The sequence below is a fragment of the Rhododendron vialii genome, chromosome 5a (genome assembly GCF_030253575.1).
Source record: "Rhododendron vialii isolate Sample 1 chromosome 5a, ASM3025357v1".
NCBI lineage: Eukaryota > Viridiplantae > Streptophyta > Magnoliopsida > Ericales > Ericaceae > Rhododendron > Rhododendron vialii.
This window is the reverse complement of record NC_080561.1, coordinates 41,949,253-42,018,075: the sequence shown is the minus strand read 5'-3', so window position 1 is coordinate 42,018,075 and position 68,823 is coordinate 41,949,253. Positions and strand designations below refer to the sequence as shown.

Genomic DNA, 68,823 nt, shown 5'->3' with positions numbered 1-68,823 from the left:
AAACCAAAACCTTTTCTTTTCTTTTCTCTTGAAATCACTCCATCCAAAGTGCCTGTAAATGGTTGAATCTTAATTCTTAACCAGGGTAGAACCTATCCAAAAAAAAAAAAAATCTTAACCAAGGTAGAATTCCTGTTTTGCAGATACCTCAGTTTGCTCTGGACGTTGCTGATTTAGATGGACCAGATAAGCGCGGGAAATACATGAAAGGTTGCACCTAACCTCAGAGGGTGGCTGCAATGTCTGTTTCTCTTCGAGTTGCTGAAGAGATGGATGTAACTATTGGAGAAGAAGTTGGCTATAGCATTCGTTTTGAAGACCAGAGTAGTGCAAGGACAGTTTTGAAGTAAGCTAGCTAATACCTCTGCGGTCTAGTTATTTATTTTTCCTTTTGAATGTTCTCTATGTTTAACAAACTTCTATGCTCCTGTAATTGAAGAAAGTAATACAAGCTCTAACATCAATCACCTATTGCTATTAGACCAACCTCCAAGAAACCAACACCAAATGGGATCTGATGGAGTACTTGAGACCGGTGAAATTAAAAGAGGGGAGATAGGCTCAATTATCATTTTGACCGCATGTGCTAGATGGAAACCACGTGTATAAAGGCAACAAGATGCTCCTAGTTTGAAGTATTCAGACAACTGAAGGAACTTGTTTAAAGCAGCTCCAACGGTAATTACCTTAGAAAACAAACTGGATCAGAGAGTGTCCAAATGGGATCCAGTCAAGCAGAGCTACATATTCCTGGAGGGTTTGGCCAAAAAACTGAGAGATCTTTTCGTTGAGATATTCGAATGGCTTGACTGTGTCGGATAGTGGGAGACATGTTGCACTAAAACACATGTACAGTTGACTCATTAAACAATTTCAGCATCTGTGATTTTCATTTCCAGTTTGTTGGTATTAACAAGGATCAGATACCTACCATATGCATGTGTGCTTCTTGCACCTTTAGGCAGTCAAATAGTGCCATACAACGCAATGTTTCCAAAGCCTGTAAGTGGACAACCATTGAATCATCACTGAGCACGTCGACCAATAAATTTAAGGCTTCACCGGAGAAATCAGCCGAAAGTATGCTGAGGGTATGCAAGGAATGACAGGCTGACCTTCGTACCTACATGTTAATAGATAAAGCCTCAATCTAAACGTTCAGAAAAACCTACACCACACTCTCTGAAAGGCTAAAAGAAACAGGCAACTAATCAAATAAGAACACTATGCATAGGTTCACTTAGAATGCCCATTGGAATATATTTGCTATCCTTCGACAAATCAATGGATGAAGCTCAGAGACCAGAACCACCCTCTCAAAGGGATGTTATATCCAATTCTCCAACCGAGGACAAACATTATGAAACTCACCACACTGAATTCATCCTCAGCCTATGCACAAAAACTTCAGCAGACTTCAATGCTGGTATTTCAAATGGTTTTGTAGAGCACACCCCAGAATAGGTCTTTTCCTAAACACCATGCCGCTGCAATGTAAGTTTGCCAATGACAGAAAGGAGCTTCGTTGATAAGTTTTGTAACAGAATCTCCTCAGACACCATACTTATCTCCCCAAGGGCATCAGAAGCTTCTACTCTGACCTTCAAACTCATATCTCTTACCATAGAACAAAGCTGCAAATACATGCAAGAGATAAGATGGTAACACTATGCCATAATGTACAGAAATTGATTAATGATGCTACATAGAACAAGAACGACAACGGGGACATCCTACGATATGCTCGATGTAGGAATAAAATTTGCAATCCCCTTGCTAATTTCATATACAGGACATGGATAACCAGATTTGCAAACCCGTTCATCATGGAAAAAAATTCAAACAGCATATTAAAAAAATGGGAAAGGGAGGGGAGGGGAGGGGAGCGGGAATTGAAGTTAGACAAACATCACGTCTGGCCCAGATGCTAGAGTGGTTTTCCCGTACGGGAGATACTACATCAAAATCATGAACAGTCACTTCCTGTCACACTGGCATGGAACAAAATATGAACCTTGTTTCAGCACAAGAAAATTATGTAATGGCCATACTATATCACAATATCTACCACTGTCCTATATCAGAAAATACATACATCTTTAAACACATAAACCTCAAACAATACCTAGAGAAACAAAAGCATCTGACAAATTTTTCCTGTTACTGTCATGTTCAATGCCACGAGCAATTGCCTCCACTGAGCCACCTGTTTCACAAATGCGATTGAAGCCCATCAATGATCCTTTTGCTCATATGTCCCGCATATAACAAAACTGATAAAATGCTGACTAATTCACCATAATGAATGTCGCGGTGAACTGAATGCCACTCAGAGAGCACTGTATTTTAGTTGGAAATCATTGCACTTGCATATCATTTAACATATGTACATGTGCTTCTTGCCACATAAGGTGCAAGCATCCACATGTGACAACCCAGGATTATCAATATTTTACAACTTGAGCCCAAAAACACGACTTGGATTAACTATTAGTTCTTGGACTTATAGCAGACATGCATCACACGAGTTAGGAAATTTCTTTAATATCAAATTAAGACGAGCAAGCCTTGGGCAAAAGGTCTGAGCATAGTAATGATGTAATAAAAATAATATTGCAAACTGAGCTCAGTGAAGAGGGAACCAAAAATGTTAGATTACTTTCAAAACTCTGGGGATCAACTTGTCGGTCTAAAACATACACAAGGAAGACACGTGAGCATTTTAATCCAGAAGCCTCCAAGCCTACCAAGAGCTGTACATGGCTCTCAACTTCTAGTTGAAGGCTAGCTCTTGAGAGAAACCATTCCTTAAGAAAGGACCAGGGCATGGTTCATCTTTTGAATTTCAAACTGAAAGATTAGCACTCTCCGTTGTACATGAGGAAAACAACAGTACTTTTCGTCCATGCATGTGGTGAACAGCTTCCACAATCCCCTTTGCTAAAGCGTAATTTCCGTCGAATGTCCACAGCCCTCTCATATGTGTTTTCAGAAATATTACGTAAACAGTCAGCAATCAATAGTTGCTTTGTCCCACGATTGTTCTTTCATCAGGCATCATAAGATCGACTATAATGCAAACTCGACTAGATTGAACCACCAAAGAAGAGGAACATCTGCACTGCAGTGATGGTGCTGAGAGTAGAGAACCAGAAAAGATGGATAACCTTGTAGGAAAGGTAACGAAATGGACTCTCTCCTTCATAATTGCCTCTTTAGAGAAGAGAAATGGGAAAAAACCATATTCCTTTCCCTAATAAGCACAAAATAAAACTATTTTCCCGTCTGTCATTTATCGTTTATCTTTCCCAAGCAAGGGAGAGAATAACACACATTTTGCTCTTCTTTTCCTCATGAATTATCCAAACAAGATGGAAAGATGCCATTATCAATTTTGTTTTGTTTCTCTTTTCTTTTATCCCAAACTTAACCCTTTGGTTTGTTTTCGTTTCCCTCCTAGTCTCTTTCCTTGTCCCACGAATTTTTCCAATTTGACCGTAATTGTGCTAGTTCGCCATGAAGCATATCAAAACAGAAAAATGAAACAAGTAGCTTGAGTCAAAAGCAACCAGCTACTGATGCACAAAAAATGTAGTGGTGCAAAACTACTAGACCACAATACATATAAATTTGGGAAAAGTCCATTTTACTGGCGCTTTACCCTTGAGGTTTAAACTTGACTACATAACCCCCACTTGGTTTATAGATCTCTATCCATTTTAACAGTTCATGTGCCATACACGCGTAGTTTGCAAACTTATGTCAATGAGCATTTTCCCTCCCAAATGAAGACCAAAAGATGCCCTTAGGCTATAATTAATGAAGGAAAGCCCCAATGTTCTCCTTTTCTCCACACCAGCAGCAAGATTCGGTCCCACCCACACATATTACCATGTATACTACTATGTACTCCATCATCGCAGTCCTCGTATTTCTGGCCCTTCACCTTTAAAATCCCCATTCATCTTCTTCCTCTCTATCGTGAAATGTCTTTCTCAAGCATTGCAATATGTGAAACCATTATAAGCAACCAAAAAATGATCTGAAGCTATAAAGTCTACAATGAGTCTGGTAGATTTATACGACATAAAGATTGGTCTAACCTCACATTTCGAATACGAGGTTCTAGTAGAAGCCTTACCATGCACAACCAACCGCGAAAGCTATGAATTCAGAAATGGAGTTCAAGTTTACAAAAACCATAGGCCGAAAAAAGACAACCTTTAGAATTCAAATGTCAAACACGTGGGAGGCATATACCTTGCATCGATTTCTAATGCCATAAGCCATATAAAATTAAAACCTGGAAAGCTATTACAATGTGCGCCAATAGAAATTGAATTAGATGCAACAAACCACCCAACTCATTGTACCTTTGATTGTTCCTCACATTCTTGGCTGCAAAAGTGGTTTTGTTTCTGAGACTTTCGAGGCACAAATAGCAAACACCCGTTGTTGTAGAGAGAGAAAGAGACGATGGGTGTGGCCCGCGTGGATGAATTCACCAACTCCGATCACCCGAGTCGCCAACAATCCTCTGCCGGTTGACTCAGTGGTCGGAACGGCGACGGTGAAGGTAGACTTGGAATGGACGGGCGACGATGTTATGAACGGACTACGACCAGAAGGCGGGAGGAAAAAAGTCTTTTCAAGTTCTAATCAAGTGTTTCCGGCTCATTTTTTCTCAATTTTTTTCGACATATATCTTCTCCGATTAGATACCAAGAATTATTAGATTTCCTTGAAATCTAACAATGTCATTTTAATTGACAAGTTCTATAACGTGGATAAATCGGATCATAAAAATAATTCCAAAATAAGGTCGAAAATTTCAAAAAACTGGAGACAAGCCTTCTTCCTTCAAAAGGGTTGTAATCAAGTGTAACTAACTTTTTTTTTTTTTTTCATTTTTTTGGAATTTTTCTTCTCCGATTAATAACCATGTGGTACTCAATTGAATTCATACTTTATATTAACATTGTAACCAACAATTCATACAATAAGGACGAATCGGATCATCAAATTAATTCCAAAATAAGGTTGAAAATTGCCAAAAAAAGGGAGTTTCCTTCGTCTTGGTACTTCTCAAATTGAAGATGCGAAATCCGTTCTAAATTCCGACGGCGCCGTTTCAATAAGTCGATTCATCATGTTAAGAACTCGCGTCTTGTACATGCGATATTTGAAGAATAAAACACCTAAAGCGGGCTTAGCAAGAACGAGTTTGGCAGCGAACAAACTTCGCATCTTCAACATGCGAAGTACCAAGCTGAAGGCTTCTCCCCCTTTTTTGGCAATTTTCAATCTTAATTTTGAATTATTTTGATGATCCTATTTGTCCACGTTGTGTAAAGTTTCTATCAAAATATTTCTGTAAAGTATGAATTCAATCGAGTACCGCGTGGTGATTAATCGGAGAAGAAAGATTCCCAAAAAAATGAAAAAAAAGTTAGCTGTGTACAGCTGATTGCAACCCTTATGGAACTGGAAAAGGAGGCTTCTCCTTCTCCACCGTTTTTTGGAAATTTCGACCTTAATTTAGAATCATTTCTATGATCGGATTTGTCCACATTGTAGAACTTCAAAATCAAAATGATTTTATAAGATATCAAGCCGATCGGATACTTCTTGGTATTTAATCGGAGAAGATATATGTCCAAAACAATTGAAAAAAAATGAGCCGGGAACACTTGATTGCAACTTGAAAAGACTTTTTTTTCTCCTTCAGTCCGTTGTAACAATTATTCAAGAGGAAGAAACAGTGTTTGCAAGGGCATTTCCTAAGGTTTTGAGGTACTTGCAAAGAGACAAGGCTGAAGATGCTAGGCCTTACGCACTCAGTCTGCAGTTTGGCCGGGTGGATCACCTGACAATTTGGTGAATTTCTTGAAAATGGCTTCTACGAACGCCAGGTGTTTGTTAGTAGAACTGAATGAACGATCGCATCTTGGATCACATATTTCAAGTGATATCTACAAGTGGGTTTTTTTATGGTTCTTTACCAATTTGATGAAAAAGAAGAGTTTTTCATATTTTCCTATAACTGTAAAGACAGTGAGCTTGTGTGTGTGCGTAGTAACAACTTTAATGGCGTAAAGAGGTATGGGAGAATCATATACAAATGAAAGAGGAAAAGAAAGAGACCAAAGAAATGAGGAAACAACGGAATAAAGACACCGGGCATAAGAAAGAGAAAACAAACGATGATAAAAACACCATTTCTACGACCATGAGCACGATGGAAGGTATGCAGCTTGCTAAGGTTGTTTTGTTGAATTTTTCATCTTCTTTTCTTTTAGATGCCTTTTGCACTTCTAATCCAGAGGTTACTTTTTTATGAGTTTGTTACGACTCGGTTAGTCAGTACTATTATTCAATTCATGCATCTAAATTTTTTGTTGCATTTCTTTGTGTGAAGATTGAAGGACATATTTTAGGAGGTACATGAAGCTAAGCGAAAATCGAAGTACGAGTCTGCTGAGATATGGTGAGTGGCTGACTATTCAAACCAATTTTACTTTTCTATTTGCCAATTCTGTTGAATGCCATAAGCCATGGACTTGAATTGATTTAATTTGGCAGGCACCTCATTGATGGCATGGTGGTTTATGCTCTTAGTTTCTTACAACGGGGAAGTCCTTCTTTTATAGGCATAAGGAGGGAGTACAGACACTGGAGCTTACATAATTAAATACATGCAACAGTATCACATATAATTGGTTCACCCATAAAGGACACTTGAATAGTACAAACCAATTATACATATTAAATACATGCAACAGTATCACATATAATTGGTTCACCCATAAAGGACACTTGAATAGTACAAACCAATTATACATCTCTCCTGCCAAAACTATTATTACGTAGACTTTCCTACTCCAACTTTACACATCACAGAACACACCAGTATTTTACATCCTTTAACAGTACAAATAGTACACACCAATTATCATAAACAGTACACACCAATTATTTCACCACCTCCCGGAAATGAAAAGAGAAAGAGAGAAGGATGTTGTGCATGGGCATGCAAAAACTATGACGGGATGTACAGAGTGATATCTTGCCACAAGGTTTGTGTGTAAGACTTTAGAGGACCTCGGCGTCAACAATTGTGCAGATTATTATAATCTATGTTGCTTAGTTTGACGACCAGGATTGGATGTGCTACTAATTGAAGTGTTACTGTTTTTAGCTTTAGTGCTATATTTGATCTAAAAAATTTCTACCTGCACTCTTGCAGGGTTTGGATCTCTTGATCTGTCGATATTTGTCCTGGTATGTTTCTTTTTCAACCGACACCTATATCCAGTTCTCTTTTATTATGCAACCTGAAATTTGGTCCATATTCATTTTGATTTCTTACTAATATTGTTGTATTCAGCAGATCGCTTAATTTATTTCTCTCTCAATTGGCATAATAAATGAGCCTTTAACTGGTAGAGAAGAGGAGAACATTGGAGCTTTCCTTCTTATTTATAGCCTAAGGGCATCTTTTGGTCTAAATTTGGGAGGGAAAATGCTCATTGACAAAAGTTTTTGCAAACAACGCGGGTATGGCACATGAACGGCTAAATGCATGGAGATCTATAAACCAAGTGGGGGTTATGTGGTCAAGTTTAAACCTCAGGGGTACAGCTCCTGTAAAATGGATTTTTTCCCAAATTTACACATATGCCACGCACTCATGTGTTCTCATTGCTTCTTCCTGCTTGTTTAGGCCCATCGAAGTGAAGAGTATGCACAGTGTCTATATGCTTTACACCAGTCCTAGATCATGTAATAAGCCCTTATTGTTCAGAACTATGGATGATGCTTTTGTTTGTATCTCTACTTAAGATTTCAGCATCTACGCTTTTTCTTTACCCTTAGAAATCCCATTTTTTATGCCCTCTATGTCAAACAATGTCCGGAGTTTTTTCTTGCAATCTCCTCCAATGTTTTATGTTGATTCCTTCTTCTCCTTCTTTTCCCCCTTTCACAGGGCTCTAACTTTGGATGGAATGGGTCCACCTTCTACCTTATTACCTCTGATGTGTTTCCTTGAATCCTTCTTGAACTGGATGCTATGCATGGAATCAAGATGATATTTATGTTGTAACTTGGAATAAGGATCGATATGGTAGTATTAGGAGGGACGGTATGCCTTTTATGTTGTCATGTTCAAGATTTTATCAAACTACTTGCCTTCTTTATGTGCATCTTTTTCATGGATTTTATTGCAGGAAAATGTTGGGGAAATCTTTTTTTTTTTTTCCTTTTTTCCACTTTGAATAAGGCGCTTTGGGGCCAAGGCTAAGCTATGTAGTGATGGCCAGTATACTTGTGAAACAAAATGGTCGTGATGTTCTATACTCTGGGTTCATGCTTCATGTTTGGGAATTGCCTTCCCTTGCCAACTTATAACCCACTGATTGGTTTGAAGAGATATTGTTGCTTTTCACTTACTACACTACGTGGAAAGTTGCACGGGGTCAGCTAGTCCTTCGTATCTTCAGTAAAAAATTACAATGCACCAGGTAAGAAGTTTATCGGACATATTAGTTACAATGCACCAGGTAAGAAGTTTGGTATTCAATATGTGTACGTACAAGTTTCAGAGGAGTTTGAGTCCATAATAAATAGCTCAAAGCTCAGCTGAGAGACCCGAGACAGAGCCCAGTTTGCACAAAACCCAGTGATCCAATTTCCTATCCAATCCCTAACTAAGCCACCAGTGCTTGCCTCTGAATCTGGAGTGCTACCACTCCCATCAACATTGAGTTTAAAGAGGCCAATCGGAGGTAGCGTCCATCCGAGAAGAAGGGCATGCCTGGGCTGGGTAGATTGTAATAGGGTCTGGCTGCAAAATGAATTCCCACTCAAAGGCATGGCCTAGGATAGTGGTGACAGTTGTTTCGGGTGGCGGACGCTGGTTGCTGTTGTGGGGCTTTCGTCCATCTTGACACTGTGTACCCAAGCAACAGAGTTGCCACTCGCTCTTTCACAACAGTAGAAACTTCAGTTTGCAGAGAAAAACTAACTACTGTTTTGGAACCCCCACAACTTTTGCAGAAATGAACATTCTCAGACAAGCACTCCAATCTGAGGCAAACCTTCACTGTGAAAAAAATTGCTTTCGGGGTTTTGTAAAAAGGTGCAGCAAATCTGAATTTCCTGATTTGATTGTTGCCTCCAAATCGGTCAAAATCCAGGTAAACAAACTCAGATAAAGCCTCATCCACAGCAAGTCGCAACCGCAACCTATTCTCCCTTGAGATGTTGAACAAAGTGATCCCTAGTCGTATACCAACAGGAAGCCCCGGAATAAAGGGAAAAGGGTTGTCATGGTCATTACCAGAAACATCCAACTCTGCTTTTATGTGCTTGAGTTTTATACTGAAGACAAATTGCTTCAAGGAGAAAAATTCAACTGACTACCGAAACAGAAGTGGACCGTAGAAAGGCCCATCCATCAGCTGAGAAACCAATTTCATGCAATGATTTCTTGAGTTCGCTCACGAATTTGGAAGGCTCAATGGATAGCTCAGAATAGAGAGATTCTATTTGTGACAATGTAGAATGGAGCTTCTTCAAAGTAGAACCATCACTAAAGGCTTCGACACTGGACAACCTCAGTATACAGTTTAGAAGTTTCAGCTCCTAGACATGCAACTCGTCTTCTTCACACAGCCCCATGAATTTATACTTCATTTCTTTAAGGGTTCTGTCTAGTTTCCCCAATAAAAGACCCAACTCTCCCATTCCACAAGAGAGCATTGAATAGTACACTCATAACATTTAGTATCTTATTGACCATTTAGCAACTAAAAACGATAACCACTGACCAATTTCACTTCTTGATAGCAAGCAAACCAAACTAGTTCACTTCAAAAACAGCTCTCCATTTCTTATTGACGAGCTTGGCCTTCCTCTCGTCCCACCCCTCGTCTCACTCCACCATATTAATCACAAGTGCCTTCATTTTCCGTGGCTTCTTTGCCTGTATTTTCCCCCACTTTCCCATAGCAATCTCTTCCGAAAAACTAGCAGCATCCTTACTCCATAGAGCTTTGCCTCAGCAATCTCACCTATCTTTCCTCCTTTGGCTCGAAAATAGGAAGCGGATCAAGTTCAGATCCCTGCTTTGCTGCTTTGCAGCCAAGTAGGACTTCTTTCGCCACTGTTCACTCACCCTAATTATCTCATCTCGAATACATCTCCCAGTCTTATCTGTTGGATCTCCTCTCGTCAAGTCTATCCGCGCTGCCACTGTAGAATTTCTGGCCACATGGCCCACCTATTGGAAGGCAAGGGGGCATTTCAGCAAAAAACCGTTGCAAATCCATAATTTTCTTGGCACCCACGAGGCTAAAATCATCAGCTGGGATATTAGCTACTGCTGAGAGACCACCAGCAGTCCCCACAATTAGCTTAGAAGCAACTTCACTTCCAAAAATAGCACAAAGATTAGGCTCAAAATACTCCATTATACAGCCCACAAAAGCATGAACTTTTTCATAGTCCGAATGTAAAGCAAGAAGTGGGTCACACGCGTCAAATGTCTTTTGCAGAATTTCTTCCGGAAGTGGCTTGCCTATCCCTTTCCATGAGACACGACCAATATCAGCCAGAGATAACACCTCCTTCAGGTCAACAAGGGCAAGATCCATTTCGTTCCCAATCTTTTTAACTGCTCGAGCATAAGGAGTTGGACCAAGAACTTCCATGTGGACGTTTGGATACTTGCCAATGATAAACTTACGGAGTCTATAAGTGTCTATCCCTATTGCCTCACGTAATGTAAAACAATCTGCTTGATACTCCTTGACTTGATAACATCTTAGACATCTTCTCAACTTCCTGCAGTACACTGATATAACAATGCGTCTTATGCAGTTTGGAAACAGTATCCTAGGACATCTTCCTCCAGGTTATCATCGTCTTATTCCATACTGTCCACTGGATGGATAGCACAAGTCAAATTGAATAAAATCCACTTCAATTTGTCAATTATTAATATAGAATAGCTCAACAAAATACAATAATTGAGGCCCAATAAAATCAAACCCGAAAAGCTATTAGAATTTGCACTAATAGAAATTGAATTAGATGAAACAACCGTCCAACCCATTGTACCTTAGATTGTTTCTCACATTCTTGGCTGTGCAGATGTGGTTCTGTTTCTGAGACTTCTGAGGCACAAATAGCAAACACCAGTTGTTGTAGAGAGATAAAGAGACGATGGGTGTGGCCGCGTGGATGAGTTCACCAACTCCGATCGCCCGAATCGCGCACACACCTCTGCCGGCTGACTCAGTGGTCGAAACGGCGAAGGTGAAGATAGACTTCGACGGGCGACGATGTTATAAGAGACTACGACGATGTTATTTTGAAGTTGTAATCAAGTGTTCCCTGCTCACTTTTTTCCAATTTTTTTCTACATATATCTTCTCCGATTAGATACCAAAAAGTATTCGATTGACTTGAAATCTAATAAAATCACTTTAATTGACAGATTCTACAATGTGGATGAATCGGATCATAAAAATGATTCCAAAATAATGTCAAAATTTTCAAAAAACAGAGGAGAAGCCTTCTTCCTTCATAAGGGTTGTAATCAAGTGTACCAAACTAACTTTTTTTATATTTTTTTTGGGATCATTCTTCTCCGATTTATAACTATTTGGTACTTGATCAAATTCATACTTTATATAAACATTATAATCGACAATTTATACAATAAGAACGCATCGGATCATCGAATTAATTCGAAAACAAGGTTGAAAATTGCCAAAAAAGAGGGGCAGCCTTCTTCGCAAGTTGAGGATGAGAAGTCCTTTCTGCCGAACTCGCGTTTCGTAAAAGCGCGTTACATGTTTTTATTCTTGAAGATGCGAAGTATTTTCTACCGAACTCGCGTTTCGTACGAGCGCGTTACATGTTTTTATTCTTCATAAAATCGCGTACTCAAGACACGACGTCTGAACATGATGAAAGTTCTATCATTCTATCATAGTGAATCATACCCATCAAACTCGTCGTCCCCAAACCTCGCCTTGAAGATGCGCTGGATTAAACTTCATTTTCACAAGATGGCATCGTCGTCTTGGTCTACCAGTCATCGTGACTTTGAAATAAGGGTGCAAATGAGGCCAGCCGAGCTTTGTAGTGTTAGTCAAGGAGGTTCAAAAGCTATCCATCACCCTGAACCCCAAACCTGCTCCCGTGAGACTCGAACGCTGGCTACTACTGGGGAGACACACAAGCAAACCAACTCAACTAAGCTTGGCTTCTCCGACTCATTTAGTAAACGAGCCTAAAATTTACGCTCGAGCTCTGCGCATTTGTAAACATGTCAAGCCCTCAACAAGCGGGCCTCGATAATTTACTTAACGAGAGCCTTTAAACTAGCCAAGTCTATACAAAGAACCGGAGCCATGGACAGGCCAAAGCGGGGGCACGTGCCTTCACTCAAATGCGTGCCCTCGCTCAAAATTTAATATTTTTATTACATAAATTAGCATAATTATGAAAGTGTGCTAATACATAAACATATACACTTGTATATATCTTGAAAAAACACATACAAAATTAGTTTTATGTCTGAATTTCATCATATGGTATTTTTATACTTGTTGTTTTATGAGCTGTTTGTCTATTTAGAGCTATTCTTTCTTTATTCTTTTTATTTTTAACCGTATGGAAGAAATATTGTAAAACAAAGTCATTAACAAAACTAGCTCGATCATTTTAAAACTTGTTGATGTTCATTTAAAATATACTTTAAAAATTTTGTATGAGATTTTGTGCTCATTTTTACCTAATTTAATTTAAATTACGCGTTATAAACTTTGTAGTTAGTAATACATGCCTTAATTTTGTACGATCTTATTGTGGTTAACTACAAAAATAAATTTTCGCCATTACGATTAACAAGTGCCCCCACTGCACTATATTCTTGGATCCGTCCCTGACCGGAGCTTTTGCGAACGAGTCGAGTTTTTGAGTGTTGAGCTTTGACCTTGACTGGACTACTAGCTGAGTCAAGTCAAACTGTGAGCTGGTTCGTTTGCAGTCCTACCGCGAGATGCGATGTTTTACCTCGTGAGATCAATATTTGAAAAATATCAGAAGATATACTGAGAGTTGTAGAACAAGACCTGTACAACTTAATGATTTTTTTCAGTTAAAGTTGGAGAGGAAGATGAAAGGAAATTTAACATGCTAGCCATCAAGAAAGGTTGGAAATTTATGAAAAGGGTTGTTTCTTCAATTCTTTTGTGGATTTTTTCGCAAATGCCAAATGGTAAGATTGCACAAGGGCTATTTTCTAGTTTCGTTATTCTGGTTTTACAATGTGTGAATCCAATTAGGCTGCAGAATTATAGACTAATCAGTCTAGTGGGTTGTGTGAACAAGGTTTTAGCAAAGGTGATGACATGGGAGGATAGTCATAATTAGCCTTAGCAATCTCTGCCTTCATCATTAGACGTGAATATTTTTGCAGAAAGATTAGTCATTTTTGTACTAATTTATAACTTCCTGTTGTCATGCCCTATGTTCTATAGGTTTAAGGAGGAAGTTGGTTTGGCATTGGTTCAAAGAGACAACGTCCTATTTTCAAACTGCTTATACTTTGAAAAATGGGATAGGTATTCAATACGTGAGCGTGACAATATATTATGCTATCTCATTTGGACATGATATTATGTATTGTCATTAAAAACCTAAGAAGCGGAAAGTAATGGAGGAGAAGATATTTTATTTTATTTTTTTGGCAAAAAGTAGAATTTCATAGATAGATAAAAAAGAGTTCTTACAAGAGTTCACATGAGAAATACAAATACAAACCCAACATAAGAAATTACAACAAGAATAAAGAAATTACGTCGGAGGAGATGAAAATTGCTACTTTCTGGAATTTTAGACTGACATATTGCCCATTATTTTAAGAGATGGAGTGTTGGAAATAAGCATGTAACAGGTAATGGGGAATATCAAGAACTCAGCTTCTTGTCATTTGCTCACTAGGCTGACAACCAGGCCTTGAGTTTTTTAACATGATGAAAACCAGATGGTTCATCTTTTCCTCGACACTTTTTTTTTTTTGGTTAAACAGAAACTTCGCATGAATAAAATTAAGACTACATAGTTTGGGATAAGAAACACCCATCGGGCCCTCCAACATTTGGAATGTAATACAATAAGGAAATTCACAGATAAACTAAAAAAGGAAAACGGTGCACTTTCGCATCTTTGGGCTAGTTGATCGGCGCACTTGTTGCATTCGTTCATGACAAGCTTAACCGTAGGATTCCCCAGGTCCTGGATAAGGGACCTGCAAACAGTGAAGAGATCGTGAAGATGGCAATTGCTTTGAGTTGAACTGATTAGGTTGATAGCATTTCCGCATCTGATTCGATTTCTGCTGAGGATGTGTTTCCCTGAGGAGTTTGAGCTCATGATAAATAGCCCAAAGCTCAGCTGAGAGGCCCAACACAGAGCACAGTTTGCACGAAACCCAGTGATCCAATTCCCTTTCCAAACCCTGACTAAGTCACCAGCGCTTGCCTTTGAATCTGTAGCGCTACCACTCCCATCACCATTGAGGTTGAAGAGGCCAACCGGAGGTGGAGTCCATCCGAGAAGCGCATATGCCTGGGCTGGGCACGGGTTGCAGTAGGGCTTGGCTGCACAATGACTCCCACTCAAACGCTTTGGCAAGGATAGTGGTGACAGTTGTTTTGGGTGGCGGGAGCCGGTTGCTGTTGTGGAGCTGGCGTCCATCATGACACTGTTTACCCAAGCAACAGAGTTGCCACTCACTCTTTCACAACAGTAGAAAGAAACACTTCCTTCTGTTTGCAGAGATAAACTAACTCCTGTTTTGGACCCCCACAACTTTTGAACGATTGAACATTCTCAGACAAGCACTCCAATCCAAGGCAAACCTTCACTGTGAAAGAATTTGCTTTCAGGGTCTTGTAAAAAGGTGCATCAAATATGAATTTCCGGATTTGACTGTTGCCCCCAAATTGGTCAAAATCCAGGTAAACAAACTCAGATAAATCATCATCCACAGCAAGTCGCAACCACAACCTATTCTCCCTTGAGATGTTGTACAAAGTGATCCCTAATCGTATACCAACAGGAAGCCCCGGAATAAAGGGAAAAGGTTTGTCATAGTCATTACCAGAAACATCCAACTCTGCTTTTATGTGCTTGAGTTTTACACTGAAGACAAATTGCTTCAAGGAGAAAATTTCAACCGACTTTCGAAACAGAAGTGGACCGTAGAAAGGCCCATCAGCTGAGAAACCAATTTCATGCAATGATTTCTTGAGTTCACTCACGAATTTGGAAGGCTCCATGGATAGCTCAGAAGAGAGGGATTCTATTTGTGACAATGTAGAATGGAGCTTCTTCAAAGTAGAACCATCACTAAATGCTTCAATACTGGACAACCTCAGTACAAAGTTTAGAAGTATGAGCTCCAAGACATGCAACTCGTCTTGCTTACTCAGCCCCATGAACCTATACTTCATTTCTTTAATGGTTCTGTCCAGTTTCCCCAATAAAAGACCCAACTCTCCCATTCCACAAGAGAGCTTTCTTGGGGAGATAAAGTGCGGCCATAACTTTGCCAGCAGCTTCGCAATCCTTAAATGTTGCAATGAAAAAGCAAATGCACCGGCAGATGAGCTAGTAGGGAATTTTGCCAACTCTTCCTTCCATCTCCTGCATGAGCCCAAAAAATATAGATTAGTAACACACAAACAGTTACCAAATTTGGCAATAATATACGTGACAACACAAAGCTTGGGCACAAAGTGCAGATATCTGACAAAAGCAGGTCCATGGCAGAAAATGAATATACCAGCATAAGAAGGGGGGCGAAAGTAACAAAGGAATAATTAAAGAAATAGGCAGAGAAGCAAAAACAGAAAACCCGTACAACAAAAATCCACCAGCCCATTTATGTGACAATTATGAAAGAGAACAGAGACTTCAATTTTATTTTCCACAAGCACCTTACAGATTTAACAGAAACATAACTACATTTTGATACAGAGATGAGTGTCCATGAGGTTCTTCAAATTGATTATCATGAGTCCAAACCTTAAGTCACAGAATCCATGACGTAAGGCTGACGAATCACGGACCAGCGAGCACATCCAAGACTTCAGTGTGAATTCATACTTAATTCGCACTCTTCTGTCATTTCCTGAATTGTGTTATGATTTGACAAATGTGGATTGTTAAACCATGCTTTGAAAGCGAAACTTTATACTGCACTATCAAACCTGCCCTGCCAATACTCTGTATACCACTGTGCACAAGCAAAATAGTCTTTTGTGGACAAACAACATTTGTTTCTGCAACCAAATGAATCCAAATCATAAAAGGACGAAGGTTGAATTTATTTATTTTTTCTATCAGAGGACAAAAGGTGTTTTATTATTTTTCCAAGAAGATTTTATTAACCAATGAAACAGTGTTGTTACAAAGATTAAAAGGAAGGGGGACGAAAGGGCATCACAACCGCGCACTTACATCCCAACGAGGTTGGCACCTAAGAGGGGGACAATCATATGCCACCCCCAGGGCCCCACCCAGGGGGAAGAAAGTTGGCAAGGAGCCAACCTAAAAAACAGAAAATACAAAGCATCAAAATGAGTCAAATAGATCAGACATTACAATTTACAACCAAAATGAGTGCCTATCAGCATATGGACAGCAAGGGCAGTGCCGGTTGGTAGCAGCAGCAACAAGAGCAGCACGGGCCAATCCTAAGCCAAAAGTAGTTGGGGGTTGCAATAGTTTTTTTTTTTTTATCCGTGGGTTGCAATAGTTGTATTAGGATGATTTGTATACTTCTTTTATTCATTCTATTCTTTTACATTTTTTCTGATTGGTAGACAGATTGTATATTTCTCATTTTTATATTTGTGTTGTGGGCATGAAATTTTATGACAGATTGCTTCAACGTTCAAAAAAATATGCATGAAATACATACATTTATTTACGTAGAGAAGACACTCTCAGACTCTCCGCCCTACAGTTCTTGTAAATATTGATGCTTTAGCGATCCCGCACCCCCGCTCACACTCATGGATTATGAGACTTAGGTCCAAACCAATTACCTGAACACTTAATCGGGTAAATAAGCAAGCAAAAAAGACTTCGAGACTGAGGACATTTCAAGGACTATTCGAGAAACTAAGGTGCACAAATAATTAGTCTTCAACATCAGTCAACCAAACAAAAACTCTATTCCTACCTCAAGGTCTGCAGTACTTCACCTGTGTATCCAACTTGTATCAACTGCCAAATATCTTTGACCTTCTCAAGCATAAACTCCACAGACTTGATTACTTCGCCATGATCCTCGACCTGATAATTAAGAAGTGCCTTCACTACCTTCCTGGTTTCCCCCATTTTCTGACAATGACTTCCAGAGGCCCCAACATTTAATTTCTGCAATTGCATGTCGGCAGAACAAGATTTCTCATAGATGGGATTATTAGTCGAACCATCTTCAACAGGTAGGAACAACTCTTTCCCTTTGTAGTCAAACTCCCCAGAAGAAATAATCGTGGAGCTACTGCAATGAGACAAATAAGCCAACAGAGTATCCTGGTCCATAACATCACTTAAAGCATTAGAAATCCTCCCTAGCAGTGTGACAGCATAAGAAAATATTCTAGGTGGAATACTGAACGTCTGCTTTTCATGCGAGAGTGGAGCTGAGATGGCCAGCACCAGCAGTGCAGCTACTCTCCCACCATCAAAGACCAACTTGCCATCACAACATGGCTCAATCTGAAACATATGCAAAAGTAGACCGGAAACCATGTCAGTTGATCAGGTAAGCACCAGCAAGATAACCTAATGCAAATAGGGACAATAAATATACACAGATTCATACTTGTAACAGGACTTAAAACTTGTGGGAGGCTACTATCAACTTGTAAAAGACAGGCAAGCAACAAAAAAGATTGGCATAAAGACATTAAAAAAAAAAAAAGAAAAAGTTATTTGGTATCGCATTCAAGATTCTATATAGACTGCTAACTTTCCGCAATGCAACTTGAGAGTTGAGACTTGGCATAATGCCAATAAACATATTCACCTAGCGACTCCCCTCAACAAACCAAATTAAAGTTTGTGTCCTATCAGTTGGGGACAATGACATGAATTCCCTCTTGTTATTTAACTTCATCGAAAGCCATATATGCTCGGTCAAGCCAGCAATACATTATACTCGTGTTGATACACGGCAAGGAGAGATGAGCATAATATTATGTTTAGGTTTCCAACAGGCATGGTGGAACTTCAAGGGGAGATGAAGAAACCTAATCATTCTAATGCCTTTTTCTCCTTAATATTGCAATTTTGGACAATAAGACCTGCACAAGATTAAATATGTTCTGCATATTCTATAGAGAGGTTTCTTACACATTTTCTTGTAATCTTACAAGCTATTTTTCGAAATGCCAGAAGTTGACCAAAGATATTTAATTTTACGATGGTCATACACTTGATGTATGCACTTATTTTGCAAATCTTTCAGAACATTTCTATTGTTTATTATTTGTTTTTCCAAGGACGCGAAACATTTTTACTGATGAGAGAGACAGCACATATGTTACATTTGGAAGGGTCTAAGAAGTGTCCTTGAAGTGTCACTTAAGTTCCCAAAAGTATGGGATGTCATTTAAAACTACACATCAAAGAAGTGGACGGGTGACATTTATAAACCAAACGTGAACTATGCATGATTGTAAGAGATTAGTCCAGCAAAGGGGGTTCAATATACATGAATTAGATGGTGACGAATTGTGTATCAATGCACCAACATATAGATGGAAGGAAGACTTAAGTATGCTGACAAATCACCATTATGAATGTAGAAGATAGATGGTATATCGACATTCACCTTGAAAGATTAATTTTCTATCTCAAGTTCCCAACACAAATTTAGAGACATTCTCCCAAGTTATGAATACATATGAATAAGTATTTTATTTTTTTCTTAGCTATGAATAAAGGTCAAAGTACAACAAAGGTACATTCCCAAACTACATTCTCTCAAGTCAAAAACTTGGATGATTGACAACATAATATGTATCTGGATGATAGCTCCCATCGCCTCAAGAGAGAAGTGGTGAGAATTATTAAAGCATCCAACACAAAACCAATTGGCAATGAGTGGAGAAGCCGCCTAGGCTCATATATTAGTTTTGGAGGTTATAATTAAACCAATGTTCTAAAAGTCGCTAGGCGCTAGTCGGGCGGTCAGCCACCTTCGAGCGATTAATCAGATTAATCGGCGATTAATCGGTGCATATTAATTAGTAATCAACGACTAATCATTAGTCGGACCTAATCGGGTAGGTTCCGCCAGCGATTAATCGCCGATTAATCACCAATTAATTCCATGTTTTAGAACACTAAATTAAACAATGTGAGACAAGCTCTAACAAGAAGTTCTTATACACAAAACGATCGGCGGGTTCCACCCTTCCATTCTGATCTACTCTTTTTCTTCCTTATTCACAAAACGATCTCGGGTAACGAGATGGTGGAAGTCGGCAGTGCTGGTGGTGTTGCCAGTGTTTATGGATCTCGTCGGATGGGTCTTCTCCAGATCGTTTATGGGGGCCAAATCGGCAGTTTCTCGGCAATCGCTTTTGGGGAATCCAGACAGCAACGGGGTCAACGTCGGTAAGGTCTTCGGTTTCCTTTGTCTCTCTCCTTCTCCTCCTTTTGTTTTTTGTCAACGTCGGTAAGGTCTTCAGTTTCCTTTGTCTCTCTCCCTCTCCTCCTTTTGTTTTTCGGCCCCTATTGTGCTTCTCAGTGATATTCCTCCTCTTCACCGGTCCATTTTCCGTTCTGGTTTCACGATTTGTTTTCGCCTATCCCCGTTTTCTTCCGTCTGGTTTTCTGTTGGGTAACCAGATTTTGCCTAACGGCATGGTGGTAATGCGGTTGGGGGAGGCAGATCGGTGTGGCTCCCGTCGAGGTTTGCGTTGTTGGACGCCACGGTTATTGCCTAACGGCTACGGTGTGCATCCGTGGCAGTGGGGGGTTTTGTCATTGGTTCGTATCTCCATAGGTTTGTCGGTGGTGGTGTGGTGGTGTTTGGAGGTGGCGATCCGGTGGTGGTAGGCTGTGGCTGTTTGATATTGGTGGCGGGCAGTGGCTATCGGTGGAGGCTGAATATCTCTGATGGGCAGTGTAGGTTTTGGGTTTTCATGGGCTGGGCTTGGCCCATTTTGGTGTGCTGGGCTCTTTTGTGTGTGCTTTCTATTGTAAGATCTGGGCCTTTTAGGCCTTCAGGGGTTTGTTTGAGCTGTTTATTGTATATTTGGGCATTTTAGGCCTTTAGGTGTTTGGGCTTTGTCCCAATGGCTATATTTTCCAACTGTTTGTTGAATTTCCTTTTCCCCTTTCCCTAATAAAATGTTACTTTTGCTAATAAAAAAAAAGTTCTTATACAAACACAGGACTTGAAGATCAAGATCGTTATTCCAATATTCCCTTCTAGGGAGTTGCCATACCATCATGGATCCAGCTAAAAACTTAGCTTTATGATCCACTATTTGAGTTGATTTAGTGTACCTCGAATCCTCGATGATAAGTTACTATTGCGTCCATCGATGTCCACTATGTGTACGACACAGGAACAGCTCCCTTTGTAGAAGTGTACTTGCTTCTTAGTTGACGATGATTAATCAAGTAACAAATACATCAAACAAAAAAGCTAACCCCTAGAAAGTCACTTTACATCGACCTCAACAGCCTTGACCTTCCTGGACGAGGGGGATGGGGGTATATCCAGGAAATCAATGGGCTAACCCCTTTGAAAGAGCCTTGAACCCTGACCTAAGTTCTGCATTACAGATTTTATTTGCTAGATAAAACTTAACAGCAAGTGATGAAGATGCGACAGAAATTTTAACAAAGTTCAATGCTCCTGTAATTGAGGAAGGTAATACAAGCTCTAACATCAAGCACCTATTGCTATTAGACCAACCTCCAAGAAACCAACACCAAAACCGTCCAAACATAACCCCCTTCTGTTAATTATTGGATCAGTATTTTGCATGTTACGTGAATGATATAATAAGAACGCAACAACTGATGAATTGAAGTACATTGACGTGAACAGGATAACAAACTGAAGAGCCCATGTTCATTTTCAGAAATGAAAAACAGGATAACAAAAACACTAGAATCAGTTTTTCAACTAGGAAAAAAACTGGTAGGTCCAGCTAAGCCTATAGTGCCACTAACCTCATCAGAAACCCCCACAATTACATCAGCTGCGAAATTCCCATGATGTTGACCAATACTAAGTAGAACAGAAAATACATCAGCTTCATCCTGACATGTTCAAAGAAAAGAACCGGACACAAGAAATTAATACAAAACAAAACAATCAGAAATAAATTGACCAACTGTACTCCACCTTAATAACAAAATGAACAGAATTTTTATTGAAAAGCATATACATGAGTAAGAAATTTTCCAAGAAAAGACTCCATAAGTACACCAAGAAAGCATCCCATGATTCTGTATAACAAAAGCAAGTCGAGGTAACACACCTGTGGATACATTTCCAAATTTTCCAGAAGGCCATCAACACATAACTTAAATATAGACACATCCTCCAGCCTTATTATTCGAAGTACTTTCCTTGCTGCAGATCTTACCACGGCACCATCATCCACTAGAGTGCTGAGAAACTGTCAAAACCAAAAAAACGGTAAATGTAATTGACAAGATCAGTAGCCAAACGATAAGCATATACAACCTCCGTCCTACATTGTCAGTCCCTTTTGGATGATCAAACTTTACGAAGGGCTACGCATCTAATGCACTAAAAGAATCAAAAAGTATTAATTTCCAATATTCCCTTTTATCCGCAGTTTTAAAAGCTTATAACATATATCCATTTGTAAGGCCCATGTTTCGAAGATGAGAAGTTATCTTTTGACTTTTCAAAGTGGGCACACATTTTGAGACCTCCCTAATAGGAATATGGACAAACAAAAGGAACGACCAAGGTGAAATTAAAAGAGAGGAGACAGGCTCAATTATCATTATGACCGCACGTGCCAGATGGAAACTACATGTATAAAGCTACAAGATGCTCCTAGTTTGAAGTGTTCAGACAACTGAACTAACTTGTTTAAAGCAGCTCCAATGGTAATTACGTTATCAGAGAGTGTCCAAATGGGATCCAGTCATGCAGAGCTACATATTCTTGGAGGGTTTGGCCCAAAAACTGAGAGATCTTTTCATTGAGATATTCAAATGGCTTGACTGTGTCAGATAGTGGGAGATATGTTACACTAAAACACATGTAGAGTTGACCCATTAAACAATTTCAGCATCTGTGATTTTCATTTCCAGTTTGCTGGTATTAACAAGGATCAGATACCTACCATATGCATGTGTGCTTCTTGCACCTTTAGGCGGTCAAATAGTGCCATACAACGCAATGTTTCCAAAGCCTGTAAGCGGACAACCATAGAATCATCATTCAGCACGTCCACCAATAAATTTAAGGCTTCACCAGAGAAATCAGCCGAAAGTATGCTGAGGGTATGCAAGGAATGACAGGCTGACCTTCGTACCTACATGTTAATAGACAAAGCCTCAATCTAAAAGTTCAGAAAAACCTACACCGCACTCTCTGAAAGGCTAAAAGAAACAGGCAACTAATCAAATAAGAACGCTATGCACAGGTCCACTTAGAATGCCCCTCGGAATATATTTTTTATCCTTCGACAAATCAGTGGATGAAGCTCAGAGACCAGAACCACCCTCTCAAAGGGATATCATATCCAATGTCAAGCCAATGAGCAAAATTATGAAACTCACCTCACTGAATTCATCCTCCAGCCCATGCACAAAAACTCCAGCAGAATTTGATGCTGGTATTTCAAATGGTTTTGTAGAGCACAGCCCAGAACAGGTCTTTTCCTTCAAACCAAGCCGCTGCAATGTAAGTTTGCTCCCCTGAAGGCTAACAGAAAGGAGCTTCTTTGATAAGGTTTGTAACAGAATCTCCTCAGACACCATACTTATCTCCCCAAGGGCATCAAAAGCTTCAACTCTGACCTTCAAACTCATGTCTCTTACCATGGAACAAAGCTGCAAATACATGCAAGAGATATGACGGTAAGACTATGCCATAATGTACACAAATTCATTAATGATGCTAAATCGCACAAGAACGACAAGGGGGACGTCCTACGATATGCTTGATGTAGGAATAAAATTGGCAATCCCCTTGCTAATTTCATATGACAGGACATGGACAACCAGATTTGCAAACCCGTCTAGCCCAGATGCTAGAGTAGTTTTCCCATACGGGGTATACTAGTAATACTACATCAAAATCATGAACAGTCACTTCCTGTCATACTAGCATGGAACAAAATATGCACCTTATTTCAGCACAAGAAAATTATGTAATGGCCGTACTAAATATATACCACTGTCCTATATCAGAAAATATACACACCTTTAACCACAAAAACCTCTTTAATCTGCAGTAACGTCCTTTAAATTTTCTTGGATTGATTTCACGGCATTCCACAATCATATACGTCAAGTATGTTTGCAAGTCAAAAAAAAGTTCAAACAATACCTGGAGAAACAAAGCATCTGACAAATTTTTCCTGTTACTGTCATGGTTCAATGCCACAAGCAATTGTCCCCACTGAGCCACCTGTTTTCACAAATGCGATTGAAGCCCATCAGTGATCCTTTTGCTCATATGTCCCGTGTTTAACAAAACTAAAAAACTATCACCCAAAACTTTAAGGTTTCTCCAGTAATCAAGAGGGACCACCAACAAGTGTAGTTCCAGCAGGGTACAGAAAACTAATAAAATGCTGACTAATTCACCATAATGAATGTCTCGGTGAACTGAATGCCACTCAGAGAGCAATGTATTTACAGCTTAAATGATAAACTTCATGGCTCAAGTGAGAAGTAATTCTAAGCTGAGTTACAACTTTCAAACAAACATTTACGTATAATCATCAAGTTTATTGCAGATTGAATAAAAAGAGGTATTGGGTACAAAGACTGGACTCCACTTCACAAGGAACCCAAAGGAGTAGTTCATCTGTAGTACATATAATTACAGTCAAGGCCAATATTTGCTCTGCAGAGTCACAGCCCGCACATGACAGACATTGCATCAGTAAATTTCTTCCACACTACTAGGTGATGTTGTCATAATTTTATCAGCTTTAAAGTTCAAACGTTGCATACAACTCAATGGGTTTATTGCAAACAGAATTAGCCATAAAAAAATAATAATAATTTGGAAACTTCAATCTAACAATGCCAACGAATCCTAGTTAAAGAAACAACACCAAAACACAAGCGAAACAACCAGTACCATACCGCGCGAACCGCAGCACATCTCACACAATCCTCCATATCACTAAAAAGCTCGACGGCACGGCAACAAGAAGTCTCGACCAGCTCACGGTCCTCAACAACAATGGACTTACACAATCCAACCAGTCCATCCAAAGCAACTGCCCTCAGATAAGGATACGGATCCCTCGTGAACCCTAACAACACCGTCACCAACAAATGCGGCCGAATTCTCAACCTCTCCGCATTCATCAAAGCCCAGTGCCTCACAGAAACACTCGGTTTAAAGCACAGGGTGAGAAACAGGGTTTCGCTGAACTCGCTAAGTTCGGGGAGTAGGGTTTGGTCGGACTCGGCGAGGGAGGCGAGGACGGAGAGGGAGGCGGCGAGGGCGCGGGGGGAGGTGAGAGAGAGGGAGCGGATGGAGTGGAAGATGGGGCGGGAGAGGTGGGGGTGGTGGGAGGCGAGGGTGGAGAGGATAGAGAGAGTGGGGAGGAGAGAGAGGGAAGGGAGGTGGGAGTGGTGGAGAGAGAGAGTGAGGGTTTGGAGGAGGGAGGAGAGGGTGGAGTCAGAGGTGGAGGGGTTGAGGATGAGGGAGAGGGATAGGATTAGGGCTTGGGGAGGGGCGGAGGCGGAGACGGCTGTGGAGGAAGGGAGGAGGTGGTAGCAGTTGGCGCGGATTTGTTCCTCCATTGACGCTTGTTTGAAGCAACAGGAGGCAGAGAGATGAGTGTCCTGGTTTTAAAAAACGGGCGCTGCTATTCGCAGCCCTCTATTTACTCCCGTAGCCCGTTAAAAATTTTCAATTATACTCGACAGTTAGTTACCGAAATTGAGATATATTTTCAGTATTCAATTACCGAAATATAATATTTTTTTCAACAGATGTTTACCGAAAATGCATGTTCGGCAGTTGTTTACCGAAAGTTGAACATATTTTCGACATGTAGTTACCGAAATATAATCTTGTTTTCAACAACAATTTACCGAAATGTTATTTATGATTTTCAACAACCATTTACCGAAATATTGTGGGCTACGGGAGGAAATAACGGGCTGCGAATAGCGGCGCACAGGGGAAATTACATTAATAATTCCCCTTTAACTACCACCGGTCACGCATTGCTCCCTTTAATTACAAAATTCAACACTTAACTCCCTTTAACTACCATTGAATTTGGAAGTGGTGTCAAATGAGGAACTCAAATATTGAACTACTTTGCCCACATCTCCCCTTTTATATGAAAAAAATCTTTGTTGTAAAGCTATATCCTCTCTACGATAAAAAAAAGAAGCAGCAGCTATATCCTCTCTCATTCTTGAACTACATCTGCAGTTTACAATCTTTCTCTCTCTGATCAATTCGATTCAATTCCCCCTCCCTCTCTATGCTCTCTCGTGCTCCCTCTCTCTGGATTTTCTGTACGATGCGGCTCGCCGGAGGGCACAGTCATAGAACCCAATCGAGATCCAGTTGAAAAGTCGTCGGAAAAGCTCTGGTTGCTGCCGCCACTGCACCCGACGGATCTAGATCTCAACACCTTCCGGTCAAAACGCTGCCATTTCTGAGCTCCCTTCCTTTTTCCACTAAAAACGCTGCAAAATCCTTCCTTTTCTTCTTTTTTTGGGTTTACACGAAAGGTATTCGAAGAAATGCCCAAGTGGAGGTATACTCGTGATTATAGCAATTAGTAGTGGTGTTAAGATGGTGGATTATGTTCAAACTGGTAAGTGACAACGTGGAGAGGGTGGGTTTGATGGCTATGGAGTTAGATCTGAAAGTTATACATATGTGTATGTGGGTATAGTATATACTACAAAAGAAAATGGGTAATAAGGTAACTCCGGGACTTCTTTTAACGTCATCCGGGTGATTTCAACGAATGGTAGTTAAAGGGGTTAAGTGCTGAATTTTGCAGTTAAGAAGAATAATATATGGCCGGGTGGTATTAAAGGGGGGTCAATGTAATTTCTCCTAAAAAAAGAGGGGAGAAAATTAGGAAAAAGTTGGTATTTTGAAAATCAAAAAATACAAATAAAAAGACAATTAGATCAATCTATCCACTTCTCCAAGACACCATATACCACCTCTATATCTAAACGCAAATGGATTTACAATTTGGTTATGCTCTTTCAGTATATTCTTTTTAAAAGGCAAGAAGTGTTGGTGTGTTACTTGGGATTGGAACAGCTTAACCTAAGACTTATTTCACATTTTCAAACTCAAAATAATATAAATGAAAATTTATTTTTTAATTTTTTTCACCGTATAAAAGATCTCAATGAGATCTATCAAACAAGATCCATATTGATAGGAAAATTATTTACGTAAACACATGATTTTTGTGCTTGAAAATTGCCTTTTTAAAAAATAAGTACTTATTTCCATTTCCAGAACGGGGCCTAAATGATCTTGAAACAATCATCCAATTGCTTGAGCTAGTTTGCAAGTACATTAGTGGTTATCATTTGATTAAACACAAATTGGGTTTGATACTATATAATTCTGAAGTTTCGTAATTGACATATTTATTTCAATTGATGTTTGTCTTGATTTTACAATAACTGTGATTGTTGAGTTTGAATTGGTATCTCATTTTTTATTTGATTTGAGTATGATGGATGATAAGATACCGATTATGTATGGAGAGAGATGAGTTCCGGCTTTGTTTGTGTTTGTTATGTTTCAAAATATCTGTAAAAAGACAAAACGAGTGCGCTCGTTTAAAATAACTTAGAAGAAATAAGGACAAAGTTGTATTTCGAAAACTGTTTGGTTGAAAATGTGGATACATGTGTGTCACAATTTCACAAAAATAAGGAAGTGATTTTAGAGAATAAAGGGTATGCAATATGATAGGGTTGCTAGTGAAATTTATCGCGCAGTTGGATTAAGTCGCAATTTACAACGCGAGCTTCTCGATGAAATATTTGTCTATATCCTATTAGCGTGATTTTCATCGTGGTATATGTTTTGTGTTATCAACGAGATCTCCAACGTGAACGATTCCGACCAATAAAATAGTAAAACTTATATAAATCCATATTTTTAATTCCTAATGTATCATGAACTCGCTATTCCCTAACGCGAGTATATTTGGCATTTAAGAGCAATTACACCAAGGCTTAGTCGAAATGGCAAGTGAATAGTGAAAAAATGTATTTTTGATCCTCTTCTTGACTTTCATACCACACCAATCTTCTGTATAATCCTCTCCATCTATTAAAATATGATAAAATATGACACTTATGGTATTATAAATTACAAGCAAAGATAGAGGGAAGGAAGGAGAGTGTGTCAGTTGTGAGAAAAAATAATAAAGTGAACAATACTAAGTTATTTCTACCGAACCATTTTAAAAACGGTATTGTTATTGTCAGCCCACTGAGCTGACGATAAACACACTAGAAGGCAAAAAAAATATGTGTTTTTATTTATTTTTTACATCTTTTAATACACATTCACACACTCACTATTGTTAGCTAATTGAGTTGATTTTATAATTTTCCTTTTAAGAAATGTATTTTACCTTTGGATTTTGCTGATCTGATACACTACCCTTTTTGAGCTCTACTTCTCGAACCCGGATCCCCTGTCAAACTCCAATCCGAACAGGGGCTCGTCTCATTCCTTTCGGTTGTTGATTTTGCAAATCAACGGTTGAAATGTGCCGACCAAAAATGAATCATTTAAGAGCAAAAGATATTTGGCACATCTCAATCGTTGATTTACGAGATCAACAGCCTAGAGTAGTAGAACTGGCCCTTGTCGGGTCGGACAGGGGATCTCGGTCAGATACCTACTCCGACGTTGATGCTCTAAAAGCAAGTGCCCTGCGGTAAAAACTGTGTGGAAATAGCAGCTTCCAGCGGGTAGATAAAGCAGAGACTGCTAGAGGCAGAGGGAGAGGTTGAGTTGAGCGTTTCGAGAGAGAGAGAGAGAGGGAGCAAAAATTAGGGTTTTGATATCTCAAGCAGGAAGAGACGATGCCTTGCCTGAACCTCTCTACCAACGCGAGCCTGGAGGGCGTCGACACCTCCTCCATCCTCAAGGAAGCCACCACCACCGTCGCCAAACTCATCGGCAAACCCGAAGCCGTACCCTCTCTCTCTCTCCTGGATATAACTCAATTTGCATTTGTTGTTCACGTCATTTCCTGTTCTTGCTCTTTTCAAGAGTGATAATAGATCCTTTTGTTTTTTTTGTCAGATACTCATTTCCGTGGTTTCTGTCCTGTTTCCAGCTGTTTCATTTCTATGAAAAAGGTTCTTTTATGGGATAGTTAACTGATTTAAGGTGTCAGTCTTTGAAGCTCGATTGCAGTATTTCGTGTTGTTAATCTCCAGCCTTTTACTTAATTAAGTTGAGTACAACTGGGTAGAAGCTTTAATTGATATGAATTAGTTTGATGGGTTAACCCAGATCACGTGTATTCAAGTAAAAGCTTTTGCAGTGGTAGAGTAGAAGTCACGACGGGCCTTGAAAAATCCGAGTAAAGAAAAGAGTCTCCCTTTGTTTGGGTGAAAGAAATTAGTAGAACCCGTTTTGGTTCGAGTTTCAGTAAAAGTGTGGGGGAGGATTTTGTGCTCCAACTTAAGATGGTGTCAAGATTTGAGTAGTGGTGGAGATGCTCTTAGATATCCATGTTTATACTTTGTACATGTATTCCAAGCAGATTTCAGCGCATGTTCTTTTGTTATAAGTATGACACCCAAGACAAAGACAGTTGCAGGCTAAAATGTTAACTGGATGTACAAGTCTTCTTAAGATGATCATTTGGTCATGTTGACAATCACTTACTAACTCATAGGTGACGGTCACTTTGTAATAGGAAATAAGTATCCTTCTCTTAAAGTTACGTTCACTATCTTGTAAAAATTGTTGGTGTTGCATCAAAGACTCAGAGGCGACCCAACAGCCAAGGCTGTGGTGTCATGTAAACTCAGTGAAGTGAACATTTTATACTACCATATAGAAACTTCATTTTTTAGGTTGAACTTAGCTGTTATGGTGTCACTCAGATCAGGTTGTGAATTGTTGCTTTGCAAAAAGCTTAATTTTGTGATGTTTGATTTAATCTAGTTGATGCATCAAATTTTACCGTGGTATTTCTTTAAGTGAGCTAAAGGGCTATGCGCTACTGATAGTTTTGAATGGAATATTTTGTCTAAGTCATAAACAACTCTGTTTTTATTAGTTTTGAATGGAATATTTTGTCTAAGCCATAAACAACTCTGTTTTTATTTGTTTACAGTATGTCATGATTGTGTTGAAGGGTTCAGTACCCATGTCTTTTGGTGGGACTGAGGAGCCAGCAGCTTATGGTGAGTTGGTTTCCATTGGGGGCCTTACTCCAGATGCGAACAAGAAGCTTAGTGGTGCAATTTCAGCAATACTTGAAACCAAGTTGTCTGTTCCCAAGTCACGATTCTTCCTGAAATTCTATGACACCAAGGCAAGCTACATCATTCATGACCTTCTAACTTATCCCTGAGAATCATTGCCATGCACTCGTGTGTTCTCATTGCATTCTTCCTGCTTGTTTAGGCCCATCAAAGTCAAGAATATGCACAGTGTCTACATGCTTTACACCAGTCCTAGATAATGTAAATAAGCCCTTATGGTTCAGAACAATGGATAATGCTTTTGTTGGTATCTCTACTTCTTAAGATTTCAGCATCTATGCTTTTCTGTATCCTTTGAAATAAATTATGTTATGCCCTCTATGTTAGACAATGTCCACAGTTTTTTCTTGCAATTTCCGTCAGTTTTTTGTGGTGCTGATTCCTTATTCTCTTTTTGTTTTTTTCCTCTTTCACAGGGCTCTAACTTCGGATGGAATGGGACCACCTTCTAAGTACCGTAGCACTCTTGGTGTATTACCTTGATTCTATCTTGAACAGGATGCTATGTGTGGAATCAAGACAATATTTCTATTGTAACTTGGAATTATGACTTATGGTAGTATTGGGAAGGACAGTATACCTTCAAGTTTTATGTTATGATGACTCAGAATCAAACTAAATGCCTTCTTTATGCGCATCCTTTTTTCATGAACTTTCTTGCACTTAGGGTGAAAATGTTGAGGGAATCTTCTCTTCTTTTTTCCCCTCTTGTTGAGAAAACACGCCTTCGGGCTTAAGCTATGTAGTGATGTCCAGCTATACTGGTGAAACGTAATGGTCGTGATTTTATATACTCATGGTTCATGGTTCAGGTCTGGTTTGATTGGTTTGAAGAGATATTGTGGCTCATCACCTGCTACACTAGTTGGAAAGTTGCTTTCAGTCATATAATTACTATCATTTACTCATTAGTTCTTGTTCAAGGGAAATCATTCTGTAAAAATTGTCTTCCCCTTTTATCCTTTCAAATACACACTTCAGTTGCCATTTAGCTTTGCAGAGGATCAGTTTGGTGTGAAGGTTCAGGGTCTGTTGTGTCTGGTTTGGCTTTGGAATGAGTGCTTGGTCCGCAGGAAGGATAGTCATATTTAGCCTTAGCGATCTCTGCATTCCTTTGAATCAGAAAAATTCTCTGCATTCCAAATCTTGGTCCTTTTGGGCAAATTTTTATAATTTTCCTGTTGTCTTTCATGACCTATGTTACATGGACTTGATACAAGTTTTGAGTGCGGGTATCTTTTTATAGTGTCAGTGTCATTTAATTTTCATCTCAAGGACACATGATACGCCCACAAAGTCGATTTGTTGGTATATCTCTTTTGTTTTTCTCTTTGAAGTAGAGTGTTCACTTGGGGCATTTGATCATTTGATGCATCTAGGAGTTCCATGCATAGCTCCTGGTAAATTCGAATTGGAAAGTATGCTACTTGCTAGGCGAATGTTCGGCTACATGTCAGTCACATTACCCTATCCGTGTGCAAGTGTCAGAGTGTACCGCACTGGTGATTTGGTTATTTAGAAGCATAGGTCATGCCCATGTTCCTTATCGTAACTAAGGGGAGAACTGGATCCTACTCGTGATATCGGAAATCTGTGCAGCTGATTCTTTTTCTTTTTCCTCTCTGGTAATTTGAAGATTTATGCAGATGGTCTTGCCATCCACATATGATATCATTCAACCCATGGATGTGTTGAAATCAGTTGATGAGGAGCCTCCCCTTCTGGGAAATTGTCTGCACTTTTGGATTGTGTTCCAAATTTCCAACCTGTCATTCCGTAGTCAAAGTAGTCTTAACACTATAGTTTTGTTGCCTTCGAGCATCTTGTCTGAGTGTAAGCTGTACCCAAGTTTGTTTATTAGGAGTAGTACAAAATTCATGTCACTTCCACCGATGGAAGGTGATACTGGAATCTCAGCTAATCATAGACAAACGAGGATGGATGTATAATATATGGGATATATTCACCCAACTCAAAGTTGACTTTTTCTTTAGGGGAATTCTCCTTCGGTAAAATCAATAGAAATATGGGTACACATGTGGAGATGGATCTCAGGATCTCACACAAATGATTTGAGCCGCTCAATTTATTGAAAATGTTGTTTTGAGAATCTTTATAAAAAATCAAATCAATCGAATATTAGTAAGGGCTTGATCTATTCCTCGCTCAATTTTCATTAAACAAACACAATTCCGGACACAATTGTGTCCAAAATCGTTCAATGCACGAGATCTCACATGCACAGGACGTCTTCAAAAACAGTTGTATCCAAACTCGTCATTTTCATCATTTAGGTGGGAAAACTCAATTTTACCTTTCAAACACAGTTGTATCCGAACGTAGTCATTCTCATCATTTAGGTGGGAAAACTCAATTTTACCGTTCATTAACTGTTGATTTCATGGTTGAACTGTGCCAATGAAATCTCACCCACAAGCACTCCATGTGCTGACAAAAGCGTGCCCAAAACTCCAAAGCAACCCTTAAACACATTCTTCCGACGTGGCTGCATATAATTGGCTTCGTGATTACTGGATCCACCGACAAAATTTCTCTCTCCATCTCTCTCAAACCAACTAACGCGCGAAAGCGGCGAAACGCCTCTCTCTTTCGTAACTCCTATACCTAATTCTCTCTCTCTAGATCTCCTCTCCCACTCTCCCTCTCTCTCTCTCTCTCTCTCTCTCTCTCTCTCCCCGCCAAATTGCTCCCCAAAACCATCCAATGGCTTCCTCCTCACCCTCCGTCCTCCCACTCACAACCACCCAAACAACCACAATCGAATCCCAGCCACCAATCGCCACCCCAGCCTTCCGCGCCTTCATCTCCCACATAACCGACACGATCCGCACCGGCCTCTCCCACCGCCGCCCCTGGACCGAGCTCGTCGACCGCTCCGCCTTCTCCAAGCCCGAATCCCTCTCCGAATCCACCCTCCGCATCCGCAAGAACTACGCCTACTTCCGCGTCAACTACCTCTCCTGCCTCGCCGCCGTCCTCGCCGTCTCTCTCCTCACCAATCCCTTCGCCCTCCTCCTCCTTCTCGCCCTCCTCGCCGCCTGGCTCTTCCTCTACCTCTTCCGCCCCTCCGATCCCCCGCTCGTCATCTTCGGCCGCACGTTTTCCGAACGAGAAACGCTAGGTATGCATGGATGGACCGAGGGCAGATGCTCCCGATTTTTAGTCTTTCTTGGGAGTTGACTTTTTAATTTATTATATCTTGTACGAGTTTTAGGTGATTTTAAATTTCTTTTTTCATAAAACTAATCGAGATATATTCATATTGAATGCTTTCATTTATTAGTCTCTCATTTTACATAATCGGATCTTTAATTGGTTAAAAGTTTCAAATGTCAATATATTTTATATTCAATATCAATCTTTTTGATAGATCTCTATTTATTCAATAAAAGAATAAAGTTTTAAAATTATATAAAATTTTATAATATACAATATAGTAATTTATTGAAAAGTGGAATGGACTTTAAAAAATGACTAATAAATTAGGACAGTTATTAATGAAGACAGAGAGATTATAAAAGTGTTGTCAATTATAAATATTAGAAACTTTTATTCAGTTAGGATCGAACGAGGATAAAAAATGAGGACTGTAGTATTCAATTCTTTTCAAAAAAAATTTAAAATTATCTTTATTAGCCCATTAAGTAGTATATTGAATTATTCTAACACTCGGCCAACCAAGAGTTTTTTTAAAGTTTTAACTTAAAATTATGCGTCCTTGTAGGTATGTTGATTGTATCCAGCATTGTAGTGATCTTCCTCACCAGCGTTGGATCTGTTCTGATCTCCGCTCTCATGGTTGGAATCGCCATAGTTTGCGCTCATGGTGCATTTAGGGTTCCAGAAGACCTCTTTTTAGACGATCAGGAAACGGCGGCACCCGGATTCCTCTCCTTCCTCACCGCTTCCGCCACAAATACCGCGGCTTCTGCCGCCACCGTGGTGGCAACACGTGTCTGAGGGGATCATATCATAGCAATGATGGTTTGGCTAACCTCGTAGTCGTTTCAATCGACTTTATGCATTTTAGTGAAGAAAAAAAGTTATAATGAACAGATTTGGAGTAACTCGGGGCTCTCCATATGTCTAGATCTGGTATATTATATCGTGTTTCTTCAAGAAATGTAGCTATCCTTTTGTTTTATGTGTATTAGGAAAAAGTAATACATTGGACGCACATGGATGTTACGGATTCGGTCGGTCACATATGTGTTTAGAAGTGTTCAATGCATGTGAGTTGGTTACAGATCTACGGTAAATGTGGAGCCTACACTTACGGAAGGTTTTGAATTCATCTGTAAGAATTTATTCATACCGATATGTGTTATTCGTATTTTTGATTAGGCAAAGTAAGCATTTATATTGAATTATTTTGTTCATTCATTATCGTAAATCCACACTGAAATGAGTTTTATCATTGATGTTGTTCTACTTCTGTTATCTTGATTTATCCAGTAATGAATATACAGCTTGATTGTCTTTCTCGTTATTGGTATTTTTGTCATCACACCATGAAATCGTTGCACTATGCAGCAAACCATTTATAAAAAATTTGTCTAGGTCTACTATAGTGTGTTTGTAATCCATCAAGTCCACTTCTTAAGTTTGTAACCCCCTCTAGTCCATTAATAATGTTTTGTAAAGTCTTACATCCATTTTACTTTGAAAAAGAATATGTACAACGCAAAAATGACCTCCCAGGATTTTAATCATGTTCTCTCTCTCCACTAACCCCTCCCTCCGACCACCACCGCCGCCCCACCCCCACTGCCACCATCACACCACTACATCTGCTACCGCCACTGTAACGCCCCGAATTTTAGGAACGTTAAATAGGAAATTTCATTGAAAATCTAAATAGAGTCTGACTCAATATTACAGCATAAATTTCAAAAGAGTACTTTATTCAAATAAGGGAGGGAACTAAGGTTCCTATCTACTGTTCCGCCTGTTCCTCCATCCTGGTCAGCTCCTCGGCTCCAAAGGCTTTCAAGATGTAGAGTTCACCATGTTCATTTATAAGAATCTGACACATTATACCAGCGTCGCCGCCAATATAATATGTCAGGGTCACCAAAGGTAATACCGTGAGCTACAAAAGCTCAATAGAGTAACTCATACCCACTAACCATTAACTTACAAGCAAACGATCATAAATTCAATGCTTTGCACATAGTTCATACATATTCGACAAAATAGTTAACAATGACACATCCGCATTCACTATTCAACTAACGTTGGTGTCAATGATTTTTCGAGTTTCTCCTACGCGACTCCTCGTAGACCGTGTCACCAATTTTCACATTTCATAACCATATCAACGTTTTCAAAATCGTTTTAAACACACCCAACCTCAGTTTCGCTGTTCCGGTCTCCCAAGTATCCTCACAATGGTTCCGCCGCACCGGGTTCCCATTGGCACACTTTGCATTGGCTCCTCTCCGCGGATAACCAAGCCGCACACCCAACCTCGGTTCCGCCGTTCCGGTCTCCCGAGTATCCTCACAATGGTTCCGTTGCACCGAGTTCCCATTGGCACACAAAACACACACCACATAATGGGCTACCACTTCCAGCCACATTGCGGTTTTCAAAACATTTCACCTTTTCAAAACACGCCTTTTCATTAACCACACTTTAGGTGTTATGTTTCTACTTTCTCGATTTTTGTGTCTCATTTTCATGCAACGACTCCGCGGTAGGACTTTTCACATATGTAATCATAAATCATTCATTATAATCTTGAAACTAAACTAGTAAGATTATCCAACTCTATATTATTCTATTATACTCATATCACAACTTAAAGCATAACGCCACATGTACGGACGCCTTTGGAATGAAAATTACTTATACTTTACAACAAGACAAGTAATGCAAGCAATTCATGTATACATGCTCATAACCATCCTAAGATCAAAATATGAATATTTTTAAACAAGCGATAAGTTTCCATCTTTCAAAATCCATTCTTTTCTCTTTTGTAGGAAGTTCAAAACAATATATGTTTATTGAAGTAAAAGTCGGTTATTCAACATGCTCATACTTCCATTAGCAAAGTAAGTTATTAACTATCATACATTTCAAACCTTATAGGTGATAGATAACCTTATATACGGAAAAATCTACTTATACTTCCAACATATGGTTCTACATTATACTTGGAGTTGATGGACAAGGGGACTCTATCTTTCTTCTTGGCGGTTGGTCGGTTTTGAGAATAGGTCGTCGGTTTTACGAATCGGCGGCGTAACGGCTCCGAAGTGTTTCGAAAGGAAGAGAGATGGATTTTCTCTTCCTAGAAACAACTTTGCTGACTAAACTAGACTATTTTAAAGATCTATGGGTGATTTTTGGAGGTGGTTTGGTGGTAACTCTCAAGAACTTCAAGAAACTTGAACTTTGGATCTAAGAAAGTTTAGAAATTCTAGAGAGAAGTGAGAGCAAAGAGTGAAGGTGTGAGAATGATTTGAAGTGAGCTTGCTATTTATAGGCCAAGGGCTCTCCCTCTCCCTCTCCCTCTCTCACTCGAATTCTCTCTCTCTCTCTCTCTCTCTCTCTCTCTCTCTCTCTCCTATCTTATCTTTGATTTTCTTCTTCTTTTGTCATGTCAAAGCATGGCTTGGTGGGTAGTTTGAAGGGTAGCGTACAAGTAACCTTCAATGGAAGACTAGATTTTGTACTTTGGGTAGATTTTAGGAAGATTTAATGGATAAGGAAATGATGGTTCAAAGATTGGGTTGGTAAGTGTGTGTGTGTGTGTGTGTGTGTGTGTGTGTGTATATATATATATGTATAAGTACACTTTAAGTGCTATATGATCTAGTCTAGGAAAGAGTAAGGTTTTCAAGTGTCCATCTAGAGAAGATATGGTCAAGATTCTTAGAAATAAAATAAGTTAAGAAGTACTCATATCTATATATAACCATATATGTGTACCTAAAAATCTTAGTACAATATCTTTGGAGGTCAATGGCAAGTGTCACACCCTCGATTTTTCAACATAAATATAAAGGATTTTCATAAATAAAAACCTCACAATTATCCGTACCACAACCCAAAAGGATTTAACATCCCCATTTTCATAAATTACACTTTAACGTCCAAATGTTTACAAAAGGTACGTCATCGGCTCAACGGCCCCAAAATCAACAAAAGTATCAAATGAAGTTACAAATACATATTTCAAAAGGTGATTCAATGTTAGCTTTCACAAAGATGAGTATATAACTTCTTCAATGTTAGCTTTCAAAAGAGTGTCCACGCTCAAGTACTCTAAGCATGCAACTACTACCCAAGGTTAGTACCTAAAATATAATATAAAGTTTGAGCTACACTAGCCTAATAGAAAGCTCTAATCTAACAATGTATGCAGATGAAATGCAAGAACGGTCATAGGATGAGAGATGGCAACCAAAACCAACGAAAAGGGCAACAACAGTAATCCGATTCCAACCTTTCATTTTCAAAACCAATCATGTGTCATACAGAACAAACTTTAAAAACACCATATGTCATCCGTGTCACATACAAGTGTCTTGGGCCGAGGTTCCTGCCGGGCTTGTTAAAGAACTCCGAAGTCCTCTGCCAGGCACCTTACCCGATGGGAGGTCCTGAAGTATAAAACATGAGCATATAGCTCCTACCGGGCTTGTTAAAGAACCCCGAAGTCCTCTGCCAGACACTCACCCGTCGACGAGTCCTGAAACGTTCTCATCGTGTCCGTAAAGTTTCGAAATCCTTTTTCCAACTAGTCCGTACCGTTCAAATCCAACTTTGGTTTATAAAGCGATTTTCGTAAATCACAATCAAATGGGCATTAGGGTCTTGGATACATCCAACGAAGTCATTAGGTACGAGTAATCATGTAAAAGATCTTTCGGGAAGTATTAGAGTAGGTTGGAAGTGATTGAAAACCAAAACGGTGAAAAACGAAGGAAAATAGTGAAAGCTGGAGATAAGCAACATGTATCAATACCTAACACAAAGGTATCGATACCATTTGGTCAAAAATGGTTCCAGACGCTAGGGTATCGATAACAATGGCAAATGGTATTGATAACAAGTGATTTTTTAGGTTTTGGAGCACAAAGGTATCGATAACAAAGGCTGTTCGAGCAGCTTTTCTGCAGATTTTCATGGGTTTCTCAACAACAACAACAATAACCACGATCAATGGCACGAATCAAGCAATAAAAACAAATCATAAACATATATTGCAAGTTAGAACTCCCAACCTCAAAGATCGAAGAACGAATTCAAAGAATTTTCAAGCCCTAGCCCCAAATCTTGAAACTGGACGGAATATGCCTCCACCGAGCTCAAATCAACGATAAACGAGCTCCACTATGCAAAGTAATGAAGGATTGAAGGCTGTTTTGTGAAGGCTTTGGGGTGATTTTGGGTGAGAGCAAGAGAGAGGGTGAGGGAGCCGAGAGAGAGGAGAGGACGGGAGAGTGAGATGGGAGGAAAATGGGAAGAATTATTCCCTATACACACACACACACCTGCCTTATACACACTACACACTAATCACACACTCATCCCTCAAGTATAATCCTATAACACATTAACTCAAATTCTCAAATTCTCATATCAATTTCCTCCTTTTTATTCCTTATAAAACATTTAAATAAATTTTATGAATTTACGGGTCTTTACAGCAAGTCTAGGTTTTCTATTATCCATTGGATAAAAATTCCCCTAGTATTTATTATCCAATGGGCAAAGGTTAGGAGTATGGTCTAGGATTCCCTAGAAATATAATAATGGCTATGAGGTACATATTCCTATATATAAATATATAGGTGTACTTAGCAAATCTAGGAAAAATATCTTTATAAGGTACACGTACCTATATATAAGGTTATTTGTGTACCTAGAAATCTAGTAAAATACCTTATAAGGTACATATATCTAGATATATAAGTACTTAAAAAATCTAGGGAATTGACTTACTTTTATTACCCAAGGGATAAAATTTTCCCTAGTAATTATTGATCCAAGGGTAAAGAAAGAGAAGAAATAAAAAAAAATAAAAAATAAAAATACACTTGGAAGATATAATGATTTTATAGTATAGGGTTGGAAAGGTTCACAATGCTAAAAGATGGTCAAAAAGGTCCATCTAAGATTAGAAGAATGTAACTAGGTTAAAGGGTAACTAAGTTTCTCTAACCAATTGGTTGGAAGCTAATTCTACTTGCCAAGTAGAATTTTTAGTCAAGAAATATTATTTAAAGATTTTATTTTATTTATTAGGAAAATATACAAGTGCTTCTATAAGTATACTTGTCTTTAGAAAATAACTAGATTGTTTGGTACGAAAAGATATAATTTTATAAGTCTAAAATCTAATTATGACAGATTATTAGAAATTAAAAAGAAATTTCAAAAGCAATCCAAGTAATTAAAATAAAATTTAAATATTTAACAAAATTTTTATTTACCAAAAATCAGGTTCGTTACAACCACCACCATCGCCCTACTACTACCACCACCGTTGAGGATAAATATTTAAATACTCATATTTAATAATTTTGGAATGTAAAAATACTCATGTTTACATCATAAAATTCTCGGCCTATATAGTGCTCCATTCAAGGATATTTTAGCATCCCAAATACTTATTTTACATCTCAAACACTTATGTTTACATCTCAATACACTTGATGCTCAAATAGTTACCAGAAGCACTTCTTCTAGATGAACTGGTCGGGATCTCTCAAGACAAAAATCATAGAGACACTGTGAATATCGAACAATCCTGAGTCATCAGGGTTGACTTCCAAACAAGCCTAGAGTTACGATGGAAAAAAACAATTGGTTTACAAGAATTATACTTTAGTAACCAAATGGCACAACTCTGACAATTAGATAAAGAACCAAATAACTACAAGAATTATACCTTAGAAACCAAATGGCACAAGTCGAGGTCGTTAATCATGCCTATGAGAATTTTGTACTTTTTTGGCATCCTTCAAATCTTTTTCTGAGATATGACAAGTCGCACGCATCTCCTTCACCTCCCCCCTTATGGCATGAGCGTTTTAGACAAGGCCTTACCTATGCTCAACTGTTTCTTTTCTCAACTAAAAATATTTGGCTCTCCTGAGGAGTTCTGAAAAAAAAAAAAAAAAGGGGGCCATCAACGTCACTCCAATCCTTCAAAAGAACTTCGACATTTGGGTCTCGAGGAGAAGGACCAAATCCTTTCCTCAGATGTCAACAAATTTGTCTAGCCATCAATTGTAGATTAGACGCCGCCTCACTCATGGCGAGGCTTATAGTCTATGGTTGTTGAAGTTTTGAAGAAGACCACCAATCAAAGAGTCAACGCAAAAAACTAGATACCGAAAGATCCGCTAATGCTTTTCCTTATGCAAAACTTCTGTGATGCTCCCAAGTGGTATGGGAGCATCATACTCTCAATGAATTACAGCCCTTGGATTGAAAATAGATAAATCACAGCCCTTAGATCAAAACCAAAAACTAAAAATGGGGTGGTTTTGTTAAAAAATGAGGTGGTTTTGATCTAAAAAACGAAGAATTACTTACCACAGAACAGACAACACTTACCATTCACTAAGGCAACCCTTGAATGGTAAGGGTTGCCTTAGTGAATGGTAAGTGTTGTTTGTAATTCATTGGGAGTATGATGCTCCCATACCACTTGGGAGCATCATAGCCTTTGCCTTCTGCCTGAGGCTCTCTCCACCTACTCTCTCTCTCTCCCCCTCTGCAATGCCCACCCTCTAAGCAGAGTCTTAGAATTTCTAAGTTAATCGTGCGGGCTTAAATGCTTTTCCCACTCTTGCATGCACCTAAGTACCATGTTTTCGGTAGCAATTTACAGAAAAAACGTAGACATTTTTAGCATGTCGTTCACACAAATCAACAAGTTTTGATATTTTACTATCTCGTTCACGGTAACTAAAAATTTGCCAATAAATTTTTTTTTGTTACAGTAATTCTACTCTCACAAACCCATCTGCAACATATTTACTACCGAAAACTTGACATTTCTCAACAACTTGTTCACTATCGAAAACACCTAATAACTTGATTGCTACTAATTTTTTTCTCACACTTTATTCACTACCGAAAACAACATCTACAAGATGAAAGAGTTAAGAGTTAGAAATACACATGACAATAGTTTGTAGAGAGAAATAGTTTTCGCTTAAACTTGAGTTAGACTACAGACTAATGACAATAGTCAATTTATTTTTGTTAAATAGTATTTTACCGGATATATGTAAGGTGAATGATTTTACTTAGAAATTCGTGAAAATATAGGCTTTAGTTTATTTAGCTAAGGGGAGACACATCCTAACAGTGGATGAAACTTTCGAAACGGCGTCGTACCCAAGTGAGCTAAAAGCCGTCTTCAAAAAGGTTTTCAGTCTTTTGAGAACACACACTCTCTCTCTCTCCAGTTCGTCCATTCTAGGACGCTCCGAACCCATGGACGACCTCCCCCTCGAAAAGATCCAAATCTCCGGCCCCACCCTCTCCTCCCTCCTCCACCGCTTCTCCTCCTCCCCCTCCGACGTCGACGGCCTCCTCTTCGGCCACGTCACCCCCCTCCCCACCACCACTCTCTCCGACCACCCCTCCCCCACCTCCCTCTCCCCACCTCTCGTCGCCACCGTCACCTCCTTCTTCTGCTCCTCCTCCACCTCCTCCTTTTACTCCCCCTCCGGCCTACTCCACCTCCCTTCCCTCCGCAACCTCGTCTCCTCCACCTCCTCCTCCCCCACCTCCGACTCCCTCCTCGGCTGGTTCTCCGCCCGCCGCCGCACCCCCTCCCGCCCCTCCATGCGCGAAGCCCACGTCACCTCCTCCCTCTCCTCCAAGATCCAGTTCTCCTTCCAAGTCCAAAACTCCACTCAAACATTCACTCTCCCACCTTGCATCTTCCTCCTCCTCACGACACCGTTCCACAACCCCCTTATCCACACGCACGAGTACCGGGCGTACCAGTTCCGGATCTCGGACGAGTCTTTCGAGGCCAAAACCCTAGACGTGGTCAACATCGGGCCCGCTTTCCGGGGACATTACGGCTCGTTCTGCCCTAATTCGCCGTTCCCGTTGATGGATTGCGATCCTGCGAGATTTAATTCGATGGCGGAGGATCGGAATTGTGAGAAGGGGGGTGAGAAGAATGAGAGGGAGGAGGTGGATTTGCGTACTGTGGGGTTTGATGCGGGGCGGTTGAGCCGGCTGGTGGGGCCGGAAGCGGGAAAGTATACGGGAGAGTTGGAGGACTTGTACAAGCAAATGCTTGCCAAGTTGGAAGGATTGGCAAGGGTTGTGGAGAAGGGGTCAGCTAGGGTTATGGAGCAGGTGAGGGTGTACTGTTTCTTGAGAGCATGTTTTTGTGAATTTGGGAAATGGTTTTTCGGGTAATTGGATAGTGTTTGGTTCGCTAGAATGATTTTAGGTCCCAATGGAATGGCCATTCGCCTGAATTGGTGAATGATGATACGGTTTATGACCCCTTTAGATTGACTGATTTGGTGAGAAAAGAAAAGAAAGGATTTGGGTTTCTCACCAAATCACCATGGGTCGAGAAAGAGCTCATTTCTTATAACACTCTTTCTCACAATCCAAAGTTAGGATGAGCAAACCAAGGGGATGGTCATTCTATTTGAGCTTTATTCCAGTAAATCAAACACTGCCTTGTGTGTCTTTGCACTGGGAGTAATTTACTGTTGTAGCAGTAAGATGTTGGAGTTGTGTTTTTGGGTGTGGAATTTGATAATAGAACTTGTGGTGTTATGGTTTGAATGGAACTAAACTAACAAACTTGTAAAACATGGCAGGAAAATCACAATATGAAGCTGAGGTACCGAGTTGCAGGCTTGGAGTAGTTGATTGTAACTTGGTCGTGTTCTTTTTGTTATTGAAGGTAATTGTTTTTTCCTCCTTTGAGATACTTCTATTTCCTTAATTTTCAGTGATGTGAAACTGTCCGGTACTGGTTTATTCATCTGTTTATAGTAGTCATGCACATTACTTCATTATCGGCAAACTTTTCCTTAAATGTGAATCCAATAAATATCATGAGTGTTGATCTATGAGACTATGATTTCTTCTGATAGAAATAAGTGATCAGGAAGATGATTTTAATCCGTAGTAGAGGTTTTGGATATATTCCGGTGTGGCTGTATTTTTATTTTATCCTATTCCAAATCCTTAAGTTGGAATCAGGCTACCATGTTAGTTGTGAGGTACCGTTCCTCTCTTACTCACAGAGTCACAGCTTCATGGTGCTAATGGCTTATTAGTCTTATTAGATATAGTATAGTATAGTATGTAAGAAGTTTGTAGCTTAGCTTGCATTTCTATCTTAGGAGTTAGGTCTCCTCAATATACCAGCTTTTCATTGTCTGGGAACAAATCATTAGAGTGCCTTGTGATAGAGGCGGGGCGTCCAGACATTCTGTAGATTCTTTATGCTTGCCTCTTTTTGTTCTGGCTAAGGTATTTCTACTTTTTGTGTCCACAAAATCTCTTTTCTTGTGCTCCAGAAAGAAACTTGTCTGAAAGTGATAACAAAAGCATGTTTGATTGGCCATGTTCCTCTTCATTTGTTTTTTTCTAGTGTTCTTGCATGCACTAATGTAACATCTCTTCAATTTCTGTGGGGCACCTGTACTATGTAGTAAGTACTCTAGGGTTCCTGTCTTTAGAAGGTTTGTGCTATAGAATCTAGAATAGTAACTTTTTTCTGGATGTGATTGACATTCCTTTTTTTCCCAATATATTGCCCATTTTTTCCAATATATTGCCCATTAATTAGAACCCTCATAGCATGGTTTGATATGATTTTCTGTAATGTTCTCTTGTCAATTTCCTAACCCAAATCTTCTCTATAGCTGTAAAGAGGCAAACTGGGAGGATCTGTAATATGGCAACACTTTTGTATTCCTTGCTCTAGGCCCCAGTGTAATTCTTGGTAGTATCCAGCCTTGATAACTGCAGAGCCATTCATGCTACAGAATTCTTGTGTTGATGTAATAAAACCATTTTTGTGCTTCCATCTTGTACTACCCATGTCTGTGTTATGGTTTTAATTCGTCATCTTTGGGACAAGCATGGTTTTTGTAACTTCTCTTTGTGGGCTTACCTTGTGTACCATTTTTTTTAATCGGCATACCTTACCAACTCGTATAATTGTATCTTGCACGAGTCAGCCCATGTCTTGTCTTGCAACTTTCGGGGATTTTTTGTGTCAGTGGTTTCCTTTTGTATCATGTGTTCGTATCTATGCTTTTTGTGTCAGTGGTTTCCTTTTGTATCATGCGTTCGTGTCTATGCTTCTTAGTTATTGACCTATGATGCGATGATTGCCTTGAGAGATCATTAAAATTGAGCTATTCATTTTCTCTCTCGTTATCGTATATGTGGAAGATCACTGGACTGGACTTCCTTGGAAGATAACCGATGTTGATCTGGCAGAGGGTTATGTGAGGTGGAGGAGGGGAGAACTAAGGATCGGTCCTAACGTAGCTTGTATCGTGTTTGGTTGTTTTGTGTCTCTCACGGCTTGTCGTTCTTGTGTAAAACGCATTCATACCTAGTCAATGAAATCATGACATTGTTCTTCTGGATCTAATTTACGGATGCCTCCTTGGGGAGAAATTTTTTGGTGCCGAGCAGGTACCACGTGGCGGTACCCGCCGGCGATCTCAGCCGTCCAAACATGTTTTGGACGGCCCGGATTTATTCCCTCTCTCTCCTCTCACCCGACCACTCTCACTCCTCTTTTTCTTCTCTAAAATCCGGACCGTCCAAAACACGTTTGGACGGCTGGGATTGCCGACGGAGTACCACGTGTGTGGTACCCGCTCGTCACCCAAAAACTTTGACATGTGGTACCCGCCCGGACCGTCCAAAACAGGTTTGAAAGATTGTGAATCATGATGTGAATTTATCGCATTAGATACAAAAGTTTAACTAACTTTTATTAACGTTTGTCTCCACATGATAGCATAGATATTGTCATTATCCCATAACCTCTCAGTTTCATGAACCTCTTACAACTGTAATGTTGTTTATCTTGTAGATTTTTGAAGAGGAAAGTGCCCAGACACAATAGCCCAGCTTGAATTGTGAAACAACCAACAGTTCATCTCCAGAACTGCTACTGGCAGTGGTGCTTCTCGTGGTTTGATTGTTGGTGGCTTTTGCCTTTTGAGATTGATGGTGGCTTTGAGATTGATGGTGGCTTAAACCTGCCCAAATTCGAACCTGCCAGACACCATCTATGTTTTGTACTATATTTGTTGTTCATGTCCTGATTTTGTGCATCCTCGCCCAAGAGGTTTATATATGTCAGGATGCAAAGATCTGTTTGGATGGAAGAATATGATCGTGTGTTGTTTTGGTCTCTTTGTTTATGTATTGATTGCTTTGCAAGTTTGCATTATTCTTTCAAATTGTGCATATCATGTTGGTCGAATTTAAAAAAAATGCATTGGTGATTAATTCACTCGTAAATGCTACAATCTAAAATTGAAAGTATGAGCTTTTGTGATTGGAGTGTTAGCCAAGTGGTGGGTACCATATACTCTCATGCAATTTGACAGCAGGTTCAAATTTCACTAACTATAACAAAACAATGCTAATTTCACTGGAAAAAAAAGAAAAGAAAGGATAGGATGAGATTTTAAGTTATATTATTACGTTTGATTTTTGGTTGATTTTGAGAAAGATCAAAAGACAGATTTTAAATGGGGAACAAGAGACAATTGGATCTCATTCTTTGTGCACTTCTGCAGGCATGGCAGGTCATAGCATTTTGAATTCGAAGTGCCAAAGGACATAAAAGGTTCTTGTGCCATGCTGTGTTTTTTCGTGGAAAAAATTCAACCAACTTACCAAATTATCACAGTTAGAAACATCAAATTAGAAAAATTTTTAGGGCCAGAAGTAATAAATGCTTTAGGGTTGTAATGTGTAGACCTTAAAGACTTCAGACAAGTTTTTTTCCCGCTAATGAACTTTTAGTTGATGTTCTTTTAAGAGAATGACGTGTCTCGAAATTAGTATTTTTATGGGTTTAATCTGTTTAGTCCATTTAGACAATAGGAGAAACTTAGCCTAAACGTGTTTATCAAAACTATAAGAGTGAAACTGATAAGTATAAACCTTTTCAAAACATTTTTTTTTATGAACCAGTCTCGTTAAGGTTCTTATTTTTTGACTACGTATTCTCCGCTCTACAATACTAATCATTTTCTCACAATACATCATCTTTAATTCCCGTAAGCACCATCCCCTCCCCAAATCCCCTAGGATAGAGTAGAGTAGGGGTGGGAATTTCGGACACGACTCGTTAACATAACACGAAGTTATAGGGTTTGGGTCGATCACTTTTTGACACGAACACGAGTATGACACAACCCGCCAACATGACAATTAAATGGGTCAAACACGGATTTAACTCGAGTAACTCGATAAGAACACGAATAATTGTTTAATTTTTCATGTTGACACGTTAACCCAAAACGACACGACTCGAACATAACACGGCACGATAAATTTTGATTCTTTTGAATTTTCTAATTAGTACATAAGAGATTTGATTTTTCAAAATCATACCTGGTTAATGTGTATAGAAACATATTGATATAATTATGAAAAAAATAAGATATGTATACTATTAGAACACATTAGAGATTTTTTAAATCAAAACCAATTGAATTTCTACTCTCCTAATCACTTATTCACTTGAGTTTCCATGCTAAAGAGTCCAAAATTAATTAAATTTATTTAGGCTTATTGAAATTATTATTATTATTCATTATTTAGGCCTAGACTTTTAATTTAAAATTTGTATGGACTTATTCTATAATTGGTGGTATTTTTTATTATTTTAGCCAAAAATCATACAAAATTATTTTATTTTGAGACCTATGTCTAGTTGTGACGTGAGGCAATTTTCAATGTCAAGATTTGGCCAATTTTTATCGTTCCTATGATTATGATGGTAATGAAAATATCTTCAGTTTTTGTTATTGAATCAAATAAGTAGTTCATTCAAAATATTGAAAAGTATATAATTCTGTGTAAATATTTAAAAAAATAAAAGGGTCTTAATAGTGTCAACCCGAACACGACACGATTTTAAGCACGTCGGTTAATGTCAAGATATTTGACACGTTTATGTTAAAAAGTGTTTTGAAACGAATCCGAAAAGACACGAAACACGAAATGACACGACACAAACACAACATGATGCCCGCCCCTAGAGTAGAGTTGGATTAATGAATGGAAAAAAAATCACCTTTAATTTCAAAAATAAATTCTATTTCTCTCAGCAGAACGGAAAGGGCCTTCAAGCCCAGTAAACGGAGAATGGGCCGTTTTAGTGGACCCTGAGCCCATCAGGCTTTTGTTCCACTCTCCATTTCTTTTGAACTTCCCGCCTTCTTCTTACAGTAAAACAACACACATGTCGATGTCGCTCCTTTTTTCCCAGCTAATAAATCCCGAAGAAGCCCTAATCTGCGCAGAAAATCCACACACCGCCTGAGAATGTCGACGTGGCAGATCTTCTCCGACGCCGACAGCAACTTCCGGTGGGAGATCTCTGATCAACAGCTCCACATCAAACTGCAACAACAAGAAGATGCCGCTCCGATCTCACCTCCTAACTCCACTCCTCTTCTCCCTTCCATGGCCGATCTCTTGCTTCAAGGTACTCTTCTATCTCTCTTTCTCTCTCTCTCTCTGTGCATACATAGATAAACCTTTCCATCTCTCTCTCTCTCTCTCTCTCTCTCTCTCTCTCTCTCTCTCTCTCTCTAAATAAAAAACAACACAGGATGTTCTGAGCTAATAGAGAATGGCGAAGGAAATCTCGAGAGCCCTCCGATGTTCCGAAGTGGATTGGGAAAATCGGTTTCGGTGAAGCAATCTTCCATAACGAAAGCATTATCTATTCTCGGCGACAAAGGGGATGCCTTTGCCGATACAGGTAGCCGATGTTCTTCTCCTTTTGATGATATTATCATTCTATTGTTCATTTGTTCGTGGTACTTGATATTAACGCCGGTATTGTTCAGTTTCCCAAAACGTATGTGAATTTGAATACGTGTGTGATGCAAATTGGATGGAAAGTTAGGCAAAAGGGGTTGTTATGGTGAGGTATAAGGGATTCTATTGCATGTTCAAAGTCATACGATTTGGGATTCCATTCTTATCAGGTCTAATTACAATGGAATAACTTCACTAAAAAAACAGACTGAAGCTTAATTTTCTTGTCTGTTCGTTGTCCCCAAAATTTGTACAAGTTTAGATGTAGATAAATTGTAGCAACTCCTTTTGTCCCTTGACTCGGTACATTTTTAGTGATGGCCTTATAGTGCATTTCACTTAGCTTGTTGTGAGTACTTTAGAAGAAACAAGATTTGTGCCACAGGACAGGTCCGACAGGAGCTAGAATGCTTTTAAAAAAATGCATTTTAATGTAGCTTTAGCAAGTCAATTAGCTAAGAAGCCATTGTAGATGCTCTTACAGGACAAACGTTGCTCAGTTGAAGATGCTGACTGCTGAGTTTAGTCCCCTGGTAATTTCAAAGGCTTCACCTCAAGCTTTAAAAATCTATAAGCACTTTCAGGAGTTTATTATTTCTGCACTGTACCATCTTTTTCTTTGTTTGTTAGTTTCTTTTTTTGCGGTTAGGTTTTCTTATGGAGATGCTTTCAAACTCTAACAATTGCAGGCCAATTCTGTGACGGGAATGATTTCGGATGCAGCTTCTCTAATTCAATGTTCCAGACAGGTTCAGGGAAAAAGGTTAACATATCTTCCACTGGTCTTGTTAGAGCAAAGACACTATTGGGGTTGGAAGAAAGTTACGATCACGATACTCCTCCAGGCCTTGAACATTCAAATAATCAGTCAGCCTCTGAGGAACCCTTTGGATGGCGAACATCATCTCAACAACAGACAAGACAGGGAGTTACCACCCCATGTCATAAGAATGCTACTGCAGCTCCAATGACTATACTAAATTTTAAGACTAGTTCATTAGGAAGTGATTCGAAAAGAGAAGCTATTCCAGATCTTATACGTTCTGATCCCAAGTGCCCTCCAATAAAGTTTCATACTGCTGGTGGAAGATCCATCTCAGTTTCAGGTGATGCATTGCAGCGTGCAAAGAGCCTTCTCGGTGACCTGGAACTAGGAACATTGTTTGACGAAGGGAATGTGAATAGTCCATCTTTCTCATTTTTTAAAGAAGGAAGTTTGGACGAGAACAATTCTAACAAAGAGAACTACCCGTTATCTAATCACAATCAAGAAATAGCAAAGAGCAGACATGTATCGAAGGGTTTTGTGTCCCCTCTGCGACCAGGGTCTAACCTAATGCAATCATCACTCGTGTCCCAGAATGTAACTTTAGGGATTAACTTGATCAAGAAATTTGATGCAGAGGAGTTTGGCAGTACTTGTAAGATGTCTGATAATACAAATTGTCATCAAAAGCCTCCAAGTGGTAGGCCTTCTTCTCATGCAGAAGGGGGCAATTCTTTGGTGAATGGCGTCACTTCAAGAACTAATCCACGAGGAAGTTCATTGGGCCGGCCACTGGCTGATATTTCAAATAACATTGGAATGGCTGATATTGACAGTAAACTTACTACTGGTGAAAAGAGGAGAATTGCAAGGAGTTCTATCTCTCCATTCAAGAGACCCCGCAATTCAAGATTCATTACCCCCCTGAATAACCTAGTGTCTGCTTCTAGCGGTAACTCTATGAGGTCTTTTAGATAACCTTTTTTGGGTACTCATCTGTTTCTTTTTGTTTTTCATGGTTGGCATGTCTAAGGCATTTGGTTGAACTAGGCATGTCCACTTTAGCACCTGAAGAATCCAATTGCAGAAGACGGGTTTCCACTCGATATCCTTTTCAGGTTCCACGAATGTATATCAAGGAATACTTTGGAGTACCCCCATTCCAACTTAATACAGTATGTATATACAGCAAGTGCTGCTTATTTGTCTTCTCTAAATGACTTTACTTTTGGGCTAATAACAGTTTTATGGTACCTATTGTCCAGTTGAAGCAATCACCATGCCATATAAGAAGAATGAATCCTGAAAATGCAGAAAAGTACATGTTCCGCGATCGATCTGGTGTGGAGTGCATTGGATCTGAAGCTTTCTACCACATGTTGGCTCAGTTCGGAGCTTCAGTGCAATATGTTTCTAAAGAGTATTATTTTGTATCCTTATACTTTGGACTTGTCAGCGGTTGAAGCATTATGCTGTTTGTTAGAAGTATTATTCATTACTGGATAAGAAGCACTCACAGTCATAACTTATCAATTTTCTATTTATCTATAGGTGGGTTGTGAATCACTACAAGTGGATCATTTGGAAGCTAGCATGCTATGAGAGATGTTATCCCGCCAAATCATTAGGGAAATTATGTACAATTTTTAATGTGCTTGAAGAGTTAAAATATAGGTATCTAAATCAGTATGTATGGTACTATGGTAGGGCTTGTGTTTCTAATGCATCTATGATAACAGTTTCTGATGCATTTGCACAGGTATGAGAGAGAAGTAAATCATGGTCACCGATCTGCTATTAAGAGAATTCTAGAAGGAGATCAACCACCCTCTTCAATGTTGGTACTATGCATATCATCTATTCATTCCAACTGTGATCTGCCAGCAGAAACTCTGCCTTTGGCATCAAATGGTGCTGAAGATGGTACAACAACAAAACTAGAATTAACTGACGGATGGTAAGGAAATGCTAGTACTGACTACTGAGATGCATGCTATACACATAAGTTTTGGGGTATCTAAGTGCCATTTTTCTTATAGGTACTCAATCAATGCTCTATTAGATGCATATCTATTGAAGAAGCTGGCCACTGGGAAACTGTTTGTGGGGCAGAAACTTAGGGTACTTGTTTGGTTTCAATCTTTGCCATTTTCCCTCGTGATTAGATAATCTTCGGTTGGGAATTCCTATTGCTAACAGTTTATGTTGTCATTGGAAGATCTGGGGTGCTGAATTGTGTGGCTGGGTAGGGCCTGTTTCACCTCTCCAGGTTATTGCCCAGTTTAGGTTCATGTACAAGTCAAACAGTGGAAACTTCTATCACAGCTATAGGATTTGACTAAGTTATTTTCTCGTCTATGTCAGGCATCAAGCACAGTTAATCTTCTGCTGCACATAAATGGGACGTATAGAGCTCATTGGGCTGACCGATTAGGGTTATGTAAGTGTTTAAGCCATCATGTGCATTTACTGTTAACTTGTGCTTATTATCTCACAGGAGCCTATTTTCAGTGTCGTTTAATCTTGCTTGCTCACACATGAATTTCTGATCTTTATCTCAAGGCAAGGGTGGTGGTGTTCCATTAGCATTTAGATGCATCAAGGGTATGGGAGGTCCAGTGCCTAGTACATTAGTTGGAGTCACACGGATATACCCTGTTCTCTACAGGGAAAGGTGATCTGAAGTTGATTTGCCTTTATCCACATTTTTTTCCCAATGCTTTTAATGTGAAGCAACCATGTTTGTTTATCCCATCCAGGTTAAGTGATGGGGGATTTATTGTTAGATCAGAGAGGTTGGAAGCTAAAATGATACACTTACATAACCAAAGGTGATTCTATCCTACCTTATCGAGCAAACTATAAGTGCAAAATTGTTTTCCTTCTGACCATTCTTTTGTGGCCTTTATGATGGTCATGATCACCTACTTGAGTATTTCTTTTCCCTTCTTGCTTTTGATTCAGTGCATTTTAAGGTTCATGTGTTCAGTTGTACTTTCTTTAGCACAAATCATGACTCGGTAAAGAGAATTTTATGCCATTTGCAATCAACTGATGTGGAGCTTGTGTGGCCTAAAGGGTATGTGAGGATACCTTTCAACAGAATTCTGATTTTTATCTTGTAGAATATCATTTGAATTCTCTCCTGATATGTCAAGTGTTTTCGTTTGTATCATACAAAAAGTTAAATGGTAAGGGACATTGCACCTTATGTGATATTGGATGTCTTATAGAGAAGAACTAGCCGTTTAAAAATAATAATAATAAAGAACTAGGTCTTGTGTAATTAAGTTTTCTTCCCTCACCTTGAAAAACTAGGTCTTTTAGGATTAGCATGAGATTCTCAGTTCATCTTGGATGGTGCCAAAATTCAATGGTACGGGACAACAGCGCCTTGTGTCATGTTGGATGTCTTTATTCTGCACCCAACATGAAGAAAAACTAGGTCTCAATGGTTAAGTTTTGCTTCCCTCTTCTTTATAGCTTTTTGAACTTGAACTTTGTTAGATGTTGTCTTAATTGCCGTATGCATCCCGTATATTCCTTGATGTCATGATAACTAAATTATTTGCATTTAAATCTTCTATCAGTTCTTTGCCTTGTAACATCGAGTAATTGCAGAACTTGATCTTGTTATTGGCACAATGCACTTCTTTCTCTCGAGTTGATCTTAATTGTTGTTGCTTGTTCTTCTTCTTAATATAAGTGCTATTAACTTACTTAAAAGCTAATTTTGACGGGAACAGTGACCACTGACCATGATATTGGAGTGAAAGCGGTGACCATGACATAGTATATTACCTCTAGGTTATGATACTGCTTTTAAGTGGACTTGGAAGAAGAAACTTAAGAATGCTGAAACAGTGATGTTGGTCACAAGAAGAGCACTAGAGAGTCACTTACATGAGCTTGTATATTGTCTTTTGTGCTGAGATCTGGTATGAGTTATTCATATTGTGAATTGCATTTGAAAAATGAGAGGCAATACTGCAATACAAGCAGGTTGATTGGTTGCGCTGTCTGTATTTCCTTCTTCTTCTTTTTTTTTTCTTTTTCCTCCTGTCTTTGTTTTTAATTCTCTCTAGGGTTGATTGTGAGATGCCAATAAAAAGATCAGGATTGCATTGTGCCCCAGCATTTGAGAGCTTAATACTTTCTTGTTTTCCCTACTTGCCACCGTCTAGGCTTACCAATTTATCCTGAAATGATGTGAACATGAGGTAATTTGTGGGCTTTGTTTCCTATTTACTGTCACAAGCAGTAGAGGAAAATTCTCTCAAAATGATAAGTTAAAAATATCTGATGCTTGGTGCAGCATAGAGTACTGAAAAAAGAAACTAATCTATTCTTTGTATAAAATAACTCTTGATTTTCCTGGGCAACAAAATGTCCAAACAGGATGGTTTTCCTTATGTTCTTGCTAATTCATCATTGGGTTCTGCTTCATTAGACCAACTGTTACTTTTGTAGGCGCTCTGTCATTGCAGAGGGCATTATTTCAGAGTTTCAAAGGGGAATCGAAGAAGGCCATACTAATAATGACAATGATAGTGAAGAAGGTGCAAAAATTCTGAAGTTATTAGAGACTTCCGCTGAGCCTGAAATGTTAATGGCAGAGATGACTTCAGAGCAACTGACTTCTTTTTCTACTTATCAAGCAAAACAAGAGGTGAGGTTCAGGTGCTTTCATTGCAGATTGGAGTGATTGTATCTTGAATCAGGTTGATAACCACAGCATTCCTGGTTTCAGGCAATTAGGCAAACAGACATCCAAAAATCAATTGAAAAGACTCTTGAAGAGGCTGGTCTAAGCGAAAGAGATGTCACCCCATTTATGAGGGTGAGAGTCTCGGGGCTAACTTGTGAAAATCGAGTTAGCCCAAGGATAGGCTTAATAACCATCTGGAACCCAACCGAGAAGCAGGTGAGTCCTAACTCTCTTGGCAATGTGTTTCTTTTTAGCCTCGCCTTTCTTTTTTCCTTCCATAGTATTTTTATTGATTTTCCTAATGCGATATAGCTAAGTTACTCATTGCTGTCACAGAAATTGGAACTGGTTGAGGGGAAAGCTTATGCTGTTGCAGGGCTTATCCCATCAAGATCCGAGTCTGATACCCTTTACTTGCATGCAAGAGGATGTACTACCAAATGGGTGCCTTTATCTGTCTCAGCAACTGAGGATTTCGAGTAAAGGCTGTACATGATTATCATTAACTTTTTGTTTGTTTGAAGCTCAATGAAACTGAATCCAGTTCATAACTGGCTTTTGTAGGTTGTTCTTCAGTCCCCGCAAATCAGTCGTTCTGTCAAATTTGGGTGATGTTCCTCTCTCTAGGTGCGCCTTTCAACTCTGTCTAATAGAAATACTTTTGTTTCTTTTGCCGGAACTACTTGTCTTCACAAAGTTTGTTTTGCATTTGTGTACTCAGTGAATTTGATATTGCTGCATTGGTTGTAAGCGTGGGAGAGGTATGTTCAGATACTCATCAAAAGAAGCAGTGGGTGTTTGTGACGGATGGATCAGTATCAGAGTCCGAGTTAGAACAGACATCAAGTTCCTTGCTTGCCATCAGCTTCTCTTTACCATACAATGATTGCAATTCATTTGCACCAATCAACCACAACCTTGTTGGATCAGTGGTGAGTACTTCATTTTAGTGTATTTTATGTTTCTCATTTTTCCTCTTCCACCGTACTGACATTCCAGATGTCTAATCCATGATTTTGCATGTTACATAAACCACTTTTGTTTAGTAATAGCAGACAAATGTTTGGCAAAGCAAACCCAGAGATGATGCTTAAAAATCTTATATTACTTATTTAAGGGTTACAAAGTAGAATTAGCTTTGTTGTAGAAGTCACCTATTTTTGCATCCATATACCTTCCAGAGTTGGTTTATGTTCCTCATTAGATATTGATTTATAACACTCTTGAGAATGGCTCTTGAACTCTATGTGCTTGCCATTTACAGCTGCTTTACTATGTAGCAGAACAATTGTAATTTTCCTGTTGATGAGATCCCATCTGATACTAGCTGCTTCCAAGTTCCAACCCATTTAACAAATGAGTAATTCTTATTAAAGGGATGCTAAATTAACCTCCTTTGCAGGTTGGCTTCTATAACCTCATTAAAAGAGCCAATGACCAAATCAATCACCTCTGGGTGGCAGATACAACAGAAAATTCCACCTATTCTTTAAGTTATGATCATGTGCATTATTCTCACTTGAAGAAAGCTGCTGCTTCAGCTGAGAGATGGGCAAAGATCTCTGGTTCGGTATGAATTGTTTAGTCAATATGGTGTTAATTCTAGAGGCTTGGGATGCTTGCAATTTGAAAGACTGACATTATTTTTCGTTTTCATGCAGACAATTGAGAAGCTTAGACAGAAGGTCTTATCTATTATTGGCAACGATGAAGGTTAAATGTTGAAGGAGCTTATCACGCTGACATGTGAGTTTCTTATTTGCCTTTTGGATTCTTATCTGCATCTTCGCTTCAACGGCAGCATATATATCTTGTTGTCGGATAGTCGTTCTTAAAGGCCAAGCTTTGTTTTAAACTCTCCCTGAGCTTTACATAATAAATTGGCAATAACTTGTAGTATGTTTTTTCTTTCCACATCCTTTTATAGTGTGATATCAGTATCAATATGCTTGATCGAATGAATCCAAATAGTCGTTTGATACTGTGCATCCTTTTTACTGTCAGAAAAGGAGATTTGCCTGATAGGAGTTTTCGTTAACTTTGAATTCTAAATTCTATGGTAAGAAGACAGACATAGTAGATGTTGGCATCTAGAGCTAACAAACGGAGAACTAGCTTTGCAGTTTCAAATATTCAATTGCATAAAATCTAAGAATTTCATTTTACCCTTTGTAGGTGGTGATTTGCACACAAGGCACTAGCTTGGCAACTTAGTTGTCCAATATGATGCAGAGTAGCTTCATCATTCATCCATGGGTATAAAAGCAGTTCCTTGTCAACAGTTTCTGCCCCTCATTTTAGGACTTGAACTGCAATATAGTTGACATTCTTGGCAGGTCTTGCTCTAGAACCATTTTTGGAAGAGTAATGCTATTAGAACAACCATGGGTGCAACAATGGGCACAACATGCTCACATGAGTCACATGACACAGTTTTATTGACATTTGAGGAAGATGCTATTGTACAACCACCAAAATGTTACATCAACATATCAGATTGTTTTGTAAATATGTTCTGTTACATCAACATATCGTACATTTTTTTGTTTCCAGCTTTTTTTTACAAAATTTTTCTTTGGGTGGACAGGGGCCAACCTAAATTAATCAATGTCTGGCCCATAGGTTTGCCTCCCAACTCACCTCAAAGTTAATCTCAGCAGTTGTATAGACATGGAGGATCTAGGATTTTGTACATGATTTTGACTCTGTTCATAAATGGCATGTTGAATTACAGAAGGGTGTATATGAGATTTTCCCTTCATGGGGTGAATCGTGGACATGTCCACGTTATCATTTTCAGGTATGTTCTTCAGATAAGTGGAGTTGCTGGTGGACATGTTTTAGGGGTACCCTTCGGCTAGAGTCATCCAGCTTTAGTTGAGTGGATCTCGATTCACTTGGTTTAACTGAGTGGATGTCATGATTAAAAACTAGTAAACTACTGCATATAAGATTGTTAATCCGAATAGTAGGTTGTCAAAGTTTGGTATGTTATGTAACAAATCGATCTTGAATTAGCTTTTCACGAGCTGAACGACGGTCAGATTGGAGTATTGGTCGTTCAACGAGCTGGATAAGTTTAGCACAAAAAATGGCTTTATTTTCAGATTGAAGTTCATGAATGAATGAACTATTTGGATTCATGAAGAACCATTTAAAAAGTTTTGCTCTGAATATTGATGCCTAGAAGATTGCACCATTGTTCCCCTCCATTCCAAAACAGTGAGGCTGTAAAGTGTCAAGTACTTTTGGTCTGTACCATATTCTTCACAAGATGCTTTAATTTCTCAGAAATTATACAGAGATGCATCCACACCATATCAATGGGGTCTCTTTTTTATTTTTTTATTTTTTTTTAATTTTATAACTTAGGTGTTCGAGCTAGCTTACGCAGACCTCGACTAATCCTGGGAGATCAATCAATCCGTCCACTTGCATGGTTCAATTAAAGCTAGAATAAAGTTATGTGAGGATTCCAAGCCACCAAAGGGATTGATGGCATGAAAGGTTTCGAACCCGAGACTTTATGAGGGAGCAAACCGATAAGTCTCAAGCCAACCACGCCAACCCTTTGGGATTACCAGTGGGGTCTTTTTCCCACGGACCAAATCCAACCATCCACCTGTTCTTCATAACTGTCGTATTACTCCATCAACCACAAATCTCACTGGAGAAGCTTTCAGAGCCTCTTTGTCTTCTGATTTCGTTGATTTGATTCTCTGTTATATTTCAAGAAATTGGCAGAGAGATTATGGGTCCGTACTATATATCTCCTGCGAAAATCGAATGTCTCTGATGTCAAAAGCTACGATTTCCTTTCTGCAGGGCACATTTGTTTGCACATATAAATATGTGGATATATGCATATTTCGTCCACAGATGTTAAACTTTTTCAGAAAAGGCTGGAATTTTTGTGAAAAAGCTATGTAACCATGAACTTCTTTGTGAGAAAAAGTTGCTTTACATTGTAAATCTTTTTTTGTCGGGCTACAGAGAAGAGAAAAGAGAAAGAAGAAGAATATGTATACTATCTTGTACTACATATATATTTAGAGAGAGAGAGAGAGAGAGAGAGAGAGAGAGAGAGAGAGAGAGAGAGAGAGAGAGACCAGTCAAACGTCCTTCTGGCCTTATTATGTTGGGTTTGTCTCTATCTATTGTATGCCTTCATAAACAGAGACACGACAGAAGTTTGAGAGCACAAAATAGTCTTGAAACCAGAGGCATCAAGAAAACAAGAAAGGGTGGTCATGGCAGAAATGAAGAGGAGTGCTCCCAGAGGATGCATCAAGGGCAGCAAAGGGCCTTGGCTGGTTCACAAAACCACCAAAGAAGGTCACGTCGTCACGAAACTGCGTTTCCCGTCGGAGAGAGAGCGTCAGAAGAACAAGCAAAGGGAGCGAAGCAGGCGAGCTGTGGCCCAGAAGATTTTCACCGGGCTTCGAACGCACGGGAACTACAAACTTCCCAAGCATGCCGATAACAACGACATACTGAAGGCTCTCTGCGAGGAAGCTGGGTGGCACGTTGAAGAAGATGGAACCATCTTCAAGAAGGTGAACTTGCATTAATTTTTTTTTTTCCCAATTAGTTTCTAGATTCAAATAAAGTACTAGTAAAGTAAACATAAGTGTTTGATTTTTTTGTTTTCGTAGCATCCCACGTTGGAGATACCGAGCTTGATCAACATACGATCGCGCGAAGTTTCCATGGATGCTGAATCGGGAGAGCAAGAATACTGCACTTGTTTCGACCGAATTGGTTTTCAAATTGTCGGAGACATTCAGCCAAAAAGCTACTCTTTCGAGCAGACGGCCGCGCGAGGGAGGGGATATTAACTTGGCTCTGTTAACTCTTGTATTTTTCAATCAGACAATGAAAGAGGAGGATGATAGGACATAGAAGTGCAATCACAACTTTAGGGTTTTTTTTTTTTTTTTTTTTGAAGTTCACCAAAAAAAACCTTAGTGCATTTTCTTGGATTTATGACCTTTGACATTCTCAAATGATTAGCACTTTTGTTATATTCCCAGTTCTACTTGACATGAAAGAAATATTCTCGACCTTATAGTTATAATTTTCCCAAAAAATAGTTGAGCTTGGATCATGTGTAATTGATGTTGTTGATTCAGATTCCAACTTTTTACAAAAAAAAAAGGAAAAAGGAAAAAGAGTTTACACAATATTCGGATTAGACTACGTCTACCAACAAACAAAAACTCGTTCCGTCCATGTTTGTTGGTCCATTTTCGACATTCGTGTCATGTTATAAATTGTTTATGGCTTTCAATTTACAATGAAGTTTCATGATTTCGAAAATTTCGTGTGATATAACTAATTGATATCTATCAAATAAGATTCATATTGCATATTTTTAAAAGTTCGGATTGAAAGATATGTATAATTTTTTAAGAAGTTAGGAATAATGAAAGCGGACAAACAAACACGGACGGATCCATGGTTCACTAGAGATTGGCACTTTGAAGTGACTCATTTACCTAACTAAATAACGATTGGAGACAAAAGTTGTACAGATTGTGCCAAGGAGAACACCCATAATGAGTCTATGCTTGAAGCCGTAGTTATGAAGCTTTTTTAAAGTTTTTATTGATGTGTCCTGAATCATCCAATGCATACGAGTCCTAAAAAATAACGAGGGGCCAATGTGTGCATCGAATAGATGTGACAGATGTGTTAAAATCTATGCACATAAGTTTGTTTACATAGTATATAGCATTCCACAAATTTAACGTCATGGGTCTCTTTTGCTACATCAAATCGTAGGATGGTCTTTCAATCGAGAAACAAACCTTTGGCAATAGGAAAATGGTAATGCCAAAACCGTTTTGTTGGTGCCAAAACTCTAGTGCACAAAAGGCTTGTACCATTTGCAATGTACAAGACTTCAAGCACTGAAATTTTGGCACCAACAAAAACGGTTTTGACATTATCATTTCCCTTGGCAATAACTAGAGAATCAAAGCTCTTTCTTTAGCATAAAGAGATTGAAAATTGAATTCTCATAAACCACATATTTCATCCAAACGATGAGAAAAAAACTATTGACAAATTTCTTGGCACACGGGCTAAATAAGCCGAAAATCCTCTCCCCCGATCTACGTAAGACCTACAAAAACTGGAATAGCAACTCATTCCACACATCAGGCACACCTGGCAAGCACCAATGTATACAGTCGGAGTAACTAACAGGGTTAGACAATTGTTCCGGGCTCAGTGTCTCCCAAAACTTGCGGTAAATTGAAGGGTGTCCATCTTTTCGATAGTCTGACAGCTGAGTGATGTTGATAACAGAAACCTTCGAGCTTAAACTATTCAGCACCCTCTCCAACATTCGCATTGTAGGCAAGTCGGAACCACTTCCCCAGTAGCCCTCATTATTTATAGGTGTTTTCTCGTTATAACAGTTTCCTTCACTTGTCTCCCATTCTCGGCTCCTGCAGAATTTAACGGGCATTTTGTCAACTAATTGGCGAAGAGGTGATGAGACTTGTACATAAACAAAGACAAACAAATTGTAGAACTTAGAAAGGCATGCAACATATAACAATCATTCCATTCAGTTTCTCAGCAATAGGCATGAATCCGACTTGACTAACGTTAGAAAGGAGAAACCGAACAATCAAATATCGCAAGAAACGGATGGAGCAGAAGATCACTGTAAAATAATAGTCCAGAATCCAGATGGATTCATGACCATAATACTACCATACAAAGAACAAATGTCTGTAATTATCTAGATCCGACAACTAATAGATGCCGAGATGTTTTTCACATGCTGAAATGATTGACTGCTGTATGTAGTCATCACTCAATGAAATAATCACTGCAGGTTAAGCAACAGAAGAGGTAGATATCATTATATGCATAACAGAGCCGTTTCAAATCCCATGTCACACACAATAAGCTCATTCTTTTCAAAATGCAACCATTTGCCCATTCAACAAAACAATCACATATGTGAAAATAGCGTTTCTGCCTAGCGAACTGCTTATGTTTTACGGAAGGCTGTGTAAACAGGATCAACCAACGGGAGAGGGAAATGCTCTGGGGAAAGTTGAGAGATGGATAGTCTAATAAGAATATGATCCTAGTGAAAAAAATGAGTAATTGGCAAAAGTTGGCTTGAATTAAACCTTGCGGTTCAGACTTGAAAGATTTGTGTAGAAGGGCGTTTTTGGGGTACTCAACCCACCCTAAGGGAGAGGGACTCATCAACAGGATCTAATTCTATTCTCAATTCAAGGGAATTTGGGGTTTGCTTGAGCCCTTTGGGCAGGTTGGGTATTAGGTATAAGTGCATAGCCTATGGAAGGGAATGAGCGAATCAATGTGTTCCAATTTCTGGCCTTGCACCGACAATCCAATGAACCACAAGAAGAAAACTAAAGAAATTTGTCCAATAGTAACAAATGGTGCCTCCACAGGTTGACATCTGATCCAACCTAGTAATAAGCAATCCGCCAAAAGCAACCAAGACCAAGGAGCCCGCCGTGCTCTTGCCCGAGTAGTGACTTCTTTCGTGAGTGAAAAGCTCCTTTCTAGCTTTGAAGCTGTAGCTTGCTGGGTTTTCCTTAAGAAAAGTAAAAATTGGTAACAATGGTCCATTTATTGATGGGCGAATGACGGGGATTGAACCTGCGCGTTGCGTGGCTCCCGTGTCAACCAACGCATGAATGGGTTAACCATCCCTTCCTATTTCTTTGAGTCATTTTCAGTTAGCTACTTAACGACTTCCTCTTACATTACTTCATTCTTTCCATATCCCTCTCCTTTGTGCCTTTCCAAATTTCTTTCCGAATGGTTGTGCAACAGCTTTAGCTTTTGAGCCTAGGCTTGCTTCTTGAGTAAGTAATGGCGTAATCATAAGTGGGATATGGAGGGGATTGTGGTCGGATCGATTCTGTAATCTCAGTAAACAACTCTCAAGTCGTTTCGAATTTCCAATTTTTTTACTCAAATAAAGCATTGGACATAACCAATCTTGCTCCGTATTGCAAACCCAAGAAGCATGACAGTGGAGACCTTTGACAGACGCAACACCACATGAAGCAACTAAACTCCTACATCTTGGTTTTGGTGCTGCAGCGCTGCTGCAATTACTTCATACTTGAAAACGAAAACAATCCTAAGGGTAACTAGCTAAGCAATTAAGAACAAGTGTAAATGTACAACTCTAGTGAATCCTATATGATCAAAGCAAAACGTATAACAAATCTAGCTGGAGAAATAAGAAAGCACAGAAAAATTTCGGAAAGGGGGCTGAAGCTTACCAAAGGTGTGTAGGGGACATGGTTACAAAGAAGACCTGCTTCTCGAGGGGGTTGACATTAGAAGCAACCCAATTAGCCCAAGCCTCCATAGCCAACTCCATCCCTCCCAGCCCATCTATTTCTTCGCAAACCCCATCTCCTTCACTACTCCATCTGCAAATGCGAAATTAACGAGATCAACACACAATAAGAAAGCAATCCTTAACTCCATCTGATACATAATCCTCCGTATTAATCCTGGGATAAGATCATAAGGCTCATACTCACAACAGCTTTACCGGCCCCTGCCTCCACCACAGGTATGTATTGAACACAAGTATATCAGCATGCTCCCACTGACAAGCATGCCTGAGAACTGAATCTGGCTGCATTATCCGTTCATCCAGTCTGTGATTCACTGGGTCATCAGAATTAGAATCAACGAGCAGCGGGGCCCAAAGAAATTCAACAGTGGCATTGTATTCCTTCACATCAGCAGAACACGTTCAATTTGAAAACTATGAACTGGAAAACCTAAACACCAGTGAAGCTATGCAAGTTTAAGAAATGTATCTGAATGGAGACACGGCCATATAGAATCATTGGGAAACCTTACTTGATTCAAGACTCCAATTAATTGCTTGGTGGACTGGAAAGTATATGCCTTACCTCTGCTCTGAAAATGGTTAGATGCGCGTTGGGAGACATGGACCTCTTATCTACTGGAATTACAGACTGCAGCAAACACACCATTGATATCCACTGCCCTCTATTCAGCGAATCTCCAACAAACATCAATCTTTTTCCCCTTAACTTCTCCCACATTTCAGTCACATTCCATCTGCAAATCAATGACAACAATCCATAAACTGCTAATCGAACGAACCAAAAAAATCCCAATTGACAATATCTTTACCATTCTCAGCATAATATTAATAACTGAAAACCCAACATACACATTACTAAAGCACAAGCAATAGGAAGAGTGGGCATAAACATACACAACACAAGCACAACAAACTGAAACCATTCCAATCGATCTTTGGGACTTATAGAATCTAAGTACCTCTTCAAATTGCAATTGTGGGGCTGCCATCTCCTGTACTGGTACCCCAAATCTGGCCGTCCATGCTTGTGGCAAGCCAACTGGTCAGACATGTATGGACAATCTGACTCGTTATAGAGCGGATACGAAGAGTTATCGAAAACCCATTTGCCGGAAAAAAAGTCACAATTTTCCTCATTTCCCCTCCGCCTGTTCAACTCCTCCTCCTGAACATCCCACCTTGCTTTCCGACCAATGTACTTCACAGTGGATCTACACTTGGTGAACCTATCCAAAACTTCTGCATACCAAAGATCCATAAAATCCCATCAAACCAAATCAAAGAAAAGAACATCTTAAATAGACCAACAAAAAAATCACGTGAAAATGCAACAAAATTAACTAAATTATGCATACCCAGAAAACGTTATCACAAGAAAATGACTAACAAACATTCGTTAAACACATAGTGTAACACAAAGTGCACTCAGTCCCAAGTTTAGTCCAGTTAGTTGGTCGGTTTGCTCCCACACAGAACAAGTTCGATTCTTGGGGCCAAGCAGCAAGAAAGCAATTTCTTGTGAATTCCCATGGCCTGCCTTTGGCCAGACCGGGAAGGGATTAGTTGAGTCGCGTAAGCTGAACAGCCTGAACCCGTCAAAAAAAGAACACACACACAGTGCACTCTGGCTGCGTGTGTATATACGTAGAAAAAGGAGAAAAAAGGTAAAGTAAATCTGATGATCTTGGTGCAGCAGAATTAACCTGGAGGCCCCTTTGGGATGCTAAAATTACTTGGAGCTGTGGATTCGAGCAAAGAGGGATGCTTGAGAGATGGGTCTTGGTGGATTTCTTGAATGTTCCGTTCGTAGTAGAGAAGTGAAGAGAGTATGAAGAGGAAGAAGAGCAGTGCTATGAGTGGCAACTGGGATTTTTTCTTCATCCATCTCTGAATCATTCTAGAGAGAGAGAGAGAGAGAGAGAGAGAGAGAGATATTCACCGAAGAAGAAGGATAGATTCTTTGGCTCGAAGCTTGATCTAGTCTGCAAATTCACTTAACCGACAAACATTCTTCTATTTGGGGGGTTCTGATACTTTCAGCATAAATTGTTAGTAATTAATACTCCATAGTTCTTAACAAACTCTGATTAAAGAATAATAATCCCTCCGTCCCATAATATTTTGCATTTTCAAGAATGCATGCCATTTTTAAATTGCATATATCTTTCAATTCATAATGTTTTAGGCAATTTTTTGAACTTTGTATAATAGAACAAATTAAACTCTATCAAACAAGATTCATATTGCTTATAAAAAAATATTATGAATTAAATGATATTGTTAATTTTTTCATAAGACTGAAATAGTGAAAGTGCCAAATATTATGGGACGGAGGGAGTATCACAGAGAGAATTACCTATGAGGCAAAGTACATCTCGGTGAGCGTTTGTTTGTACGCTAGATATATTATATACTCCCTTCGTCCCAAAATGGATGGCAATTTTTGAAACTCGTGTCATTTTTCGCCGCTTATATCTTTTAATCTATAATATTTTTCATGAGTTTGAAAACTTTGTATAATAGAACTAATCGAGAACTATCAAATAAGATCCATATTGCATATTTTTTGAGATCTATATTGAAAGATATAAGGAATTGAAATTGGCACGGATATCAAAAATTGACATCCAATTTGAGACGGAGGGAGTAATATATTAAAAAATCAAGGTAATTGGATGTTGATCCATTTGATCAAGATAAATTTGTCTTGAAGTAATTAAACTCATCATTCGTAATCCAATTAATTTAATTTTTTTGCATGAATATTAATAAGTAAACACTACTGAGGCGCACTATATCTCTTGCTGTAATAACACATTATGAAACCTCTTGTCCAAGATTTGGACAGGGGCCAAATTTTTGTGGGTACATTAATGGGCAGCTATAATAATCGAAGAAAAATGATACCCGCACAATAATTTAAATACAACACTAAATACAATCTCTCAAATACATGTGGATTTCACACACATTATTATGTGTGGATTCCACGTATATGTGAGAGGTTGTGTTTGAATCGTTGTGTGAGTATCATTGTTGTGATCGAAGTATTGCATTTGTAGAGCTCGATGAAGTTCCCCATAGTATGCTGATCTTGCCTTTGGTTTTGCACACATGTTCGAACACTTTGCTAAAGTATTATGTTTGTGTTTTCTATTGGGAAGATCCATACAATATTACTATTAATTACAAGAAGCGGATAAAAGGACATGAGTTGACTGTTGTGCTTCGTACCTACTAATGGTATTTAATTGATCTTGGTCATTTTTTTCCCTCTCTCGTTTTTTTGTTTGTTTGTTTTATTTGTGTCACTAACCAATTGCAAGCAATACTCGTGAAAGTTTATCTTTGCCTTGAGGTAACACTTCAACTTTTATGCGTTATTTTTCCTTCAACTTTTATGCGTTATTTTCTTGGGAAGAGTTTTAATTCTTTCGAAAAAGAGTTTGTTTTTAATCTAATTAACTCTTCTCTAGAAGAGTTTGTTTTTAATCTGAACCGTTAAAAATACTTTTAGATAATTATAATGCCGCACTACACAGTGCACTGTAGCGTTTCCCAATCCCTACTGGCATTGGGAAAGTATCTAATCAGATACAATTTTCTCCTTAATTTGGAAATAATGGTATTTTGGAAAGAAAAGGATTCCGTTCCCTAAGGAAAATTCTCGGCTGCAACTATAAAGAGACCAACACGGTTTTGGAGACGATACGAAGACCACGACTGCGGCCAAAGAGAAAAAAAGAAAAAAAAAGAGAAAAAAGCCTCCATGAGAGGCTAGACTTTTAGACTAGGGTCGAGGATAAAATCTCATATTTTGTAGCAAGTATTCGCACATGCTACATTTATTTTCTTCATTTAGTTTGAAAGGTTGTAGCGATGATATTTTCTACGGTAATAGAGCTTAGCCATCAATTTATTGTGAAGAAAATTAGGAAAATAAATAGGAGTTTTGTTAGTAATTGCTAAAAATACATGTGTGTGGGTTTTGAAACCTTGGTCACTTTTCTTCCATTAAGTTCGTTTAGTCGTCAACTTATTTATTTGTTTTCACCATTGGTTAATTGTTTACTTTTTAGTTTAAAATCAATTACACTTTTGTCAACTAGGTAGGGTTCAAGCAATTAGTTTCTTTAGTTTTTCTATATATATAAAAAAAAAATCATAAGTCCCTGTGGAGTTCTACCTTGCACTTGCGTAACTGTATTTCGATACGATTTGTGCACTTGCGAGTGCTTTAAAATTTCATAACACTGATCAAGTTTGGGCCTATTCTAAGTTCATCCAAATTTTGTCAATTTGGATGGTCTGCAATTAATAGCTTCTTGGGCTTTCGATGCTTCGACCGGTCAAACCGATCAAGGAAAGTCCAACCGCCACTTGTTCTACATCACTTCGATAGATAATAATTTGGTGTCTCATCCCAGCTGAAAGTCCTAGACAATTCGAAAAATGTAGAATACTGTAAATATCCAAGATATTTTCTTGAGGCCGTACGAATTATATTCTGTCAAACAGGAATGCAAAATGCATGATCAAAACACCATGCATGTTCACCTCTAAGGAAGGAAACATTTCAGTTTTAGACTTGCTGAAACATTTCAGTTTTAGACTTGCTGAAACATTTTCTTCAAGGCGGAATCAGAAATTGATTTTGTCCTATATGTTAACCTAAAAAAAATTTCAGTGGACAAAACAGTGTATATAATATTATATGAGCAATTTCTAAGAAATAATGCTTGTAATTTATTCTATGCACTGTGTATATTGTGAATGTCCAAATTGTAACAAGTGAGGACATCGGATATTTATTTCTTAAGAGTTAACGTAGTGGTGTTTTTAACGGTACAATATATAAAAAAAAGCTCATGTAAAAGCTCTGAACATCAACAAATCACAAAACAAATCTCAAAAAACGCTCTTGATTTTTTGTTCTTCTTTCATTATAATTTAAACCTAAAAGAGTAAGATTGCAAAAACCAACATTATAATTTAAACACACCAGCTAGTGTTATGCATTAACTTAATTAATAAAAATCTACGCACACCAGTCAGTGCTCTGTATTTAACCACATAATAGTAGCAAGTCTAAGCACATCAGCCAGTGCTTTGCATTTAAAAACATGCACACCAGCCGAGGAACAAATAAATGGATTCGCGACTTGGTGAGTTGGGCTAAACAAATAAATGGGCTAGGCTAAAAAAAACTTGGACAAATTTTTTACATATAATTGTTTTTTTTTTTTGGTTTTCTAAAATTCACCTGGGCTACAGCCCACCCCATGGTGGCTGTAGTTGCGCCCTTCTTGCGCAAACAAACTAGTTGCTCAAACTGAAATTTTGCTCAGACAAACATGGAGTGTGTTGCTACTCTAAGCAAGAGGGACAATCTAGATGACGATCCGGAAACCATCTTAAAGGTAGACTTTACGTTTGAACACCAGAATCCATATGTGGCGTTAGGATGAATGAATATGCATCCAGCTTTTATAGCCGCACCGGCCAATAGATGGAGAACAACTTGTTGGATGTTCTTGGTCCGCTTTCCATGCCTGCTGATGATGAAAACAGACTAGTGGGAAGAGTGTTGCGCATCGCGGACATCATCCAGCTTTTATAGCCGCAGTACCGGCCAATAGATGGAGAACGACTTGTTGGATGTTCTTGGTCCGCTTTTCCACGCCTGCTGATGATGAAAACAGACTAGTAGGAAGAGTGTTGCGCAACGCGGACATCATCTTGAATGAGGGATTAATAACAACCATTGACATTTACCTCGTCTATAGGCCTAAGTGTGACTCAGGTTCAAACTTCAGATGAAAATGAGACTGATGAGGAAGAATCAGATTCGGACCCAAATGTGGAATTTGAGGCAAGTCCACCGGCGCACGACCTACCTTCTCCTGACTACCACTAGTTGTTCAAGGTATGATTTGCCGATCTCAGCATGTGTAGAACTTACGGAAAGAAAGAAAAGAAAGAAAAGGGCAATCGGAAAAAAAAAAAAAAAAATTCTTTCTTAATTACTTGTTGGATTTGAGATTTATGAATTGAAATTAAGAGAAGAAGTTATAGAAAAATCCAGTGAAATGTTATTATTTTCTCTTTGATCTGTTTATTCTGTTAGATAACCTGCTTGGACATTGATAATGCTTCCTTAGAATCGCGGTTCTACTGTTTTTATTCTTTCGGTAAGTAGTTCGACTCAGCTATTGTTTTTCCTTGTCTTGTAGTATTTCGCAACCAACATATATATGAACAGGTTTGACAAGTTGTGGATGGGTTTTTTTAGTTCATTAGATCAATTCCCTTTAACGCTGGTCCATAAGGAAATAGGCTACAAGGGGTAGACACAGTTCATTGAGTTGGATTCATAGGCTAAAGGTATATTGAGCTATATATTCTTTACTGGTGCTTTGCAAAAGCAGGCAAAACCAAACTCGACTGCAGGTTTTATTTCCGGCATTTGGAGAAATGACGTTTTTGTTTTCCCAACACTTGTGTAGACGGCATTTTATATAGAACTGGCTTCCATATATCTATGATCATTTGTAGGAACATTAGTGAACTTTTCTCTGTTAATTTTCACTCTATTTATTGATGGTTTCTTGCTATATTGTCGGAGGGTCCACGATCAATTGACACCATCCCAATGTCAGGGACATGTTTTTTAGGTTTCGGGAGAAGAGCACATAGGAACACTGTCCATTTTCTGGCATCACCAGTTATGTGTGGATTAATCATCTTGTTGCAAAAAAGATAAGTTCATAGCATGGTATTGCATATACATGCAGAATCTGTCACTTGTTTCATTTGAGTGTACCAATAACTGAGATGAAGCAATAATTTTTCCTTGGTCTCCCTTTGTGCCAATTTTAAAATTCCAGCCTTCAAAGCTCTCAAAAGTCGAACTATTTTACAACTTCCACAAATTCCGGTGACCAAGGTATAAAAAAAAGGATCTTAAAAAATCACGTACTTTACATTTAGATTCATGTGAGATTAAAGATGTAAGCGTAAAGGATTTCATTCCAGACATCTGGCACACCGGGAAGGCACCAATGAACGCAATCAGAATAGCTTCTTGGGTTAGACAATTGATGT

General features: G+C 39.0%; 9 protein-coding genes and 1 long non-coding RNA gene across 13 annotated transcripts in view; 5 read left to right on the top strand and 5 right to left on the bottom strand.

Moving 5' to 3' along the window:
* Positions 1-984: 984 nt before the first annotated feature.
* LOC131326105 (uncharacterized) lies at positions 985-3,498 on the bottom strand. Its single transcript, XR_009199914.1, has 4 exons — positions 2,748-3,498; positions 2,126-2,206; positions 1,372-1,634; positions 985-1,123 (listed from the first exon to the last, which is right to left on the bottom strand). It is a non-coding gene; the product is annotated as an uncharacterized LOC131326105 (long non-coding RNA).
* Positions 3,499-8,496: 4,998 nt separating this feature from the next.
* On the bottom strand, positions 8,497-11,368 carry LOC131326104 (U4/U6 small nuclear ribonucleoprotein Prp31 homolog). Its single transcript, XM_058358702.1, has 2 exons — positions 11,122-11,368; positions 8,497-10,944 (listed from the first exon to the last, which is right to left on the bottom strand). The coding sequence occupies exon 2, from the start codon at positions 10,710-10,712 to the stop codon at positions 10,212-10,214; it is 501 nt and encodes a 166-aa protein (XP_058214685.1). The 5' UTR covers positions 10,713-10,944; positions 11,122-11,368; the 3' UTR covers positions 8,497-10,211.
* A 2,612-nt stretch (positions 11,369-13,980) lies between these two features.
* LOC131326103 (protein SIEL) lies at positions 13,981-25,103 on the bottom strand. Of its 2 annotated transcripts, none has more exons than XM_058358700.1 (8): positions 24,418-25,103; positions 23,651-23,731; positions 22,879-23,151; positions 22,440-22,631; positions 21,597-21,737; positions 21,286-21,375; positions 17,267-17,808; positions 13,981-15,723 (listed from the first exon to the last, which is right to left on the bottom strand). In XM_058358700.1, the coding sequence occupies exons 1-8, from the start codon at positions 25,084-25,086 to the stop codon at positions 14,808-14,810; spliced, it is 2,904 nt and encodes a 967-aa protein (XP_058214683.1). In that variant the 5' UTR covers positions 25,087-25,103; the 3' UTR covers positions 13,981-14,807. The 2 variants fall into 2 exon arrangements, with proteins under 2 accessions (XP_058214683.1, XP_058214684.1); XM_058358701.1 differs by having other exon boundaries at positions 17,267-17,622; positions 24,418-25,101.
* Positions 25,104-28,145: 3,042 nt separating this feature from the next.
* On the top strand, positions 28,146-30,610 carry LOC131326101 (uncharacterized). Its single transcript, XM_058358699.1, has 3 exons — positions 28,146-28,491; positions 29,649-29,849; positions 30,216-30,610. Exons 1-3 carry the CDS (start codon positions 28,381-28,383, stop codon positions 30,249-30,251), a joined length of 348 nt encoding a protein of 115 aa, XP_058214682.1. The 5' UTR covers positions 28,146-28,380; the 3' UTR covers positions 30,252-30,610.
* A 1,733-nt stretch (positions 30,611-32,343) lies between these two features.
* On the top strand, positions 32,344-34,237 carry LOC131326100 (PRA1 family protein B4-like). The gene is made up of 2 exons (XM_058358698.1): positions 32,344-32,941; positions 33,545-34,237. Exons 1-2 carry the CDS (start codon positions 32,524-32,526, stop codon positions 33,778-33,780), a joined length of 654 nt encoding a protein of 217 aa, XP_058214681.1. The 5' UTR covers positions 32,344-32,523; the 3' UTR covers positions 33,781-34,237.
* A 6,991-nt stretch (positions 34,238-41,228) lies between these two features.
* LOC131326099 (uncharacterized) lies at positions 41,229-45,246 on the top strand. The gene is made up of 3 exons (XM_058358697.1): positions 41,229-42,168; positions 42,648-42,733; positions 44,894-45,246. Exons 1-2 carry the CDS (start codon positions 41,287-41,289, stop codon positions 42,693-42,695), a joined length of 930 nt encoding a protein of 309 aa, XP_058214680.1. The 5' UTR covers positions 41,229-41,286; the 3' UTR covers positions 42,696-42,733; positions 44,894-45,246.
* Positions 45,247-47,120: 1,874 nt separating this feature from the next.
* On the top strand, positions 47,121-56,078 carry LOC131326098 (protein BREAST CANCER SUSCEPTIBILITY 2 homolog A-like). Of its 3 annotated transcripts, XR_009199913.1 has the most exons (21): positions 47,121-47,530; positions 47,657-47,809; positions 48,558-49,586; positions 49,685-49,809; positions 49,900-50,054; positions 50,186-50,308; positions 50,394-50,591; positions 50,674-50,755; positions 50,853-50,903; positions 50,999-51,074; positions 51,197-51,308; positions 51,394-51,465; positions 53,105-53,303; positions 53,385-53,558; positions 53,679-53,821; positions 53,907-53,969; positions 54,064-54,274; positions 54,745-54,912; positions 55,004-55,088; positions 55,518-55,598; positions 55,679-56,078. XR_009199913.1 is itself a non-coding variant. In XM_058358696.1 (20 exons), exons 1-19 carry the CDS (start codon positions 47,368-47,370, stop codon positions 55,058-55,060), a joined length of 3,354 nt encoding a protein of 1,117 aa, XP_058214679.1. In that variant the 5' UTR covers positions 47,121-47,367; the 3' UTR covers positions 55,061-55,088; positions 55,347-55,393. The 3 variants fall into 3 exon arrangements, 2 of the variants coding, with proteins under 2 accessions (XP_058214679.1, XP_058214678.1); XM_058358696.1 differs by lacking the exons at positions 55,518-55,598; positions 55,679-56,078 and adding an exon at positions 55,347-55,393; XM_058358695.1 differs by having other exon boundaries at positions 47,122-47,530; positions 55,518-56,078.
* Positions 56,079-57,436: 1,358 nt separating this feature from the next.
* On the top strand, positions 57,437-58,274 carry LOC131326097 (uncharacterized). Its single transcript, XM_058358694.1, has 2 exons — positions 57,437-57,898; positions 57,998-58,274. Exons 1-2 carry the CDS (start codon positions 57,593-57,595, stop codon positions 58,178-58,180), a joined length of 489 nt encoding a protein of 162 aa, XP_058214677.1. The 5' UTR covers positions 57,437-57,592; the 3' UTR covers positions 58,181-58,274.
* Positions 58,275-59,316: 1,042 nt separating this feature from the next.
* Positions 59,317-63,746, bottom strand: LOC131326093 (protein trichome birefringence-like 35). Its single transcript, XM_058358688.1, has 6 exons — positions 63,423-63,746; positions 62,679-62,958; positions 62,282-62,453; positions 61,901-62,097; positions 61,634-61,786; positions 59,317-59,797 (listed from the first exon to the last, which is right to left on the bottom strand). Exons 1-6 carry the CDS (start codon positions 63,613-63,615, stop codon positions 59,470-59,472), a joined length of 1,323 nt encoding a protein of 440 aa, XP_058214671.1. The 5' UTR covers positions 63,616-63,746; the 3' UTR covers positions 59,317-59,469.
* A 4,762-nt stretch (positions 63,747-68,508) lies between these two features.
* The window catches only part of LOC131326096 (protein trichome birefringence-like 34), a 4,368-nt gene continuing 4,053 nt past the window's right edge, over positions 68,509-68,823 (bottom strand). The window contains exon 5 of the mRNA XM_058358693.1: positions 68,509-68,823. This exon is cut by the window's right edge and continues 240 nt beyond it. Coding sequence (XP_058214676.1) covers positions 68,712-68,823 — 112 coding nt within the window. The 3' untranslated portion in view covers positions 68,509-68,711.

What these genes read in the sequence shown, in the direction of transcription:
- LOC131326104 (XM_058358702.1), bottom strand. Translation starts at nt 10,712, where the DNA reads ATGGAAGTTCTTGGTCCAACTCCTTATGCTCGAGCAGTTAAAAAGATT.
- LOC131326103 (XM_058358700.1), bottom strand. Translation starts at nt 25,086, where the DNA reads ATGGAGGAACAAATCCGCGCCAACTGCTACCACCTCCTCCCTTCCTCC. An exon ending in CAGATGCTTTGTTTCTCCAG is followed by an intron (nt 23,152 to 23,650) that starts GTATTGTTTGAA and finishes ATGTATTTGCAG; the next exon opens with CTTTGTTCCATGGTAAGAGA. An exon ending in GAAGTACTGCAGACCTTGAG is followed by an intron (nt 15,724 to 17,266) that starts GTAGGAATAGAG and finishes GGGCTCATGCAG; the next exon opens with GAGATGGAAGGAAGAGTTGG.
- LOC131326101 (XM_058358699.1), top strand. Translation starts at nt 28,381, where the DNA reads ATGCCTTGCCTGAACCTCTCTACCAACGCGAGCCTGGAGGGCGTCGAC. An exon ending in TCATCGGCAAACCCGAAGCC is followed by an intron (nt 28,492 to 29,648) that starts GTACCCTCTCTC and finishes ATTTGTTTACAG; the next exon opens with TATGTCATGATTGTGTTGAA. An exon ending in TGAAATTCTATGACACCAAG is followed by an intron (nt 29,850 to 30,215) that starts GCAAGCTACATC and finishes CCTCTTTCACAG; the next exon opens with GGCTCTAACTTCGGATGGAA.
- LOC131326100 (XM_058358698.1), top strand. Translation starts at nt 32,524, where the DNA reads ATGGCTTCCTCCTCACCCTCCGTCCTCCCACTCACAACCACCCAAACA. An exon ending in TTCCGAACGAGAAACGCTAG is followed by an intron (nt 32,942 to 33,544) that starts GTATGCATGGAT and finishes GCGTCCTTGTAG; the next exon opens with GTATGTTGATTGTATCCAGC.
- LOC131326099 (XM_058358697.1), top strand. Translation starts at nt 41,287, where the DNA reads ATGGACGACCTCCCCCTCGAAAAGATCCAAATCTCCGGCCCCACCCTC. An exon ending in CAGCTAGGGTTATGGAGCAG is followed by an intron (nt 42,169 to 42,647) that starts GTGAGGGTGTAC and finishes AAAACATGGCAG; the next exon opens with GAAAATCACAATATGAAGCT.
- LOC131326098 (XM_058358695.1), top strand. Translation starts at nt 47,368, where the DNA reads ATGTCGACGTGGCAGATCTTCTCCGACGCCGACAGCAACTTCCGGTGG. An exon ending in CTTATCAAGCAAAACAAGAG is followed by an intron (nt 53,304 to 53,384) that starts GTGAGGTTCAGG and finishes TCCTGGTTTCAG; the next exon opens with GCAATTAGGCAAACAGACAT. An exon ending in GGAACCCAACCGAGAAGCAG is followed by an intron (nt 53,559 to 53,678) that starts GTGAGTCCTAAC and finishes TTGCTGTCACAG; the next exon opens with AAATTGGAACTGGTTGAGGG.
- LOC131326097 (XM_058358694.1), top strand. Translation starts at nt 57,593, where the DNA reads ATGGCAGAAATGAAGAGGAGTGCTCCCAGAGGATGCATCAAGGGCAGC. An exon ending in ATGGAACCATCTTCAAGAAG is followed by an intron (nt 57,899 to 57,997) that starts GTGAACTTGCAT and finishes TTGTTTTCGTAG; the next exon opens with CATCCCACGTTGGAGATACC.
- LOC131326093 (XM_058358688.1), bottom strand. Translation starts at nt 63,615, where the DNA reads ATGATTCAGAGATGGATGAAGAAAAAATCCCAGTTGCCACTCATAGCA. An exon ending in CAGGGGCCGGTAAAGCTGTT is followed by an intron (nt 61,787 to 61,900) that starts GTGAGTATGAGC and finishes TCGCATTTGCAG; the next exon opens with ATGGAGTAGTGAAGGAGATG. An exon ending in ATGTCCCCTACACACCTTTG is followed by an intron (nt 59,798 to 61,633) that starts GTAAGCTTCAGC and finishes TAAATTCTGCAG; the next exon opens with GAGCCGAGAATGGGAGACAA.